We start from the raw sequence: 72,089 nt of genomic DNA on the forward strand, positions 1-72,089 counted from the left end.
TTTATGCACAGTATGTGCATGTTTTTATATAGGTAAGACAGAAAGGAGGCTGCGAGATAGGATATACGAACATGTTAATGCCATCTCGAATTTGAAACCTGATAATGCCCTAAGTAAACATATTTCTGCCTTTCCTGATCATAACTTTAAATTTATAGGGCTTGACCAAATTAAACCAGATAGTAGAAGGGGACCTTATAATCTACTACTGGAGGAGCACGAATTATCATGGCAATTCAGAACGAATGCCTTTATGGAACCTGGACTGAATGAGCATTGTAATATTCAATGTCTCTTGAAGCTAAAAAGCTTGAATAGATAACATCTTTTTCGGTCCAAGACCATTATTTAATTATTTTTGTTTTTATTCTGGGCATTTTCTAGGTACACTCTGGTAAAGTACCATTTTAAGATTGCTAGAATAATTTTGAATGGGTGATTAACATTAAAACAATTATGGAAGTTATAATTTTAATTTTATTTACAAATTCATAAAATAAAATAACTTAAGTTCAGTATATAATCAACAAAATAATTAGGGAGTACTCCTCTTTAAGGATTCTGTAAGAGGAAAAAGACTCTTTGGGAGGTGAAAGATACTCTCCTTTTTTCTTATGAGAAGAAATTCTAACATAATCATTATAAGGTCATAATTTAGGATTTATTCCCACCTGTAGAACAACATATAGGAGTAGATCAAATAAAGCCTATACTTTAAAGTATTCTCCTTAAAGGATAAAGTGTCTAAATGGCAGAATAGAGCAGGAATATCTGTTAATACTATGCCTGTCTTTACACTATATTTTAGTAGTTAGCAAACATTATTGCCCTTTTAAATTTCAAGCGCTGATAACTTAATTAGTAACAGTAGCAATTAAGTTAATCATGACATCATAACTTGTTTCATGACTTAGGGTGGAGTATATAAGCTGGAGGCTGTACTGTGTGTTTTATCTGAAGAAGTCACCCTATTTAGGATGACGAAAAGCGCTTAATGTTATAGAAGTTTTTTATCCTGCATTTGTGTTCGTTTACTCTGCATTTGTGTTCGTTTCCGAATAAATTCCAGGATTGTTTTAATAACTACGAGGTGGTTTTTTGGCCAGAAGCTTCTTGTTCTTGGTTCGGTAATATTCAAAACAGGCCTGACATCTAGGAATAAAGTCCAAGCTATAAACCAAATTCCTATTCCTGTTCTAACTTACAGTTTTTAGGTGAGTGACTGGCCACTAAAAGTATTGGATCAGTTGGACAGGAAAGTAAGAAAAACGCTTCATGCTTATCAAATGACATATAAAAAACAGTATATACAGAAATCATATATTCCACACTGTGAAGGACGTATAGGCCTCCACAAAACTGATTATATGTAAGGATCTGCAATCATGGGACTGTGTGCATACCTCCTGACCTCACCAGATCCAAGCACAGTGAAAGTTTTAAAACTTGAGGAGAGGAAGTCAAAGATGATTTCTAGTTTAACAGAAGCAATCTGGTGGCAAGTAGGAATATAAATCAAACTAAAAGTAGCCAAAATCAGACAGCAACTAAATGGGTCAAGAAATCAAAACAAAGAATGTAAGGAGAAAGATTAGATATGAAGGAAATAAATGTGGTAAAGCCATAAATATTGTGGCAAATATAGAGATCTTATAGAATAACCACAAGTTGATCAGTATCTGATGCAGTAATGGTTAAGGAGAAGTGAAGTGCAACCAATAGAAGTAAGGTTCATAATGGCGGTCCAGGATAGTGGACTAAGTACACATTGGTTTTCAAAGTCCATTGTACATGTAAGAGAACCAGACAAATGCAGGTTCTGTAAAAAAGAACGGGAACCAGTCACACATCTTGTTGCTAAGTATGATACACCCATGGCAGAAGGTCTGTATACTGAAAGTTCCATTGGGGATTGTGCAAACACTTGAGTATAGAACTAGCTGTGAAGCCCTGGAAACATTATCCACAAAGTATTATAGAAAATGATGATGTGTATATCACATGGGATCATCCATTGCCAACAGTTCAAAAAAATAGACGTGAGAAAACCAGATATAGCAGTACATGTAGACAAGACAAAAGTAGCATTGATCACAGAAATTGCAACACCCAGTAACTGCAGTGTCTTACTTACAGACAGACACAAAGCCATAAAATATTAGGATTTCAGAAAGAAACAACAGCAATGTAGAAGAAACCTAGACAGTCACAATAACAGTAGGAGCAACAAGTCTAATAAAAAGGAATTTACAGTTATACTGAGATATGGAATTAATATATGTAACTCCATACGAATTAGAAAAGGAGGCAATTCTGGGCACAATGCATGTGCTGAGAAGAATGCTTTTGGCTAACATCAAAGATTGGAACAATACTAATTGCATGAGGTCTAATCCTACCCTGACCTAAGAATGGAGTATATTCTCATCATGGTACTAGAAACCAAAAAGAGTTGGAGGAATTAAACTAGGGAGACAGTTATCAAAACAGATACAGATTTATCATATACTATTGACAATAATAAACTAAAAACAGCCTAGGCAAAAAAAAAACGTACAAGGTATGCAAATAAATATAAAGGAAAATTACAAAATAAGCAATTTATGGTAGACCCAAAATGATTTTATGAAAAATTGGGAAATAAAGCAAAAGAATGGAAACACCTCCTAAAAAGAAGAAACAGGCACATTTTGGGGAAGTATTTATCAAGACTCTGTTGAACATAACAGATATGTTGAATAAATAGAATAATTAAAAGAAACAGTAAAGCGTTCTAATCTACAGAATATAAAATGGGATGAAGGGACAGAGAAACAGTGACAAAATTAAGAAAAGCTCCTGTCTAGAAAACCTCTGGCACAGACACAATGCCTTATCTCTGGCTAAAAGCATTAACATCTTTACAGAAACAGTTAGCTTTGAATAAGTATTATTTATTTAACATTTGTTTACTGGGAAAGTCCAATTGGAAAGAGCCAATTTTCAGAGGAGGCCTGGGGAGAAACACTCCAGATACATGCCTTTGTAACACAGGAGGAAACCGGAATACCTGGAGAAAACCGGCATGAATGCAGGGAGGACATGCAGACTCCACACAGAAGGAACCCCAGCCGAGAATCAAACTGCTGCACCACTGCACCATATTACTTATATGTACATCCCAAACAGACAACAACCTAGTTAAAAAGGAAAAAGATATTCCTCTTTAAGAGTGAACATGCAAGCCATCCTAGGAACTATAGACCAATAACTTGCCTTCCAACAATATGCAAACTATAGATTGGAATTGATGCAGACAGTGTTTATAGTAATATAGAAAAAACAAAATTATGCAATAGAACAAAGGAGTAACAAAAAAGTCATACGGAACAAAGTTTCATTTGTTGCTAAATAAAGCCATGGTAGAGAATTTTAAGGGGAAGACTGTAAGTATGGCATGAATGGATTACAAAAAGTATTTGACAGCATCCCACATTCATGGATTAAGAAATGTTTATAGATGTATAAGATACACCCATCATTGGTCAATTACATTGCAGTGAACATAAAACAGTGGCAAACCACTTTGCAGCTAAGTCATGACAAATGGCAAATTATTATCCGAAGATTACAAATTCAGGGAAGGATGTTCCAGGGTGATTCTTGTCACTACTGCTGTTTTATTTTGCCCTTAACCCATTAAGCTGTTTACTTAACAGATTAGTCTATGGTTACAATTTACTTCTCAGAAACAACTTTGTTTAAAGATTTCTCATCTACTTTGTGTGGTTGACTTAAAGCCGTACAGTTCATCAGATGAGGAGATGAAAGGACAACTACAAATCATAAAAACTTTATCAGATGATATAAGAATGACATTTGTTCTTTATAAATTTGCAAACACAACATTTAAAACAGGAACAGTGAGACAGGAATATGGTATAAAGGAACTTGAGTAGGCGTGAATTGGGAATAGATGAAGGATCAACAGTAAAACATGAACAAATGTGAATAAAGCCTAGCAAGGAATACTTCAGAAGAATAAAACTTATATTGAAAAATGCCTTGACATCTAGGAATAAAGTACAATTTATAAATAAATATGGTCTTCCTGTTCTAACTTACAGTTTTGGAGTGATGGACTGGTCCCAAAAATTATTGGATCAGTTGGACATGAAAACAAGAAAAATGTTTAATGTTTATATAAATCAGTATATCCCAAGAAGATTTATTCTTCACTCTAAAGGAGGTTTGGGCCTCTTCAAAATTAACTACATATATAGATATTCATCATGGGACTGCACACATATCTGCTAACCTCATTAGATCTAACTATAGTGAACTTTTTTAAATATGATGAGAAGACTAAGATTACATCTTTGTTTAGTTTATAAGAAGCATTTCAATGTCAAACAGGAATGGAAATCAAACCAGGAGTAGACAAAATCAGACAGCAACTGAATGTGCCAAAAACAAAATATAAGGAGAAGGATCAGATGGGAAGGAAAGAAATGTGGAAAATTCATAAAGTTAGTCCTAGTACAGCAATCTCCTGGAACAACCCCATGCTGACCAACATATGATGCAGGAGTGGTTAAGGAGAGGTGAATTGAAACCAACAGATGAAAGGTTATTAATGGCAGCCAAGGATAGTGGACTACATACAGGCTGTTATTACAATCCATTGAAAAGTTGGGTGAAACAGACAAATATCGGTTCTGTTAAAAAGAACTGGACACCGTTGTACATCAAGTTGCTGAGTTTGATACACTTGTGGCAGAGGGTATGTGTACTGTAAGCCACAATAATGTGGCAAGACTGTTACACTGGGGATTGTGAAAACATTAGAGATCAGAACTAGCTGTGAAGCATTGGAAACATCAACCACAAAGTAATGTAGAAAATGATAAAATGTATATCAAATGGGATCACCCATTACCAACAGTTCAAAAAATTGATGTGAAAAAAAAACGACATAATAGTCCATGACAAAAAAAACAATGGTATGATTGATCATTGAAACTGATACAGCTAGTGATTAAAGAGTCTTATGCACAGAGAGAGAGACACACAAAGTCATAAAATATTAGGATTTGCAAGCATAAATGAGAGCAATGTGGAAGAAAGTTACCCAGACAGTTCCAATAGTAGTCGGAGCAATGGTCTAATAAAGAAGGAGTTTGCAGTTATATTTACGTATGCTACCAATACATGCAACCCCATATGAATTACAGAATGAGGCAATTCCGGGCAAACTGCAGGTGCTGAGAAAAGCATTCTTGGCTAATATCAAAGTCTGAAATAATACTAATTCCATGAAGTCTAATCCTACCCTGACCTAGGAATGGAGTCCATTCCCATCATGGTAATAGAAATCAAAAAGATTTGGAGAAATACAACCATGAGAAGGGAAATTGTAGGTGCATTGAGGGAAAGGCAGTTGTAGTACCATAATAAAGTGCCACAAGTATCACAGTTATGCCAGCAAAGGTATACATGTGCAGACAATAATGGCAGACAACAATGGGATGTTATATGAAGAATCTAAATGTGACTGCCAAGAGGCTGTAAGATGGTGAGCTGAAAATATGTCTGGTGTAAATCAAAAAGGAAAAGCAGATCAAATTGTAGCAGCAAGTACATCATTATAGCTGTCAATGTATCACAAAAGCTATATCAAGGACATGTATGCCTACCATGACACAACAATTGGGCAGTATATCATATCAGCTACATGCCAAAAAAAGCCTATGGCATTAGACATGTCATACACCACTAACTGGTATAGTAGGCAATGGTCAGCACAGAGTGGTCATCATTGCTACAAGATTTGGGTGACAAAACAGGACACTCAATGTCAGTGCTCTAGGGTGTCTACGCTGACAGCTCACTATGACCATGGTGCTGTACTAATGAGCTGGATGTGGTGACATTTACATGTTGGGACATAGTGTGCGTTTGAGCAGTAGTATGAGTTGTATGTCATGATATGGCTGCCAGGTTCTTAACATGGTGACCAACAGCAGATGTGCATGCATGTTGTAGCTCAGACATTGTCAGATGAGGGCCATGTGTTGGTGTGGTGAGAGATGATCTGCCTCTTTCTAGTGGAACTAATTAGGGCACATAGCACTCAGTTTGTACTACAGCAGTGCTCCACCACCTCTGTAACAAGGCTTTCAACAGAGTGTGAAACAGATACCATGTTATACTGCTGCATAGCCAATGCTACCATGGCTTCCCCGTACATGCACTCCTGATTCCACATAACACACAGAGCTGGTGAGCTACACAGTCTATAACATGAGAAAGTGCATGCAAGTCATTGCCATGATTTTGCTGCAAATGTTCATGTGGGTGTAACAGCTGGTATACACTATCAATCTCACATACCTGCTGCAAATGTTCATGTGCGTGTAACAGCTGTTATACATCATCAATCTCACATACCTGCAGATCAGCCAGATGCCCATGTGCAGGCCTATGGACAGTATTACTTATTTGAGGGGCAGAGTCACCACCACTCTTAGACTCATCTGGAGACAATGGCTCAAGGTCATTATCATGACCAATATCTGATGCCCTGACATCATCAGACTGGCTGGCCAAAATTCCCCCCCTATTAGACACCATACTATGAGCCACAGGACTGACCCTCCAGGACATGACAATGCTGACCCCAGTGCAGTGTCTTGTGTGTTGTTGGCTGTACTGTCTGAATAAGGCACATCACATCCCTCCTCAGGGTCACTGGCCGGGTTTGTGGACAATACAGAAAGTTGAAATGCTGCAAATACAGATATGATACATGTCATATAGTAAACACAAAAGGTACCCAGGTCCGGTGAAACAATAAAGCGACAGAAAATAGTCAGATAAAATGCTTTAGTCCAAAAGTAGATACTGTAATCATGAACAAATCAACAAAAAATCATTAATGCCTCCAATATTATGTTTTTGTTTTAAAAGACTTCATCAGATGTGGGCAATCCACTATCCAAATGGAGAAGCAAAAGGGTTACCCATTAAAAATTCCATCATAATCCCCTTGCAAAGATCTCCACACATTCACAACACAACTTAAGCAGATGACTACTCCACTGAGACTGAGATTTCCCTTTCTCCTTATGTGAAAAATTATCTTATCTATTCCAAACATACATCTTCCAAAATCAAATGAGTACATATTAGGATGCATACATGTAGGACACCAGTTTTTGGAATTATCATTAACAGTACTGGATAGTTTAATGCTCCACATATATACTCTACAGCAATATAAAAGATGACAACTACTAGGTGCTGCATATGTAAGCAAAAAAATGCTTAAAAGTGCTACATCCACTCCCCAGTCCATAGCATAGGATATGGTATTCATCCTGAGATGGATTTTGAACACAGGACTGTGTCACTGTTCACAGTTTCTATGCTCATCACCACTACACCACAACTATGGCCAGAAATCATAGTCATTTATGCAAATGGAGTTAGGCTTTCCGAGACATGTGTGAACAAGCAAAGCTGAGCTGTGATTCCTATTTATGCCTATGTGAGGCGACCTTGAATGTGGTTATGCTAATGGGCAAATAATATACTGGAAATGAGGAGAGATGTAAATCTCGGTATGCTAATGCAGTATGTTTTTCAACCATTTGCAATTCATAGTCAAAATTTCCTTCTTTTCCATGCTGGTCACAGATGCAGTACATAAAGAGAAGCATTGCCAAATCTATCAGAGTTGCAATTGGTATGAGTTTTGTTCTTTCTAGGTCTGAGTTACGTGCCTTGGCTGGGCCAAAACCACTTGTGCCCAGAGATGCTCATCAGCCAAGAAAGTGAAAATATAAACAAATGATTGCTCATTATAACTTTGAAATCAGGGAATCCTTGATAGATTCAGAGTGTGAGAACCAAAGGAGGGTTTTTTTTATATTAGAGATAAATTCTAACTCTCTGATGGTCTCCGCTGAAAATGGGCTTCTTGCCCAGTCAGACATTACCTGGTTAACAAATGAAATAAAAATAAATAAATAAATTGAGGTCCCGACTAGTTAGGACAACTCCATGAAGTTACTCCAAGTTCAGATTACTGTGGGTAAGACCACCGTGGCCTACTTGACCAAACTGGATTCAATCCAAATATTGTCAAAGACTCTGGTCATGAGGGATTTCAATTATCCCACCATCAACTGGGAATCCTATCCTAGCCCTGACTCACTAGTGCAAAGGTTCCTTGACTTTGTTAACTCTAAAGCCCTGGAACAAATTGTTCAAACTCTTAACAAGAGAAACAAACATACTAGATCTGGTTCTCACAAAAATGACAAACAGATGCACCATCACAACGGTTGGACCCTCATTAATTAAATCTGACCACAAATCAGTCACCTTCAAAATGGCACTAACACTAGAACTCACAAAGGCTGAAGTCAGAATAAAGAACTTCGCCAAGGAAAACTATACCCTCCTAGGGGAAGGTATAAATGCATTCCAAGCCCCACCCCCAGCTGAAAGTGGTAACTATACCAAAGCTTATACTAAAGCCCTCTATGATCACTTGTGTAAACTTGGCTGTTCCAGAGACAATCAAAGCCAGAGCCCCAAGTAAAAATAAGCTACCATGATGGAAATCCAGCATTAACAAACTTTACAACAAACTGAAAAAGTTGCTGTCTAAGAAAACTTATGCAAGGCCCCAACAATGGAAAAACACCCTCTGTAGCCTTAACAGGCAAATAAGACAACATGTCAAATTCGCTAGGGGTAACTTTGAGAAAAGCTTAGCAATCACACCCAAGGATAACCATAAGGCCTTTTACAGCTATGTACACTGTCTAAAAGGTAGAACCCAAGTATGTGCAGAGCTAATGACTAATGATATTACACACACTGATCCCGCAGATACAGGAAACCTGCTAGCAGACAGATTTTTGTGAAAATTTCACTCCCTTATTTCCTCCAAACTTATCACAAACCTTGCCCCAAACTCCTCCTCCACCCTACGTATCTGAAGAGCAGGTCATTAAAGCCATGTCCAAGGCAAAAAACACAGCCTCTATGGGACCAGACAGCATCCCGAGCTGTCTTCTAAGCAAACTAAGATATTAACTAGCATCACCATTAAGTACCCTATTAAACCACTGGCTTTGTTCCTGTGGAATGGAGAACATCAATAATGGGTGAATTAGCAACAGACCCAGGGAATTATAGACCCAAAAGCCTGACCAGCGTCATCTGTAAGGCCATGGAATATATCATCATGGATCTCATAAATAAAGAAATAGGTGACCGCCAAACCCTGGATCTGACCCAATTTGGCTTTGTCAAGGGCAGATCCTGCTTGTTCAACTTGGTGGATTTATTTAAAAATGTGACCAGAGCCATTGATGAGGGCAAATCTGTGCAGACAGCATACATCAACTTGGCCAAGGCCTTCTACACAATCCCAGACTCAGGCATTACTGATAGACTTAGCAAAGTGAATGCACATCCCTTTGTTGTAAGATGGGTTGCAAACTGGCTCAAAAACCAGTCACACACTATCAAAGTGGGTGACTCCACACCAACCAGCAGATGTGTTACAATCAGTGTGCCACAAGGGTCAGTGCTGCACCCCCTACTGTTTGATATATACTTCTGAGATGTTCAGGCCAAAACTAAAGGGCTGTAGCTGGCTACTTTTGCAGATGACTGCAAACTGTGTACGATTATCAAATCCCCAAATGATGCCAGTATAATTCAGGAGGGTCTTATGCAGACCAACAACTGCTGTCTTAGTCACATTCTCTAAATGCAAAGAAATGCCTCATCATTCTCTTCAGTAAAAGCAATGTCCTTTCATACTATAAAATTAACAACAATACCCTGTGTACCTATGAAGTGGTAAGGGATTTGGGATCACAAGTAGACTGCAACCTTAACTTTGACCACCATGTGTTTACTGTAGTAAAGTAGGCTTTCTTCATAGCCCACTTGATTAGCAAAGGTATCGCCTGTAGAGCAAAGGAGGTTATAACCTCTATACTTTTCTCTAATCAGGCCCATAACTGAGTATAACACCCATTTTAGCATGTACCATACAAAGTATCTGCAGCAAGTGCAGACACCTCAGATGTTTCTAACAAAGAAGATCAAGGGACTCCAGCATGTGTCTTATACAGACCGACTAATGTCTCTGTAACTTTACTCAGTATTGCATAGACTTCTTAGGAGAGACTTATAACTGGCTTACAGAGCGATCTGTGACCCAAACCTAATAAATTTGCTGCACATCCGTAAATCAAACAGGACTAGAGCTACCCATTCCAGGGACCTAAATATGGCCTGTGACTTAAGTAGGACAAGCTGGAGGGACTGATTTGTCTCCCAGAGATTGCTGCATCTTTAGAATAGGCTGCCAATTGATGTGAAGTAGAGCACCTCTATGACACTGTTCAAAAGGAACCTAGATGAGTGGATGGGGTACCATAAATTCTTACCAGGGACAGTGCCCACAATCCTCCTGGACATGGGCAGTCATTACTGAATACAATCCTGTGTATTGACTAGAGTATCCATGATATTACATTGGGATGAAATGGCTAGGCTTGAAATGACCTCTGGGTCAATAGCCTAGTAACCTCCTATGATCCTATGACCTTATTATAAAGGTTTTAGTGGACATGTTTGACCCCGAAACAGGGGCACTGAAGAAATGCATGGACTTCCTGTTTCTGTGGACAACAAAGTATGTATAATCCTCACTATACTTGTTACAACTTGTTACAGGGACCTTCCAGAGACAGACTGGGAGACACAGGGGAACTCACAGGGTTCTGCCTCGAGAATACTGTAGCAGTTCCTGGGTGTACTCTTGGAATGTGTGGATCAGTACATCTATTTCCTAGTGTTACCGCAGGACCAAGCCAGGACTGTACATGCTTCTTATGGGTTGGCTTGTGTCACTGAGGCAGTTGGTGTGATAGATTGCACCCAGGTTGCAATTAGGGCCCCTCCAGCTCTACAGGGGCAGTTATAGAGCAAAATGAATGGCAACCCCTCCATCAGTTTTCAGGTAGTTTGCGATGCATGGGGATGTATCACCAACATCTCTGCCCAGCATCCTGGCAAAGCACATGATTACCATATCTGGCACACTAGCTCACTCTGCTGCCTCTTCTTGCATGGCAGAATGCCTAGGGGTCATTTTGCTGGTAAGTGTAAACATATTTTTATATAGTATTTAAATAGGTATTCGTGTTAAAGTGTGTTGTTGTATGCTGTTTTTTTTTTCCAGTTTTGTCTCTCCCCATCATTTCTTCTCTCTTTTTCCAGGTGATGGATCACGTCTCCAGTGAGAAAACCAAGTAGATCTACATACCTGTCACAGGCCTATAATGTCATAGAGACAGGCCTATAATGTCATAGAGAGGGTCTTTGGCCTCTTGAAGTGCCATTTCAGGTGCCTAGATGAGTCTAGGGGTGCCCTTCAGTATGACCAGAGATTGCATGCAGGATGTTTACTCCATGTTGCATTCGGCTCAACATAATCATGTGCTGGTCTGATGGTGAAGTCACCTATGCTGTCACTGCAGCTCCCAGTTTCAGTCCCACTATGACTAATGATGGCCAGCTGGCAGCAGGAGTAAAGGACCCCATGTGGCAGACTCATGCATGGCATGTGACTGTGCAGATAAAGAGGTGGAATCTAATAAAGAGCTATGAACCATGACAGCCAGGTTAGTGTTTCCTTTCTTGTAAAAAAAGAAAACCCACACACAGAAGACACAGAGTATAATTTATGCCAGCAGTGGTATTTGTAGGTTATGCTGTGTGGTGCATGGTCTGCTGTCACTATTCATCTGACATTATGTCTCATTTGAAAATATTTTTTTTATTACCTGTTTGAATAATATTCATTTTGTTGACATGTCTGAGTGCACACTGATTTCTGTTCAGTGAAGCTGAAAGCCATCAAATAGAAAATAATTCACATTTGTCTCCTTTAATGAATAACATCTGCATTAATGATTATGTTAGTATACAAAATTAAGGAATACAGGCATCAGTGAAATACTTCATGAGACAACATGTTGCAAATTATAATGCTAAGGAATACAGGCATCAGCGAAATACTTCATGAGACAACGTTGCAAATTATAATGCTTTCATTTATATATGCCATTTCATCTTACTTTATTCTGTTGTACTGCACAGCAGATTAATTTTATAGTGTAATACACAATACATTCTGACTTCAAAAACTGTGGATCAGTTTAACTTTATATGGCAAGATACTCATTTTAATATGTAATTTACTTATGATATATTTTGCCTGAAAATGTTTGTTCATTACTATTTTGATGTTTTAGAAGCCTGCCACTTGTAGGAACAGTAATCCGTGTAGCATTGATTTTGGTCAGTCATTGATGGTGTATTTACTAGTTTACAGGGACAAAATGCAAATACATGCAACCCCCCTCCCTGCAAACTCCATTTCAATTAAACAGGAAGCTGTGTCAGTGAAGTAAATTCACAATAGGTCAAGATCAAATGAGTCATACATATCTCCTATTGACAGGCCAGGTGATGGTGCAACTGATTTGGAGGAGGGAACTGTAAGATGAGTTATTTGGATGTCTTAACCTACTTGGTGCAGGTGATCCTGCTGTCACTGTCTTGATGTTGCTTTGTGATCATGACCTCAAATGTGAGTTTCTGCTAGGTGTAGATGACCATTGCCATGGCCCATGTGAAATGTGCTGTGATTATTCACTTTAACTCCTGACATTACTGTCTTAAGAAGCAGCAGTAATATCATGTGATTTTCCCCATGTGTCCTGACAGTACCCCATCCTCTACCCCTTGCAAGACTGACTCCAGCTTGACTCTGGTATGTCTAAACTAGTGTAAGAATGGAAGTGGCCACTGATGATTGGTGTGCCACTATATTGTGCAACAATAAGACCATGGCATTATCCCTGCTCTCTGTTATTTAAAGCAGTGCTGGAAATCATCATGCATAACCTAGAGGACAATGACCATTTCCAGCTGACTCTCTGTGGCAGTGCTCTGAGCCCTAACAATGTCACGGCACATTTCCTGTTGGAAATCAATGCGTTACTTGTTTCTTTGGGTAGCTATAAGAAATTCTTGCACCTGGCTCCCCTCTATAAAGGTGTCACTGTGGACACTGCAGCCTTTGAATGTCTGACATCATCTTCAAAGTGAAGTGTTTTTCTAGGTTTGAAGTTACAGGTGTAGAGGTGCAGGTGTAGAACCATGAATGCTGTGTCAAGTTGTGCTTGATTTTCAGTTGGACTGTCACTTTCTGTAGAGTTACTACCATGTTGTGTGGAGAGAGATCCTGTCATTAAACTTGGGGATTGCCTGCCACATCCCTCATACTGCCTCATAAATATAACTGTTATTATCATGAGAACCAGCAGCAGCACCCATTCTGCTGCTGACATCATCCATGTTTAATGGTCTAATTGAACTGCTTCAAACCAAAGCAGAAAACACACAAAAGCCGTAAAATTCAAAGAACAATGAATATAAGCAGAGAAAACAGGCGGAATACATTTTACTAAAGAACTGATGAGCGCTTTCGTCTTGTACAATTCCAAAACTTCATCAGACAGTTCCATTACTTACTGACTCATTTAAATATCATTGAGCACATGATCACTGATGTCAGCCTCATAAAAATTCATAAATATTCATAATTTACATCACAAACGAAACACCCCCTTTAAAGAGATTACAGAATATAATAACATAGGTTCATAGGTTCATAGGTAGGTACTAGGCTATCGGCCCTGGGGCCTATACAAGCCCAACCAAAAAGGTACCCTGGCTTCTGCCACCCAAGAAAATTATTTTCCTGTGCCACTGTCGAGCAGAGCCACAGAGGTGATCCCCGGGGTGAATTTCCTATTTCCCATCCAATCATCAAGATTTTTCTTGAACAGTGCTAATGAGGAGCTTTGTTTGATATAGATAGGTAGTTTATTCCAGAGTATGAAAAGTCTTTGGTACAGGAATCTATCCCTCCGGCATGTTCTGTTTATTGTGGTGACAAGGTTTAGGTCCCTAGAGCATGTAGCTCGGAGGGAGTGGGATTTCTTTAAGTGGAGCATGTCCAACAGCTCTGGGTTTGACATAGCTTTGTATGTTAGGCAGAGATCACCTCTGAGAAGGTGATATGCAACGGAGTAAAGCTGGAGTTTTTTGAGACGGTCTGTGTAGGGCATCTGTTTGAGGCTGGTAATCCTCTTTGTGAGGTATTTCTGCGGCCTTTCCAGTTGTTGTAGATGTCTTGTGAGGTACATACCAAAAGGGGCATTGTACTCTATAATGGGTCTAATGAGTGATGAGTAGAGGGGAACAATGACCTCTTTTTTTCTGGATGAGAAACCTTTTGTGATGAGGTGTGCCACGTAGAAGGATTTTCTGACTACTGTGGCTATGTGATTATCAAAGGAGAGACTACTGTCCACCTGTGTCCCAAGGTCTCTTATCACACTTTCGGTGTTAAGTATACTACCGCCTATGTTGTAGTTCATGGGTACAGAGTTTTTACCAAAGGGGATGACAATGCACTTTTTGGCATTGAGCTTGAGGCCATGGCTTTGACACCAGGCATCTGTCTCAGTGAGGCCCTTTTGTAGGATGTCCACATCGTTAGGAGTTTCGATTATGGCTCCTAGTTTGCAGTCATCTGCGAACTTCATTAGCCAAAGACCTTCTGTGTTAGCCTGTACTTCAGAGACATAGATACCAAACAGGAGAGGGCCCAGGACTGAACCCTGTGGTACTCCACTTGTCACTGGTCTGAAGTCGGATTTGGAGTCTGCTACTTTCACAGTGTGGGTTCTGTCAGTGAGCCAGTTGACAACCCATCTTGTGACATAGGGATTTATACCTAGTTTAGTGAGTTTATCTATAATTCCAGAGTGGGGGGTGGTGTCGAAAGCCTTGGCAAGATCTAGATAGGTTGTGTGAACCACCTTACCCTTGTCTACGGCTTTGGTGACTGCTTCAAAGAAGTCTATCAGGTTTAGGAGACATGATCTGTCTTTTAGAAACCTGAACTGGGTGGGATCCAGAGTTTGAAGATTACCAATGTCTTTGTTTATAAGTTCCATGATGATACGTTCCATGGCCTTGCAGACCAGGCTCATCAGGCTAATGGGTCGGTAGTTCCTGGGGTCCGTGGTGGCTCCCGCCTTGTGGAGTGGGATAACCGTTGCTGTGCGTCATTCAGCAGGCACAAAGCCTGAGGTGAGGCTATGATTGAACATGGTACTTAGGTGGGGTGCCAGTTCATTTTGTAGTTCATGTAGAACGTAGCCTGGGATGTTGTCAGGTCCCATGGATGCTGTTTTCTTGGCTTTGGAGTGTGTGGTGTTTACCTGTGCAGCCGTGATTACAGGAACTTTGCATTCTTCCGGTATAGAGATGGGCTCTTTAGGGGGAGAGAGGGGGGTAAAGTTAGCACTGAACCTATCTGCCAGGATGTTGGCAATATCAGTTGGGTCTGTATATTTAGTGCCATTGTGCTGTAACTCAAAGCAGATCTGAGTGTTGCCATTTAGATTCTTGACATAGCTATAGAATGCTTTGTGGTTGTCTTTAGAATCAGTGGTGATTTTGTTTTCGTAACTAGCTTTGGAGGATTTTATTAGGGATCGCAGCTTCTTACTGAGGCTGACCAAGGGGCTCCTCCACTCGTGGGATTTTACTCTCTTTTGCAAGAGTTTCTTCCTTCTGTTGTACAGTTTGTTTATGGCAGGGGACCACCAGATTGGCTTCCTTTTTTTGGAGGATAGCATCTTGGTTCTGTTTGGGATAGCACAATCCATGCACTCATGTAAGTGCTTATAAAGTGCAATTGTGTAGGATTCAGTAGTCGTAACTGTATTGTCCATCTGCATGGGTGTCATGAAGTTCACCACTTCTGTCTTAAGAAGCATGAAGTTGGATTTGGAGAAATTGTTTACCACGGTTTCCTTAATAGGGGGGTGGAGGCAGGATGTGGATATCTAGGTTAATTAGCTTATGGTCGGATCGGACCAATGAGGCATTGACTTCAGGTGTGGAACACCCATCACTCATATTGGTAATGACTAAATCTAGGATATTGTTGCCCCTGGTGGGGGTGTGGATAAGTTGATCCAGGGATTGGAGTTTATGAATTCCAGAAAGCGTTGAGCGAAGGAGTTGGTACATGAGTAGTTTTCCCAGTTAATGGTGGGGTAGTTGAAATCGCCCATTATTAGAGTGTTTGGTTGAACCCTAATATTTTCCAGTACATCAAGAAAAGAGGAGTGGGAATCCTGGGGCATGGTAGGTGATCTGCAGCAAGCTATAATTTGGATTGCAGTTTTGCCCAGAGTTAGTTGCACTTGGATAACCACGGCTGCATTATGCTGAGCAACTAGCCTGGAGGTGTGGATATCCTTAATGAACATGGATACACCTCTGCCTTTGGTGTTTCAGTCCAGGTTACATGGCCGAAAAGTATGGTATGAGTTATAGCCTGGTAGTGCAGGGGTGCTCTCTGGAGCCTTGAACCAGGTCTCAGTCACTGCACAGATATTGATGTTCTCCATTTTAAGGAGTACCTCGAGTGAGTGCATTTTGAGATTTAGACTTCTAGCATTGAGTAGCATCACCCTCAGTTTTTGCTTGCCTGTTCCTGTTTCAGTGGTGAATTTGTCATTTGAACCTTGCCTAAAGGGGCGGTAAGAACCTTAGCCAGTATCCGGAATCCCAGGGGTGACAGGTGCAGGCCTTCTCTGGCAAAGCATCGTGGTCTGTCAACCATGTCATCCCAGGCAGACAGATACTGGATCCCTTTAGAATGGCACCAGAAGATTAGCCAATTGTTGAAGTCAATCATTTTGTCCTTGTACTGCAGCATCAATCTGGGTGATGGCAGAATGCTACTCAGGGCTAGGGTCATACCTGCCTGGGCTACAAGATCGGAGAGCTCTTCCATGTCTCTTTTCATGTAGTCCAGGGAGGTATGTCTCAGGTCATTCACACCAATTATAAAACACATTAGAATTTATTATACAACCATTAAAAAATGTAACAACTTATCTAAAACATTTATAAAACATATAAAACTATGAATATAATTCACACTTGTACTTATATAAATTTTAAATGCATAAATTTTGCATAATAAAAAACTTAGGTCTTGAATGCAGGCCTACCCAAGCACTACTTATCCAGTTCGCTATACCAATATAAAGCCAACAGACCGAATCTATGCTTATTTATTTATTATGTACTAACAAAACACATGCGCTGGATGTTTCCAAACTCTATGCACTCCACAGCTATGCCAAGCTTACCGCAGGAGTGTACAAATGTCCCTAGACTAGCCAAAATAAGAATGCAGTTAAAAAAACAAAATGTAGTCATTTGAATGTCAGGTTTGTAGCAATCTGAAGCTTAAGCACAGCCCATCCAACATTGTGTGTCACATTCTAGCAACTCAAACAAATCACAATGTCATAAAAGTAAAAAAATCACATACGTATTGACATTTATTCCCCTGTCCCAAAAAAAAAAATTCTACTGTACTATATTACACATACTGATTTTAGGGTACAAAACAAATACCTTTTACTAATAAACATTATCAATGCAACTTACTAGCCATAAATTTAACCTTTTTTATAACATGTGGAAGGGAAACGTAAGTGTTTTTCTTTAAGAAAAATCAGTATAAGACAAAGCAATTTTGGTTAGACCCAACTTGCCAATAATATTTCTTGACAATAATGTTTCTTTGTGGAAGAGAGAATTTCATTCTGGTCTGATCTAGCTAGAAGCATTCCTGCAATGCTGTGTTATTTTGATTGGATAATCAGCCTGTTTTTTGTTTCTCTGCCTTAAATAGCCAGTATTTTAAACCAGTTTGTACTTGTTTGCTCAAAGCTGTTCACAGCTACACTGAGATAGGCCTTCTGTCATTGCTCTGCTGTGATATTGGAAAAAGATAAGTGCTTATTTTCAACTGTTTTCTGCACTTCTGTTTTACTGCATATCTTTTTAATCTGTGCAACTGTTTCTTAGATCCTACCCACCCAGCTGCTGTTGTGGTCTTAAAGCTTGGTGGCTATGAGGGTCGGCCTTTGGTCAGCTGGTGCCCTAGGCAATAGGGCTCCATAGCACCCCCCACACTACCCAGTTCCCCCTTCCTGGTCTATCTACACCACCCAGATTACTGAAAAAACACCCCTGCTAGAGTGGCACCCTAGGCGGCCGCCTAGTTGGCCTACACCTAAGGCCAGCTATGGCTATGAGTTGCTCACTCTAGTGTAAAGTTGATACTGGACACTCCCCTTAGTCACATTACATCAGCTCATTCTACTGTTCATAGTGAGAACTTTGTAAAGACCCACCCCTTTAGCTTCTCAACCTTGAATTATCTTCTCACTTTCTACTAAACAAACAAACAAAAACAACTGTACCTCTTCCTGCTTCATTTTGCTGCTTGTGTTTAGGAGTTCAACTGCGTTTAGTTTGCCATATTTACTACTGATTATTGGTAGCCTTATTAAATTGATGACAGTATTCTGTTAAATTGCTACTTTATTTGTGTTGTCTTTTACTGTTGCGATTGTGAGCTGTTTTAAAGCAATCTACTGATGAACTATATTTCATTGCTATCTACTGCAATTCATTACTGTTTAACTGCATTTTACTGTATTTTGTTAGTTTAATTGTATTTTTTATACTTTGAGTTCTGTGTTTTTGACTATAAGTGGCTAATCTGTGCTTCATTGTGAGTTTTTTTTACTGTGTTCTTAACCTTAAATTTGAGCAGAATAGTCTAGATACAGGTCTCCTGCACCCAGAGCTTCAGCTGCATGGTTTTTAACCCTTTTTGAGGAATTCCAGCTACAAAGTTTCCCTTAGTAGCACTTGTGTTATCTCCTAGTAGTACTACTCTTAGACCTTCCTCACTTTACCCTCTTAGCTCTTTCTGGCCTCTCCCCCTCAGATTCTGACAAATATGGCTGGACAATTTCCTACATTTTCTCCTTCCAGTCTGGTTGATATGGGTATTCTGAGACAGTATAGCAATTGCCTCATGTACACAGACAACCCTCTACTACCACCACCTAGGAACACAATTTTTGAGAGATGCAATTACATCAAGCACCTAGTGTCATTGCTCTCTCCCACACAAATCAGTATATCTGGCACTGAGAAGGTTGGGAATACAAATACCACATCTCAAACACCACCCACACCTACACGATACACACCTGGAGGTCCCCAACAAAAGAATACCCAAACAAAAAAAGACCTTTAAGGCATAAACACACACCAACTCCACTGCCCACCACACCACACACCACACATAGTCCATACACCTGTGTCTCACAGCCACTAAGGCCTAAACATAAACCCAACATATTAGTCATCAGAGACTCTCTTGTGAGACACACAGAAGTACCTCTCACCAGGCTGGATAAGGAGAAAGTCAGTTATTTGTCGGGTGCCAGAATCCACCATGAAAACAATGCACTCAAGTCTGTCAAGAGATAATGTGATGACTCTGTCATAGTCCATGTTGGAGTGAATGACTTGAGACTTACCTCCATGGACTATATGAAGAGAGACATAATCAAGCTTGCTGAATATGTGTCTCAGGCAGGCATGTTCCTAGCCTTAAGCAGCATTCTATCATCACCCAGAATGATGAATCAATACAAACAGAAAATGATTGACGTTAAAATCGGCTTAGTTTCTGGTGTCATTCCAAGGGGATCCAGTAACTAACAGCCTGGGATGACATGATTAACAAACGACAATGCTTGGCCAGAGATGGCATGCATCTGTCTCCCTTGGGCTTTAAGCTCCTGGCAAATGCTCTTGCCTCCCCCATAGTGCCTTTTTAGGCAATACCATGAGGTCAAAACTACCAACATGAAAATGTCATCAAAACATTAATTAAAGGTCATGCTGCTAAACACTAGGAGTCTAAACATGAAACTGCACTCATTGCAAGCATCTTAACCGTGGAAGAAGGTAACATTTGTGCAGTCACAGAAACCTGGTTCAACGCTGCAGGGAGCACCCCAGCCATACCAGGTTACTCATTCTATCATTCATTCAGACCCCAAACCGTGGGCAGCAAAACAAAAGGAGGTGGAGTTGCAATATACAGTATGGTGCACAGGAAACACACAAAGTGCAGTTAACAATTGACAAGGCCCCTATTCAAATCATAGCTAGATATAGGCCTTCAACTTTGACTCAAGATGCCCACTCCACTTATCTGGACCTCTTCAAATCTATCAAGATTTAACCCTTTACCCTGATCCTGGCCAACTTTAACTATCCAGCTATAGATTGGAAGAAATACTCATGCCAAAACACAAAGAGATTCTTTTTACTTTGTTAATGCAAATGCCTTCGACCAGTTGGTTGACACCCCCTCAAGAGGTGATAATATCTTGGACTTGGTATTAACCAACATGAGCAACCACTGCAGCATCCCTGCAGTGTCATCATCCCTGATAAGTCCCTACCACAAAGCAGTCACTTCTGAAGTCACCATCTTCCCTGCCCCCCCCCCACCCAGCTAGGGTCAAACAAAAAAAACTTATCCAAAGCTGATTACAACCTCCTGAGGGAAGGCATAAACAGCTTCAAAGCCCCCCCCCCCCATAGGAACTGACGCATATGTCCAAACCTACACCAAAGTACTATATGAGCATTTATATAGCTGCATGGAATCAGGAATACCAGACAGGACGAAATTTCCTCATCAAGGAAGAGTAAACCTGTATGGTGGACATCTATAATAATCTGGTATTCCTGATTCCATGCAGCTATAATAAAAGGAAACAAAATTCTGTCCAGGACCAAGAAGGAGCTGGTGCCTGAACAAGCAAATAAGAGCACTAGTGAAATCCTCCAAAGCAAACCTCAAGTCCAAACTGGCCACATCTACTAAAGACAATCATAAGACCTTCTTCACATATCTCAACAGTCTCAAGGGAAGCACCCAGATCTGCTCAGAACTGGTGGTCAAGGACAACACATACACAAATGCTGTAGATATAGCCAACCTGCTGGCAGACAGGTTCAGTGAAAACTTTACTCCTTTGTACCCCTATTAGTAAAACTAGACATCCCCAGTACCTGCCCTTTCCCCTTGTCTCTAGGGAGCAAGTCATCACTGCCTTCTCAGAGGCAAAAAATACAGCCTCCATGGGACCCGATATCATCCCAGGCTGCATCCTACATGAACTCAAGCAGGAACTTGCAACACCATTAGGCACGCTATTTAACTAAAGCCTGAGTACCAGCTTCATCCCAGACAAGTGGAGGACAACCACTGTTATCCCTTTGCACAAAGGTGGAGCATCCACCAATTCAGGAAATTATAGACCCATCAGCCTAATTAGCTTGATCTGCAAGGCCATGGAGTGAGTTATCATGGACCTCATTAACAAGGACATTGGCAAGCATCAGACACTCAGTCCCACACAGTTTGGTTTTGTCAAGTGAAGGTCATGCCTGTTAAATTTGGTCAACCTCTTTGAGACAGTCACCAAGGCCATTGATGAGGGGAAGATGGTGCACACCACCTACCTTCACCTGGCCAAAGCCTTCAATACTATTCCCCACTCAGGTATAATAGATAAACTCTCTCAACTAGCATCAATCCATATATTACCAGATGGGTAGCAAACTGGTTCACTAATAGAACCCACCTAATCAAAATAGGGGAAGCCACCTCAAGTGGTAGACCTGTAACAAGCTGTGTACCCTAGAGATCGGTCTTGGGGCCTCTGTTGTTTGGGATATACTTGGGATATACTTCTTGGAGGTGCAGGCCAAATCTAGTGAGCTATGGATGACCATGTTTGCAGATGACTGCAAGCTGGGTGCTGTTATCAATTCACCTAGTGATGTGGACATCCTCCAAGAGGGTCTCACCCAAACAAATGACTGGTGCCAGAAACATGGCCTCAAACTGAATGCCAAAAAAATGCATCATCATCCCTTTTGGGTAGAGTGACATTCCCACAAATTATCACATTGAAAATAAGGTCCTAAGCATGCAATCAGTCATGAGGGACTTGGGCACCCAGATTGATAGCAAACTGACCTTTGACCACCATATTGCCTCCATTGTATGGAAAGCTTTCTACATGGCCCACCTCTTCAGTAAGGGTATCTCATCCAGGGACCAAGTGGTCATAACATCCCTGTGTTCTTCCCTTGTAAGACCCATTATTGAGTACAATGCTCCTTTCGGCATGTACCCCACAAAACACATGCAGCAGCTGGAGAGACCACAGAGGTTCCTCACCCGGAGAATCCAGGGCCTCAAACATCTACCCTAGACAGATAGGCTAAAAGCCCTGTCCCTCTACTCAGTCTCCTACAGAGACTCCTCAGAGGTGATCTCTGTCTGGCATACAAAGCAATCTCCGACCCAGCTCTGATGGCACTGCTGTATATCCACAAGACAAGCTCCACTTGAGTAACTTGCATGTGATACCTCAACCTAGTCCGTGACATCAATAGGACTTGTTGGCAGGACAGATTTGTGTCCCAGAGACTCCCCCTTTTGTGGAATAGACTCCCTCTCCACGTAAAGCAGAGTATCTCATTAACCCTTCTTAAGTGCAACCTGGATAATGGGATAGGGAACAGAAAATAACCCCCTGGGATTCTACTTGAGTCCCCGCTGGACAGGGGCATAGGGTGCTGACTTGTTGGAACATGGGTTAAATTCTTGGCTAGGCTTGTAAGGGCCTCAGGGCCAATAGCCTAGTAACTTTCCATGATCATATGAGCCTATGAATATCAAAACCTGTTGTAATGACAATGCTAACAGAGCAGGTTTGGTTAAGGTGATGTCACACCCAACAGAGTGTGGTTCTAACCCTGCTGAATACACCCCTCACCATGCTTTCCTCATTCTTGTTCTTGCTCTTCAAAAAATGGCAACCCCTGTGAAGGAACGTGGCTGTGCTCCTAGCTCGACTGATAAAGAGATCATGATCATGCTTCACCTTTTGCATCATTCATACCTGGAGAAGATTGAAGCATGCAAGAGACATAGCACATGGTAAAAGAATGACATATGACAGGAGTTAAGTGACCACCTGTCAACTTTGACAGGTATAACCTGTTCCAGTCATCAGTGCTGTCACAGATATGAAGACTTGCAGAAGCATAAGGTTGACCAGCTGGCTGAGTGGGTAGACCAGGTTATGAAGAGAAGGCCAGAGATTTATGTTAAGTAAAATATTTGGTTTCTTAACTGAGTCATATTTAAAAAAGAGTTAACAAGTTTGCGTAAATACAGGTATTTGCAAAGACAGGTATATGTACCTAAAAATATTACTTGTACTGGAAATGCACAGAAAATCATGAGAATGTTTGTAATCATACATGCATTATCTGAACAAGGAAGGATATTAGTAATGTCTTAACAGATTATAATAATAAACAGAAATATCACATAAGTGTATTAAAATAATCTGTATATGTAATATTACAAATCATGTACTGGGTAATAAGTACTAGCATTGCTGACTGGATTTATAAAGTTATGAAATAAAAATTGAAATTACACATTTATAATGTATTCTGATTGCAAGAAAAGAGATATAACAGTTACATTAGATGAAGACTGTTTAGTAGAGGCCATAAAAATACAACTGGAACAGTTTACTAATGCAGCTGTTGTTCAAAAGTATTTCTAACTGCATGTACATCATGGGTGAAATGTCACACACCACACCATAGATTGTGGTGCTGCTGTGTCAACTGAATGACCAGAACAAACTTTCCTGAGAATGTGCTGTTTTACTTCAATATTACCCATTAAAATCAGACACATTTCTGCAGAAGACGAAATGCACACTTCCATGATTACTACATTTCTGCATTTGTAAATTAGTTACACCAGAACACAGTGTTACATGTATCTTGAAAACAGCATTCCAGGCATATTTCATACGTATCATTTCCTTCTTAAATGAAAGCAAATACCAACACAGTGTTATACTAATTGAATCAGTTATTCATATGCAAGTGAAAATAAAAACAAAAACAAAAAGGAATAATTGCTTAGACAGAAATAAAGACATGTTTATATTTATATGCAGAAAAAAATTCAGATACAGGTAAACAAGATTCCCCTTCTCTCTTTTAATCATAGATGCGGAAGAAATTAGATATAATAGCTATCAGGAACAGAAAAGGATAGATTGGTGGAATCTTCTGGTGAGTATAACGAGTGATCAAGAGAATATTTTTGTCTAAGTAGCTTGTGGTATGTATAAGAAGCTTACAATTCAGGATTGAAATCATTATACTAAGGTAAAAATAAAAGTGAAAGAAGTATTGTCTTTATACCTGTTTTCTGTATTACTCATAAGGAAAATATTGTTATAGCTTTGCAGATGAAAGAAATGCATCTGGAGACTTTACAGTTCAAGCTAATGTTTTTAACACATTTTTTTGTATTACCTGTAGTAATTACAGAATATTTTTAGCAATGTATTCAAATTTCAAGTGCATAGACTGAGAGAAACAAGCACCCCTTCAGGAAGTCAGAAACCCTTACCATTTCAATTAATCACCAAGTATGCCTAAACACTACTCGTATCACTCTACCCAAGTACAAAAGCACATCCCAAATCACTACTTTCATTGTATGCATAAGCACTCCCCATACACAAGCTTTATTTCAATAAAGATTTTAATGCTATATTTCAATAGTGTATGAAATAGCATGTAAACAATATTGTCTCAATTTATTGTGCTTTTCCTGTTTTGTCTCTCCCCACTCCTTTTTATGTTTTTCATATTTTGTTTATGCATTCCTTTTTCCTTTTTTGTTTTGTTTCTCTCCCATTTATTTTCCTTTTTTTTTACAGATTCAGACTGGACATGTACCTCCCAAGCTAGGGACAGATCGCCCTCTACAATTTGGGGATGTCCTCCAAAGGTCAGAGTGGAGGCACCAGTCCTGCTGGCACTGTGGCACATGGTAGTCTGGCAAGCTTCACAGAACTGGGTCTTTGGAGCTTGGTTGTAGATGTACTGTTAAAGGTAGTGGACAGGAGTCTTCAGCAAGCCAACCCCTTTCTTCAGGATGTAGAAGACATGCTCTCCCAGTGGGTGAAAAAATACAGGACCCTACCCCCTCAACATCAGGGTCTTCCACTGCAACACCATCTGACAGTGGATGTGTTTGAGACTGGGATTCCAGCTGGCACTTCCTCAGCATTTCTTCTCTTACCTTTTCTCTTTCACCCTCTTCCCTATTTCCCAACCATACTACCCTCTCATAAAAATCAAATTTGAAAAATTATGGAGTAGGGGTCTATTCCTGACAAAAACAGAGTGCCCATCCTTTCCCACTTCCTCCAGCACAAACCCTCTTTATGTTTCCTCTTTTGTGTTTACCTCTTTGTTTTGTTTTCCCTTTTTCAGTCTATCCTATCACTCCTTTCCATTCTTTAATGAAACCTTTAGGGTATCCACAAAAGGATACCTCTATATAAAAAACTATAAACCCCTTTTCTTTTCAAAAAATTCCTCTTAAGTGTCTACAGTCCACACTTTCCTAAAATGCTATGTATGTGCTCAGCTGTGTTTGCCTGCGATATGTTAGAAAAAATACCAATACTCACAATTTTGCATAGTAATTCACAAGTTTGTAATGCCAAACTTTATAAAACTTACTTTTTTGTTAAAAGTGGGCATGTTTTCAAAAATCACTTCACTTTTCCATATTCATTGCAAATACTTTTTGCTGAATTTTTTTGCATATCCGTTTAGTGCTGCTGTTCACAGATAACAATAATTCATTTGTGAAGCCGCAGACTATGAATATGGGCCTGTATGATTGCATATTTGCATCTACATTCACCTTAAGAGCCAATATCCTTACCATGTAACCTACACAGATTGGGCATATGGAACAGATGTCAGTACAGTAATTCACACAGAGAAGCAGAATTATGTAATGTGTTGGTGCTATATTTTATATATATATATATATATATATATATATATATATATATATATATATATATATATGAGTAACGTGACCTACGCAGTTACTGATTTGTGTAAAACAGCATTTCAGCACATTAAGAACAAATTTCCATCTACATCTTAGAAGTGGTGTTTCAATGTAACCTCATACATAATAGATACAGCCTGTGACATCTGGATGTCATTGCAATCCCACTGAATGGATTGCGACTTTCCAGTATAAGACAGCATGAGTGGGCAGCCACAGACAGTACTTTATAAGTATGATTAACAGACACTCCCATAACCTGTCATTATCCACAAACACTGCTATGGACAACAGGTAGAACAGCATTCCTGGTGGATATGGTCATTATCTGTCCATATCTGCAGCTGACCAGGGAAGATGGAAATGTGTCCATACACCAGTATATGGTAGAAAGACAAGCTGTACCCATTTTCTAAATACATTTTCATGTACTGACTACTTCTAAGTGTAAACTCTGTGTAATATGAGTTAAATGGTAGAAACATGACAATCTGTCCATCCCAGAGAAATGATAAACTCAATTTGTGAATACAGAAATACAAGTAACTGACCAGACCACATGAAAGTTTACCTTATTGGTATGTACAGACAGGCAAGTAAACCTAACAGTAAGGATATATCAGCACACACACACAGCTAGGTACTATTTGTGCCTTACATATTTAATGAGCTTCATTAGTATAAAATGTTTTGGAATCACTTCCACGAATGTCCACATAAGTTCTTGAATCACGGTGCATTAATCAGTAGTTCGACATAAGTGTACAGTGCTCAAAGTAAATGTCCAATTTCTGCCAATGTATAAGTACATGTAGAACACACATAGGTTCATAGGTTCATAGGTTGATACTAGGCTATCTGCCCTAGGGCATTTATAAGCCTAGCCAGAGTGTGTTTGGCTTTCGCCGCCCTTTTAGATTAGTTGACTGTGCCTCTGTATAGTAGGTAACAGAAGATAGCCCTTTTAAGGTTAGTTTACTGTGCCTCTGTCTAGTAGGGACACACAAGAGATCCCAGGGGTAAACCTACGATCTCCCATCCACTCGTTAAAATTTCTCTTGAAGAGGGTCATTGAGGGGCTCTGCCTAACATGGATTGGGATTTTGTTCCAGAGTGAGGGGAGCTTCTGGGATATGAATCTGTCCCTCCAGCATGTCATATTTATTTCTGTGTTGAGGTTTAAGTCCCTGGAGCGTGTAGCTCTAAGGGATTTGGATTTCCTGAGGTGGAGCATTTCCATTAATTCTGGGTTGGACATGGCTTTATACGTCAGGCACAGATCGCCTCTGAGTAGGCGGTAAGCAACCAAGTAGAGCTGGAGTTTCTTTAGCCTAACTGCATAGGGCATCTGTTTGAGTCCCTTGATCTTCTTGGTGAGGTACTTTTGGGGTCTTTCCAGTTGCTGCAGGTGTCAGGTAAGGTACATCCCAAATGGGGCATTGTATTCAATTATGAGCCTGATGAGTGATGAGTAGAGGGGCACAATGACCTCTCTTGATCTAGATTTTCGTGTTAAGGTGGGCTATATAGAAGGTCTTTCTAACCACTTTGGCAATGTGATTGTCAAAGGAGAGATTGCTATCTACTTGGGTCCCCAAACCCCTAATTACTTCTTCCATACTTAATGGATTATCACCCATGTGGTAATTTGTGGGCACTTTGTTTTTCCCAAAGGGGATGACTATGCACTTTTTGGCATTTAGCTTGAGGCCATGGCTCTGGCACCAGTTATCTGTCTCTGTGAGACCCTTTTGGAGGATACTTGTGTCAGTTGGCGAGTCAATTATGGCACCCAGTTTGCAGTCATCTGTGAACTTGGTCAGCCATAGTCCTCCAGTGTTAGCGTGTACCTCAGAGAAATATATACCGAACAAGAGAGGTCCCAGGACTGAGCCTTGTGGGATAACACTTGTAACTGGTTTAGAGTCTGACATGGCACCTGCAATTCTGACCATGTGGGTTCTATCCCTGAGCCAGTTTGCAACCCATCTTGTAACATAGGGGTTGATATTTAAGCTGGTGAGCTTATTTATGATGCCCGAGTGAGGTATTGTGTCAAAGGCTTTTGCGAGGTCCAGGTAGGCTGTGTGGACTACCTTCCCTTCATCTATGGCCTTGGTGACTGTTTCAAAGAAGTCGACCAAGTTCAAGAGGCAAGATCTGCCCTTAACAAAGCCGAATTGGGTAGGATCCAGTGTTTGGAGGTTCCCAATGTCTTTGTTTATGAGTTCCATAATGATACGCTCCATAGCTTTGCAGACCAGGCTAGTCAGGCTTATAGGGTGATAGTTTACAGGGTCCATTGTGGCACCACCTTTGTGGAGTGGGGCCACTGCTGCTGTACGCCATTCCTTGGGTACATATCCTGTAGTAAGACTGAGATTAAACACTGACTTTATGTGAGGGTTCAGTTCTTCTTGGAGCTCATGTAAGACACAGCCTGGGACACCGTCCAGTCCCATTGATGCTGTGTGCATCTGTGATGTCAGGGAGGCTACACTCTGTTGGGATAGACATTTACTCTTTTGGGGGGGAAGGGGGAGAAGTTTGCACTGAACCTGCCTGCCAGGATGTTGGCAATGTATGTGGGTTCGGTGTATTTTTTGTCATTTTGCACTAACTCAGAGCATATCTGGCTGTTGCCACCCAGGTTCCTGACATAACTAAAGAAGGCCTTGTGATTATCTTTAGCGTTTTGTGCAATTTTTCTTTCGAAGCTGGCCTTAGATGATTTTATGAGGGATCATAGTTTCTTGCTAGTACTGATCAGAGATGCCTTCCCTTTTTGGGATTTTGCTCTATCATGTAGTAGCTTCCTCATTCTATTGTATAGCTTATTTATGGCTGGAGTCCACTAGACAGGTCTCCTGCCTTTGGAGGAGTGAGTCTTGGTTTTGTTTGGGATAGCACGATCCATGCATTCCTGTAGGTGTCCATAGAATGCGTTTGTAAAGGATTCTGTGGTTCGGGCCGTATTTTCCACTGGCCCGGGGGCTTTGAAGGATTCCACCTCAGTTTTGAGAATTGTGAAATTTGCTTTTGAGAAGTTCTTCACCGTGGATTCCTTGGCTGGGGGTGGGGACAGGATATGGATGTCTAGTGAGTTTCATTAATGGTCAGATCTTACCAATGAGGGGTATACCTCTGGTATGGAACATAGAGTCCCCATGTTGGTGATGATCAGGTCCAATATGTTTTCCCCTGTTGTGGGAGTGGTGACCAGTTGTTCTATAGCATTTGAGTTTATAAATTCTAGGAATTGTTGGGCGAGGGTGTTGGGGCTTGAGTAGTGCTCCCAGTTTATGTTTGGGTAGTTGAAGTCATCCAATATAATGGTATTTGGAGAGACCTTCATATTCTGCAGTGTTCTCAGGAAAGCTGAGTGGGGTTCCTGAGTTTGGGAGGGTGGTCTGTAGCAGGCTACATACTGAAAGGCAGTTTTTCCCACTGTTAGTTGCACATGGATGGTCTCCGATACTTTGTGCAGTGCCACTAACCTGGAGGTGTGGGTATCTTTGATGAATATGGATACTCCCCCTCCTTTTGTGGTTCGGTCCAAGTTTGGGGCCGAAAAGCATGTTATGAGGTATAACCTGGTAGTGCTGGGATGCTCTCGAGAGCCTTGAACCAGGTTTCTGTTACTGCACAGATATCGATATTCTCCATACTGAGGAGAGCCTCGAGTGCGTGCATCTTGAGGTTTAGACTTCTGGCGTTGAGCAGCATTGCCCTTAGTTTCATTTTCCTTGTGTTGTCTATACCCACATATAGACTGCCACCTGCCTCATTATGCTGGTTTTAATAGGTGATAATTATACAGTCACAAGTCATTCCATTGCTATCTGTGAACAGAGTGGTACCTCAGTGAGCATTTCTAAAAAACAGTCTTCCAAGTGATTTTGTTAACTTCCATTGAGATACCACCCAAGAGGAGACTTTGGTGTGTCAGACTACCCAACTAGATGGATAAAGCAACCATGCAGATGCTGGCTGTGTACATGTAACATATGCAAGGATGTGGGAATAGCAAAGGAACTTTGCCCAGATAGATTTGTGGAACCATTTTGCCAGGGAGCTTTGCAAATAGACAGGTATCTTCAGGACTGGCACACATGCCCACCACTGCTATGACAATCTCCATTTTAGGGATCAGAGCCAACCAGTGGAGTGGATTGCCAAGGTTCACTTGGAAACCCTGGATCCCTACAGTAAGTGATATATGATATATTTCACAGCCTAACACATTTTTTATACAGTTATCAATTACTAAAGAGAAATTGTGCAATAATGATTTGTACTCCTAAATATTTATGCTATATTCAGGTAGATCTAATGTTGTATACAGAGGTAGTGGAATGAGGAGCACAGAGATTTATAATGCACTGACTGTATTTATGGTGATATGATATTTCAGCTGTGTTACCATCATAGGTTCATAGGTTCATAGGTTAGTACTAGGCTATCAGCCCTAGGGCCTATACAAGCCTAGCCATAACAATTCCCTGAATATTTCTTCCCACATTATTTACTTTCCTGGACCCCTGTCTAGCAGGGTGACTGACGTAATCCCTGGGGTGAATTTCCTTTCTCCCATCCAATCATCAAGGTTCCTCTTGAAGAGGTCCAAAGAGGCACTCTGCTTGACATGTATGGGCAATCTATTCCAGAGTCTGGGGAGTCTCTGGGTCAGGAACCTATCCCTCCAGCATGTTTTGTTTATTGTGATGACAAGGTTTAGATCCCTGGAGCGTGTAGCTCTGAGGGATTGGGATTTCTTTAAGTGTAGCATGTCCAACAGCTTTGGGTTTGACATGGCCTTGTATGTTAAGCAGAGATCGCCTCTGAGTAGACGATATGCGACAGAGTATAGCTGGAGTTTTTAAGGCGGTCAGCGTGGGGCATCTGCTTTAGGCCTGTGATTCTTTTAGTGAGGTATTTCTGAGGCCTTTCCAGTTGTTGCAGATGTCTTGAGAGGTACATACCAAATGGGGCATTGTATTCTATAATGGGTCTAATGAGGGATGAGTACAGTGGGACAATGACCTCCTTTTTCTGGATGAAAAGCCCTTCGTGATGAGGTGTGCCACATAGAAGGATTTCCTGACTGTTGTGGCGATGTGGTTATCGAAGGTGAGACCACTGTCCACCTGTGTCCCTAAGTCTCTTATCACACTTTCTGTGTTTAGTGTACTGCCACCTATATGGTATTTCATGGATACATGTTTTTCCCAAAGGGGATAACAATACATTTCTTGGCATTGAGCTTGAGCCCATGGCTCTGGCACCAAGCATCTGTTTCTGTAAGGCCCTTTTGTAGAGTATCCACATCATTTGGGGATTCAATAATGGCTCCCAGTTTGCAGTCATCTGCAAACTTTGTTAGCCACAGTCCCTTAGTGTTGACCTGTACTTCAGAGAAGTAGATGCCAAACAAGAGCGGCCCCAGGACTGAACCCTGAGGTACTCCACTTGTCACTTGTCTGGAGCTGGATTTGGAGTCGGCTACTTTTACAGTGTGGGTTCTATCAGTAAGCCATTTAGCAACCCATTGGGTGACATAGGGATTAATGCCCAACTTAGTAAGTTTATCTATGATTCCAGAGTGGGAGATGGTGTCAAAGGCCTTGGCAAGGTCTAGATAGGCTGTGTGGACCACCTTACCCTTGTCCATGGCTCTGGAGACTGATTCAAAGAAGTCAATCAGGTTCAGGAGACAAGATCGGCCCTTCACAAACCCAAACTGGGTGGGGTCCAGTGTTTGAAGGTTGCCAATGTCTTTGTTTATAAGTTCCATGATAATACGCTCCATGGCCTTGCAGATAAGGCTTGTCAGACTGATGGGACGGTAGTTTCCGGGATCCAAGGTGGATCCCCCCTTGTGGATTGGGATAACTATAGCTCTGTGCCACTCAGTGGGCACGAAACCTGAGGTGAGGCTATGATTAAACATGACACTTAGGTGAGGTGCCAGTTCATATTGTAGTTCATGTAGTACACAGCCCGGGATGTCATCTGGTCCCATGGATGCTGTATTCTTGGCTTTAGAGAGTGCGTTTTGTACCTGTGTGGCCGTTATTACTGGAATTTGGCAATCTTCTGGTATTGAGATGGGCCATTTAGGGGGTGAGAGTGGGGTGAAGTTGGCACTGAATCGATCTGCCAGGATATTGGCAATATCCTTCGGATCAGTATATTTAATGCCATTCTGTTTTAGCTCAGAGCAGATCTGAGCATTGCCATTTAGATTCTTGACATAATTATAGAATGCTTTGTGGTTGTCTTTGGAATCTTTGGCAATTTTATTTTCGTAACTAGCTTTGGAGGATTTTATGAGGCATCTCAGTTTCTTACTGAGGCTAGTAAGGGAGTTTTTTGCATCCTGGGATTTTCTTCTTTTCTGCAAAAGTTTCTTCCTTTTGTTGTAAAGTTTGTTTATGGCAGGGGACCACCAGATTGGCTTCCTTTTTTGGATGAGAGCATTTTGGTTCTATTTGGGATGGCACGATTCATGCATGAGTGGATGTGCTCGTACAGTGCCGTAGTGTAGGATTCAGCAGTTGAACTTTCAGTTCCCGTCTGCATGGGTGTCATGAAGTTTGTCACTTCTGACTTGAGTAGCATGAAGTTGGCTTTAGAGAAGTTTTTTATGGTGGTTTCTTTACTGGGGGGTGGGGGTGGGATGTGGATGTTAAGGGTGATTAGCTTATGGTCAGACCTGACTAACGAGGGGGTGACCATAGGTATGGAGCATTGATTTCCCATGTTGGTAATGACCAGGTCTAGGATATTGGAGCCCCTGGTGGGACTATGGATTAGTTGATCCAGGGCGTTGGAATTTATGAATTCCAAGAACCGTTGCGCAAAGGTGTTGGGACATGAGTAGTTTTCCCAGTTAATGGCAGGGTAGTTAAAATCACCCAGTATTAGTGCAGAATCTTACACTTATCTTAGAACAAGTGTGCATATAAGTGCATTGTACCATGATTGAATATTACACATTAATGGCTGTATGATGGTACATTCCAAAGTTATCCATAGATGGACTGAATTGCAGGTGTGCAGTCATTTATAGCAGGCTATTCCCGCAATTATGATTGTATGTGTAAGATAAGGCTTTCTATATCGGTACATACTTACAGCACCTACTTGGTCTTGGTTGAGGCTGTATTGTTGAATAGCTCAACTGGTTAATCACAAGAACAGTGCTGTGTGACTATGGGTACAAAATCTGTATACACTTTTTTATTGTTTTGCATACGCACTAATTTATCTGCACTGATTCATCTACTATGATACTGTAGAATGATTTGACGCTGTATTACTAACCTGTGTAATTGTGTTTTATTGTCATTATGCACCAACACCAACAAGTACGTCACTGATGAATAGGCATATCTGCACAATTCTGAGAGTATTCTGTTATTTAGTTTGTGAAAAGAATATCACTGAGCTTTGATTACATCAGTTAGAGCTACATTGAACTGACTATGAAAATACATTAACTTCTTTCTGCATTAGATGTGTCCAATGCAGATGAAAGGGCATTTAAGATGAATGAGTAATTCAATTACACTTATCTTAGAACAAGTGTGCATATAAAGCCATGAAAATGCAGTATATTAGAAGTGCTTGCACTCCAGATACAACTAGTCATTGTTTTGCTTGTTGGATGTGGATTCTATTTCCACATCAGATAAATTTTTTTTCAGTCGTATTGTGTACTGTTTACCCTTTGTCATGTAATGCATTTCTTAAGGGTATTTCCTAAACACTGTCTTCATGAACTTCTGTGCACTGTAACGCATACTCTATGTAAGCTGTGAATGACAAAGCATTGCATCAACATCCAGAAGGCCTTGTTATCCACAGTGATTGTATACTGTTGGAAATATGTAAGCCTCATAGGCTTTCTCGCTGGGACTTAGCACACATGTCACCTGTATGTAATGCCTGTGACCTGTTTTTTTTGGGAATGATGTATACGTACATATTCACACAACTTTGTACACACATGCAAATATTTGCTTAATGCTGTACATAGACCATTAAAATTGTTTTTTGAAACAATCTATTGGAGCTGCTGATGACCACATGTTTCTTCATATCCATAACAAGATCTGGTGTTAAAATGGAAGTATTTTGTCACAAAACATTTCAGTATTGGAGACTTGACTCGAATATACGTCTTCAAATTCTGCAAGTTCCTCCAAAATTTAAAGTTCAGAAAGTAAGGTTACCAGTGTTTTTCATGCTTTGAATGCAATTTGTCAAATAATTTTACTGACAATGAAAGATGAAGATGTCCTGAAATGATAGAGGTAGATTAAATTAATTAAGATGTATTTTGAAAGACCAAGCTAGATATACCACATCTCTTCTGTCAAGAGAGTTATATGTCACAGAGGTCTGGAAGAAAAACAAGGATGAGTCTGTTGTTTTGTTCACATCCAATAAGTCTTCTAAGTTAGAAAATGGTGAAAGCCTTTCTCACTTTTAGTTAAAAATGATGAATTTGAGCTGGTCAGTTGGCAGACTATGAGTTAGTCAACTGGCATTTAAAGTTTTCAATTACTAATGGTTAAGGGTCAACCTGTTTTGTAACACCTTCCTCTGGATATAAATAAACATTAACAAGTATTAATCACTACACTACTGGATCTGAATGCAGCAAACCTCCCCTATATTTTCTGTATAGTAACATACTATTTTTGGTATCAGGTCTTGACTTTCCACATCTTCCCAAAATATGTGAAGATGCAGAAACTAAGGCAAACCCAGAACTACTCAACTTAAGATTATTATTTTTTTTTTTTTGGGGGGGGGGTTAAGTGCATTTCCTGTACAGAAATTATTGAAGTTTGGGTAGTGGGTAATTTTCAGATATGCAAACAAATCTGTCCAATTAACATTTAAGGGCAAACTGCAACTATTAAAGTAAACAAACGTGAGGGACATGGTCAGTTAATCAAATTAATAGCCATCTTAATAAGTGGAAAAATGTTCTATTTGCACTTCAAAGTTATACCTTTCACTTCTACCTCATTATGAGGAATGTTCCTCATTTTGAGTCTTAAAAAAGTCCATGTTCCTTGCTGTTACAAATTGAATGGGTCTATGAGACATCAGTGTTAAAATGTTTTTAACTAATATTTGTTAAAATAGCAAACAACAGACCAAGACATTGTACAACTGTATTCATACATAATGTACTTATTAATATGACCAACCAAACACTACTGTCAAGATATTAACATTTTCTTTATAACATGGATTACTGACAGATGCACTGCACTTCCTGAACTGACTCTCAGTTCATGATCAAATGTCCTCCAAACCAGCTGTTTTCAGTTACTTTTTATACAGTCTAAGTTTAAATCTTTTTGAAACATTCTTGGCATATCTTTGCCTTTACTGTGGGCCATGTCAGTTTCTGTCCCTTAATCAATTTCTGGGAATATTGCAGATCTCACCAGTTTTCTGTTTTATTATCAGTTTCTGAGAAGTCCAGGGTGTACTTTTGTGACAAGGTAGCCATTTCTTTTTGCACTGTTAGCAATTTCCCTTTATTAGATCCATTCTGTCATTTGAGTCTTTGTATGTATTTCAGCAAGAATCTGTTTTTCAGCAAGCCTCTATTATCCCAGCCTTCTGTCACTAATGTTTTATGCCCACAGTATATCTTGTTGTCCTGCAAACACATTTTTTCCTAGGCTAATCACACTTGTTTGCTGCATATTTCTTTCTGCATACCTTGCAGGGTTTTTATCACATACTATTTCTAAGAATATCATGCTGTTACTATGAGGGAAGAAACTTTGCTTGTATACAATATCTACCAATTCCCCCTTTTATTTTAAAAGTCAAAAATTAGAATTTTTACAACAAAAACATTTCCTCATTGTTTATGTGATTTTCATTACCAGTTACATTATTTACAATAGAAATCTGGTTAACAGTTTTATCAATACAGATTTTAATGTACATATATGTCATCATAAGCATAAAAATAATTGCTACAAATGCTATTAAAGCTGTGACGTTGGTTCCCTACCATCCAGAAAACAATCCACTTAGCCAGTCACTTCAGTCACTGTTTCAGGTCTTCCTGGATTTTACAGATACTTCAGATATCCAACCTAAATATGCCCATATGAATTCTGACTTCTCTGAAATATATGTACAGCATTCTTTGCCTGTCAGATCACATGCACTTCCCTGAGAAGCAAGTAGAAAATCAAGTGCCATCCTGTTTTGTTGGACCATCGTCCTTATAGCAGTAATTTCCATTGTAATGTGTGATATGGCTCCATGCATAGCCTTGGCTAATATTTCCAATAGCTTGCTGAGTTTTCTCAACTCCCATATGCTTTTTTTGGCCCCATATGCAGATAATAGTCTTGCCCCTGCTATTACATCATTTCCCAAATCCATATGCTTTAAACCTTTTTCTCCTACAGCATTTATGTTGTAATTATAGATCCATGAGTGATTTAAATTGCCAGTGTTGTTTTCTACCTCTCTCTCTTTCCACACATTTTTATTCTGCCTGTGGGTAATTTATCAGTTATTCTCATTGATGGTATTACATATCCCCCATAACAGGCTCCTGCCCATTATGCAGGAAGCCATTTATATGCTTTTGTGTACAAATGTAGTGTTTTCCCTACCTTTTGGAATGTCTTCTTGCTTTACCTTGAGTGTTTGAAAAAACCCACATATTTCCATCTTTGTCATCATTACCTGTATTTCCTACAATTCTATATTTTACAGCTTGTATCAGACCTTTACTGTTATTCTCTGGATGGCAATCCCTCTAGCACATCCACCTATATTGCATTTTTTCCAGCTGTGATGCCTCTGATGGTCTCTCTGAATGTATTAATTTTGTCAGCCCTGTTCTGTAATTTTTATTTTTTGCCTTGTTTTTATTAAAACATTTTTAGACAATGTTATATTGCAATTGCTATTTCCTACCATTTTTGTCTCTGTTTGCAGTATACATATGGTTTCTCTTGGAACTGTTTGTATCTGTAACATTGGAACATCTGCATTACCCATTTTCCCACAAAACCTATTCATGTTAAGAATGTGCAATGTCTTTTCTAATATCATTGGGACTACTGTAAGGACTACCCTATCCCTTGCTGTAGGTACTGGTGTACTTACCCAGCACTTGCTTGCATTATTTATTTTTGCATATGCCATTGCATTACTGTAAACACATTAAAAATTGACATCCATTCTGAGGCTTTCTATTTTTGTTTCTTTTTTTTCTTTCATTACTGACTGCATTGCCAGCCCTTGCACCAAACTGTTATGTATATTATTATAAATAACTGTATAATTTTTCTTTCCATGTCTTTTTCCTTTGGAATTTTATCAACAAGGGTTTTTTCCCTTCTTGAGCTGGTATTCTTGTTCTTCCAAACCAGTAAATCGGCATCTATAAAACAGATTAATGTATTATTATTTATCTGCTTTACTCTGCTCTCCTTGTTTTATTATTTTGCACTGATCTCTATGTACCAGCACAGTTTTCTTAGGTATTCTTTACATTTTTGTACTTTTATGACCAAAGGTCCAATTAATTCCTTTACTTCAAAAGGTCCTTGCCAGTTATTGTACCATGGACCAGTTTTACTGATTTTTTTTATAATGACTTTGATTTCAATTTGAATGTTCTCTTTTTCTGGCAATATCTGAACCTTTTTCCATAAATGGAATGCTTGCTCTCTGGCTATGCCTTGGCATATTTCTTACAGTTCTCAATACATTGTAGATGCTTTACTGCCTCCAACAGTGGCCTCTCGCTCTGGACCTCTGGATCAAAAGGGAACTGCAGGGGCATCTTCCTGCCTGTCATTACATCAAATGAGGATATACCTGTTTTACTACTGAGTGTTGATCTGATTCACATCTGAATGTTAGATAAATATTTCCCCAATAATTTCTTTTTTCAATTCACATCTTTTCTAACCTGTCCTTTAAGGTTTTGTTCATTGTTTCCACTATTCCATTTCATTGTGGATGGCATGCTACAAGGAATCTTTGTTTAATTCCCAACAAGTCACATAATTTTTTCATCACTTTAATGACAAACCATGGTCCATTGTCTGATTCTATCATCCTGGGCCACCTCCAGTGTTTTTCCATAGTGGTTCTACTGTCACTTTGGTTGTCATTACTTTGTTTGGATTTGCATGCACTACCACCACCAGCATACCATGGTCCATCTGCTTCATTTATACTGTGCAACTGCGGCTTTTTGCATTTTCAGTTTGTCTGAAGACATGTCAGACATTCATCCTGCACTGCTTTACACAATTTGTTTAGATTTGGATTCCAATACTTTTCTTTCACTACTGGCTATAATTTCTTTATCCCTATATGTCCCAGAATCTGGTGATTAAACCTCAGTATTTGTTTTGCTAGTTGATACAGAATGCATGATAATCATTGCCCTTTTTGTATATATAAAACATGGAAATGCCTGTCTACCCCATTGCTTTCTAACTCACATTGTTCCAGTTCTTCTGGCAATACCCTTCCCTTCTGCAGTTTTTCCAAATTCACATTTATTTATCCCCCCTCCTCCAGGGGCCATGCTTCAGAAAACCGAAGTTCTCCTTCAGCTTCTTTGAGGTATAAAAGCTCACCCTTTTCAGTAGCAAATTTGCTTTGGCATCAGCCAAAGCATTCCCTCTTGCATCTTCATTGTTTGTCCTTTGATGGGCTCTTGGTTTTAAAATACTGATTTGTCCTTGCAATTTATACTTTTGTATCAATTTCCATATGTCCTGTAAAACAGGAGCATGCTTTAGAGGTTTTCCTTCACTATCAATGAATCCTGTACTTGCCCACGTTGCCATATGTAGTCTCAATGAATTTACCACATAGGTACTGTCACTGTAAATATTCATTGGATGGAAATGCTGCAAAACATACTTTACACCTTTCAGTTCTGCCATCTGTGCCAACATATATCTTGGTAATTTGACTAGAATTTATTTGCCTCCTTTCATCAGAGTCACTACTGCAAATCCAGTATAATATTTGCCATCCTTCCAGAATTGGGCACCATCCACATACACAGTCATAATGCAGTGGTCATGATCTGCTTTTAATCGTGAGTTATTTGTTTTTTCCAGATTTGCCATGCAGTAATGTGGCTTTCCTTCACATCTAATAAAATTGGAAAGGTAATACTTATCCCCTGTCTCTATGTTTATATTTCTAGTACTGAATGTAACCAGCCATTTTGAAAAAAAAAAACAGTTTAATTATCCACATCAGTAATTTTGTTCATCCCGCTGTTACTTAAAAGTGTTTTTATTGTCTGATGCGGAGTTTCAACAATGAACCCTGAAAACATTGTCAAGTATTCTGTCTGTTTTATTTCCCAGTATATAGCCAAATTTCCCAGAATATAGCCAAAATTTGCTGAATGCAGGGATGATAGCCTTATTCCACTGGAGTCATTTTTTGGCTACAAAAGCTAATCGGTCTCAGCCATCTCTCCATTCCCATCGATATCCCAAGAGGCCATGGCTGCAATAGCATTACAAAAAGTGTCCCTTTTCCTGCTGCTGCTTGTAAAATAAAAGGCAATCCATTGGTAGGAGCTATCAGCTCCATTGTCTGTGCTAGCTTATTCTTTAACATTTTTAGTGCCTCTTCTTCAATGCAAATTCACTTTAGAGTCAATTCATCTTTTTTGTTCTGACAGTAATTTATAGAGGACAACTGCAGCTGCTGCATAATCCTCTGTAAATTTCATGTTGTAGCTCATGATTCCCATGAATTTGTGTAAATCTGGAACTGTTAAAGGTTTTGGCAGCTCCAGAATTCCTCACACCCTTTCTTCACAAGGAGTCCTCCTGTTGGTCTGATAATACTTCCTAGAAATTTGACTTCTGACATGAACTGTATTTTGTGTTTGTTTAGTTTAAACACTGCCTCTTGCAGTTCCTTTAGAACCTTTCTTAGTTGTTGTATGTGTTGTTTTACCATCTCTGACTCTATTAAAATATCATTAATATAATGCATAGCCCTGTCATTCTTGTTCATGTCTTGTAAGATTGTCCCCACTATCTGATGAAAAATGACAGGACTGTTTTGAAAATCCTGTGGTAATCTAGTCATGACATATTGTAGATTTTCAAAGGTAAAAGCAAACCACAGCCAATTCCTTTACTGAAGTGGTACTGCAAAAAATCCATTTCCCAGGTTTATCACAGTGAACCCCACTGACTTTCTGGTTTTATTCAACCTGCTAATTCCAGGACTCCTGGTATCAGGTGTACTTTTTATGTGTACTGATTTACCTTTTGGAGTTCTATTACCAACTAGTAACTTCCATCTTTCTTTTTAACTGGCTAAACCGGCATTTTTTTTTGGACTATGCCCCTTTTGGTTTATGCCTGCCTGTTCTAATTCTAAAAGACATTTCTTCATAGTGGCTGCCGCTTCAGCCAGAATTGGATACTGCTTTTGAAAAGTAGGGACAAAGTCCCTCCAACTTCCTACTGGGACTGCTACTTTTAATCTTTCACAATCTGTTTTTGATTTTGCCCATTGGGTCTGGAATTCTTGCTTTGTGATGTCCCATATATCCTTCTGTTCATCTGTCAGGGGCACCACCCTGTTTCCTTTACTCTCTATCAAGTTACTCCTAAGTTAACTTGTACAATCATACACTTGCAGTCACGGCTCACTTCATTTTCATCTTTTGTTTTTCACAAAATGCAGTTTGAAAAATTGATTACTATTCCCAACTTCTTCATAATATCCATCCCTATTATGGTGGTCCCACAACTGGGATGCATCAAAAATGTTCCTGTTAAGGATTTCCTTCCTGATTAAATCTGATTTCTACAGGCTTGCTGCCTACTGCTATAAATGTACTACTAATGAAACCCAAAATTAAAGTTTTCTTTCTCAGATTCATCCTTAGCCATCTGTTTGTAACAGAGATCACTGCTCCTGTGTCTATTAAGATGTTTTTCCATGGCATCCCCTCCACCCAAAAATCAGTCCAAGGTCAACCATTGTTCTGTCCCTTAAAAGATGCTAAATAAACTATTTGGGTGGGGGAGCACACCCTCTATTGTGACTCTTCATCACCCCCTATGTTTATGGGGACTTCTCTAATGGCAAAAATAATTGTGTTCTTGCTCCTGAGAATTATCATCCTCATCTACTCCATATGCTGGATGTTGCAATTCCTGAGACACAGCCTGTATTTTTTGTGGTCTGGATTATAGGAAAGATTTTCCCTATATTCCACTGGGTAGGCATTCCCTCCATTGTCATATTGTTGTTTTTTTATATTTCCCCTTGCCTTATTGAAAAATCCTTGACTCTCAATACTATTATCCTGCAATTTTTGGTTTTGTCTTCCTTCTCCAGTCTCCTTATTTCCTGGTTCCTTTCATGTGTTCCCTTCACTATTCGATGTTTTTACACTTTTTGTAATGTGGACACTCATGCTTGATGTGTCAAAGTTTCTTACAGAAAAAAAGTCACTTTTTTCATCAGGGCTTACCAGAGCTGGAGGGACTAATGCCGCTTGTGGTCTGTCCCTTTTCATATCTCCCCACCTGCATTTACCTCTTCTAAGTCCTACTGCACTTACAGCTTCAAAACCATCTTCATCAGTGCCAAGGGAGAAAATGTTATGTTTGAAAATGTCTCCATCATCACTAATGACCCTTCCTCTCATCAACGTGTGAACACATTGTCCTAATGTGTCAGTAATTTTTTTTTCATAGATACATTTAATGTCACCCAGAACTCCCTATACTTGCTCCAAAAATGCATGTATTAATTTTTCCTTAGTTCTGGTTGTTTTATTTCCCTGTCATCTATGTTGTGAACCATTTGAAAAGAAAATTTAAAATGTTTTGCCTCTTCCAACATTTGGTCAGAAACTGTAATGTTAAAATATTCTAACAACTTAGTTGTCAGAGTTTGTCCCTGGGAATATGCCAAGAGCACAGCTGCTATTCTGTTTAATTTTGAATCACAATTACAGTCATTAGCAACAATGAAAGTCTTGTAACAATTTGGAATAAATACTGAAAAAAAAATTTAAAGAATCATTCCATGCCAGCTGTATATGACAACTAATCTTTAAATGTTAGCATATTGTAAATATGTTTTTTTATCGTTCCACTGAAGTACTGTCTGTAACAGACAGATTGCTGGTATAGATCAATTGAAATGCCTTTCACTACTTCTGCATCCTCAGACTTAATGAATTCTGAAGTTTTAAGCTCCTGTAACTGTTTTTTGTAATTCCCCTCTGAAGCTTTACATTAATGTAATTGTTTCTGTATTTCCCCTATTTTTATTTGTTGTTCTGCCTCTTTAGCTAATGCCTCCAGGACTTTCTGTTTTCCTTTGACTAATTCTTGTGTAAGTGTTTCTGTTTCATCTCTGCCACCCGACTAAGGGTTGGTGGCAGCATGTATTGCCATTTCAGCCCTTTCCAAAATGGCAATAACACTGTGTACAAGTTTCCTGACTTCTATGTCATGTTTTTTTAACATTTCCATTTGTTTTTCATTAATCTTTTTGAAATTGTCTTCCTGATCTTTGTCTGAAAGTTCCATAGTCTTAGTAATGTTATCCCACTGTAGACAGGAAGTCTTAAATGTTTCTCCCATCTCCCCAAACTCTAATATTTTGTTTTTATCTAAAATTGACTGAAATTCTCTATAAAAAGTAGAGACTGGCATTACAAAATTACCTTTTGTTTCACATATCATATCTAACCTGCCCTGCGTAAATTTTGCTGTTATCTTTTGCAACACAGTATTTTTGACATGTTATACATAATTGAAGATACTTATCCCCACAGTTTATACATTCAACATGTGTTCTATATTTTTGCAAATATTGATCATAACACTGTATCCATTTACAAAGGTAAATGTTATCACTTTTGCTTGTACCAAACAATGCTTTGTCACTTTTAAAGTCACCACTGGCTTGTTCATACCATTGACATAGTAATGTCTGTTGTTTGATTTAAATCTATTGCTACAGTATGTGGGCATTTTACAGTTAAGTCCTTGATGGCATCCATGTTATTTCAGAAAGAAGCTTATGTATTTCTGAAGTGGCTAACAGGTGATCACTCTATTGACTGAAACTGAAAGCTGTAAATTCCTTCTCTGTTGTAAATGATGGTGAAACATCTTGGAGCAGATGTGGAGATGAAATCTTGGCTTCACCGAAACCTGGAAGTAATAGATATTGCTGAGCTGGTTAGTACCAACTGTATTGATGTTGGTGTCAGTGGGATAACCAAGTGTTTGTCATAGTGGATTATTACAAATATTTTATAAAAGATTCAAATCTAGTCTGGCCCGCCACTGTTAAAATAGCAAACAGACCAAGACACTGTACAACTGTATTCATATTTAATATAATATTTATTAATATGACCAACCAAACACTACTGTCAAGATATTAACATTTTCTTTATAACATGGATTACTGACAGATACACTGCACTTCCTCAAAAGACTCTCAGTTCATGATCAAATGGCCTCCCAGCCAGTTATTTTCATACAGTCTAAATTTAAGTTCTTGAAACATTCTTAGCAAATCTGTGGCTTTACTGTGGATCACACCAGTTTCTGTCCCTTAATCAATTTCTAATAATATTGTAGCTCTCACCAGTTTTCTGTTTCCTTATCAGTTTCTGAGAAGACTAGGTTGTACTCATGACAAGATAGACATTTCTTTTTGCAATGTTAGCCATTTCCCTTTGTTAGATACATTCTGTTTGTTAAGTCTTTGTATTTATTTGGCTTATCATGCTATTTAAGCAAGCCTCTATTATCATAGACATATGTTACTATAGCAATAACCCACGCCTGGGTGTGGGTAATGCTAAATTTACCCACGGTTGGCGTGGTTTGGTCCCGAGGCCCGAGGGACCAAACAAGCCAACCGTGGGTAATAGCATTACCCATACCAGAAGTGGTTATTGCTATTATCTATGACATTATTTAAGAAAAGAAACTGTTACTTTTCTTAAATAATGGCATAGTATAATGCCTGTTTACTGCCCTTCCGCAGATGTCTTGGCATCGCGGCAGTTCTGATGTACTGCGCCTGCGCGGTACATCAGAGTTGAGCAAAAGCAACGGAGAAAGCAAGATCTCCGTTGCTTTTTATGTCTCGCTATGTTAAATGAGTTTAACATAGCGAGACAGTTAAAATAAACGGACATCTCCGTTGCTTATTTTAAAACTGTCTCGCTATGTTAAACTCATTTAACATAGCGAGACACTAAAAGCAATGGAGATCTTGCTTTCTCCGTGCTAAACACTGCCTCGCTATGTTAAATGGGTTTAACATGGCGAGACAGCTTTAAAATAAGCAACGGAGATCTCCGTTGCTTATTTTAAACTGTCTCGCTATGTTAAACCCATTTAACATAGCAGACAGTGTTTAAAGAGTTATACTAATGGAAAAAAGTCCGGGCGACCGGACCTTTTTCCATTAGTATAACTCGATTTACAACGGGCACGCTGGCCAATCAGCGTGCACGTTTTGGGGGGATCATGGTATAATAATGATTTAAGCCCGCAGCATATATTGTTGTCCTGCAAACACATTTTTTGCTAGGCTAATCACACTTGTTTGTTGTATATTTCTTTCTGCATACTTTGCAGGCTTTTTATCGCATACTATTTCTAAAAATATCGCTATGTTACTATAAGGGAAGACAACTTTACTTTTATACAATATCTATCAATAGTCATGGTAAATACTACTACAACAGCACATTAATTCATCAAAATAACTTTTTATATGTATGAAACAATACATTTTAACCATCTTGTCAGCTTCTTCGTTGAAGTTGCTACTAAGCTGTTAGCATGTTTTCCAACCGTGTCCATTTGTCCTATATTATGAGAGGTAATGTTTCACATTTTGGAGATGAAAGATTTAAGATATGCTCAAATTTACACTGTAAACAGCATATGATACATAGCTACCTATAAAACAAAAGCAGGAACTATAAATAACTATATCTGTGAAAGATTACTAGACATTATGCCACAATAAATCAACTTTACCTGGGAAATTATTTAAATTCCCTTCGCAAAGTAACTCTTGCTTTTGCCCAGAAGACAGGTCAACAATGAGGAGGAAAAAGGTCATCTAAATATTGAAAAAGATAAAAACAGTAACGGGAACTAAGGAACAGTACATGTTACTACTGGATGACATATTTTTCAAACTACAGCTCAAATCTGTGCAATGAATATATGCAGGAAAAGTAGAGGAGGGGGTAGAACTACATGAAAAGAGAAAGGAATGGAAGGAAATACGGAAAAAACAGTATAAGATTAGAAACTGCATCTCTCTAGTTACTGACAGTATATACTCATTTGAATAAGACTAGAAGGCTTGATAGTTGTGGATATACTATATGCAGTATGACATATTGTTTACATATTGTTTCTTTCAGAGTTTATTTCAGTATTTCTTACACTGGGTTGCATTTTGCACCTTGTATGTATATGTGTATGTATATTTACTTTTTTCTTTTTCTTAACAGTTCAAGTCATACTCAAAGAAAACTTTCTTGTCATTCAGAACTACACAGTAGTGTAGCTGAACAAAATTATAATGCTTCGTTCTCAATGCAGGAAACAGTTGTACATATAGACTGAGAAAAATTAATAAAATATCACAATAGAAATTTAATAAGTAGCAATTTGTAAGTAAAGTAGAACAACAGACACACACCTATCCCAGAACAGGACACAAGGAAGACAAGGAACAATATGAAGGCACTATTGTCAAGTAAAATTGAAACAATAGCAGCATACAGTATCTATGATTAGACTGAATTATTACACAGTTTGTATATTGCACTTTATAGTCCATCAGTGTGGTAGGTGAGCTACCTTAGTATTGTACTCGGTTATTGCACATCCATAAATAATCCACTCGATAGGCTAGTTATATAACAGAAGTGGCTGAGTGTTTCGACAGACTCATGGTTCATTTTTCCCAAAAATTCAACAGTCTAATGGAGAGTGGAAATAAACTGTTATTTAGTCTGGTGGTCTTACAATGCAGGTTTCTGTATCTCCTGCCTGAGGAGAGGTGAGTGTACAGACCATTGGCCAGATGGGTTGGATCGCTGGAAATCTCTTTGGTCCCCTCGATATACAGGCATTTGTGTAGATCTTCCAGAGGTGTAAGGGAGGTGCCAATGATTCTTTCTGCCACCCTTACAACTTTCTTGAGAGCCTTCTGATCTTAATTTTTACAGCTCCCATACCAGATTGTAATGCTGTTGATCAGGACACTTTCAATGGTACCCCTATAAAAGGTCTGAAATATGGAGCTTGGTAATTTTGCCTTCCTAAGCTTCCTTGCTAAAACCAGAGTAAAATTCCTTGCATGCATACATACTTGACCAATAAATGTGATTCTGATTCAGAAGGCAGAATTCCTTTTTTTAAGCTAGAGATCTGCACTATATCCATAAATGTAAGCATACAAACTTAATATCTGTGAGTCTAATATCTAATCACTTCAGTAGATATGAACATAGGAGTAATAAGGTTCAATGAATGTAAAGTGGCATTACTTCACTAAATAAAACTTGCATTATAATGAAATACACTGAGATATCATAATTAACAAAGGACAGAAACTGAATATTTTTACCTTTATACATGATCTGCATTAGTGTTTGCCAGTGATAAAGTACAATTGCATTCAGAAGTTAAAATAAATGCAGATGTTTAAGTACATTCATTGTTGCAGTTCTTAGTTTAGATTCCTGTCTGCCGGTAATCTGACTGTCTCTCTCAATTTACAAAGTAATACCTGTCCCTAGGGCCTCGGTCAATGCTGTCCCACCACTATGTAAGGGTGTCAGTAGTCTAATACGTCTGTCAGCTGATGTCACTTTCAGATCTTTCTTGCCCTGGCTAAAGCCACTCAGAATACCTTGGTCACAAAGCCCATGTGGATCAGATGGTAACAGTCATCTTTTCCACATGCACACCCCATAGGTCTCCAACTCTGTCTCCAGGTAGTAAATTCGATAAACAACAGGGAGGGGGGGGGGGGGCCTGGCAGAGAACTGATAGGGAAGCTGTGGATAACAGGATTAGGATGCCACAACCCAAGGTGAAAGAAACATAGTAGTAGTAGTAGTCAGAAGACAGAAGGCAATAGGTGAAGGGGGGTTGTTGGACTTCAACATTGAATCTGCTCGAGCATCTACATCTATGTGAAGTTTCTAGCATAATTGTATTATGTTCATCATAGTATAAGCATAATGACATAGGGTGATAGGAGGCATCCATCAAAAGATAATGCCCTGCAGGACAGCTGAGGAAAATCCTAACCTGGCCCTAAAGGTTATGTCTAGACTGTAGGGCTCAGAGAAGGCGTAAACAGAAGTCCATGTTACTGCTTCCAGATTTGCCTGTGTGGCTGGAGTAGAGTGGACTCTGATAAGCTGGGGAACAGATTTTCCTTGCGCTGTTCAACAATAAGCAATGCAAGGAGGAAGCCGTATAGAAAGAGTTTGTTCTCTGGCTTCTCTTCTTTCTCTTTTGCTTGGCAGATGAAGAGCTGGTCATTTTTCTAAAATATTTACTTCTGTGCAAATAAACTCTCATTTCTCTGTGTACATGAAGGGAGTGATTGGTCCTTTCTTTCTTCTCCTGTAGATTAAAAAAAGAAAATGGCAGTTGAATGCCTTATCTGAAGGATTTTATGAACACTGAAGCCCAAAACTCAGAAATTCTTCTAGCTGAAGTCAAAGCCACCAACAATAGTGTTTTTCTAGAAAGAAATTGGAGAGGACCAGAAAAAAAACTTGTTCAAATGCTGCCAGGGTCATTTTTTTCTAAAACATAGTTAAAACCCCATTCGATAGTATCGTCTTTCTTTGGTGATCTCAGATGCTGGACCCCCTTCAGAAACTGCTTAATAGAAGGGCAGAAGTATTGGGGTCCGTGTGTAAGTAGGCTGAAATAACAGAAGCATGCACTTTGGTAGATGTAGAAGATAAGGCAGTTTTGTAATGTAACAGGTTTCCCAGGACTGCCACCAACACTTTATCTTTGCTTGACTCTAGTTTGACACCAGAGAGAGAATCTTTTCCACTTAGCTAGTTAAGATTTTCTTGTGTTTGATTTCCCAGCCCCCCTTATAATCTTTAGCATGTCCTCAGAATAAATGTGCCCTCCTGGAATTTGGGTGAAATCACTCAAGAGCTGTCAGTCTTATAGTGACCAGGGTGGAGTTGGTGTAGGAGAGGAACCTTTGTTTTAAGACAGAAGGTCTGCATCCCGAGGCAACATTGTTCCTTTTCCTCCTGCCAGGTTAAATATAGGAGGGAACCAGTGGCAGCTGGTGACTTCAAATCAAAGGGTGCTGCAGGAGACAGCTGAATGGGTGGGGTCAATGGGAAGGGGTGCAGTCAACTAGAAATGGGAGGACCTATGCTCAAAACCACAAAAACTAACTTTAATTAAATGCGCTGCCCTGGGTGCCAAACCGTCATTATGAGAGTCCAATCAAGACAAAATGAAGTGTAGAAGAATAAAAATATTTCAATGCTTTCGCTGCATGACAGCTTACTTAATATCTAGATGAAAACAAACAGGTTGTGAGGCATGAAAAAATAAATTACGTTTTAAATACATTACTGGAATGCCAGTCAAAGTCAAGTATAAGAAAAACAAGCAGCACTCAACTCAAACCACTTCTCCTTGCACTGCATTTCTAATTATAATTTATATTCAGCTTTACTAAAATACCAAGTAACATGCTGAAAGTAGCAATCTCTGTGATGCCCCCACTTGTAAAAATGTTTCTTATCCAAAAAAGACCTGCTGCCTGACAACTATCTACTTGTTTCATGGGGAAAACATGATCAAATTAAAAAATGAAAAGCAAACAAGAAACAAGCTCAAGATACATTGCTTAAAGGATTACTGTACAGGTTATAGACCACACATGATTGGCATTCTGTTTAGTTTATGGGTAAAGCCTGCAGAGATGACTGGAAGTCTCCAACAAGTGTAATGAGCTTCTTAAAATAATGTAATCCTGTCCTTTATCACAAATACTGTCATATGCATTTCAATACCCAAGGCTTATACATTATCTAGTTAAGTATTCTCTGCATGGCAACAACAGAAAGGCTTTTAATGTTGGCAATTCTTTAACAGTATGCTTATTAAAGCTTACATGCATCTTACGATCCCAGACAAGCTTACCTGATGGTCATTAAAGCATTGCTACTTAAACACAGAGCAACAGGCACGTTGAGTAATAAGTATAAATCAACAGTACAAAAATATGACAAACCAGACCATTCTGCAAAATCAAGGACTGATGAAAAGCCACTGTAGTACTTGTGTCTACCTTGGATGGGGGGTACTCTGCACATTTACACTGCATAACTACTCCTTGCCTTGCTTGGACACATCCAAAGTCACTACATGGGGGAGTGGGGTGCAACAAGTATGTCACAATTTGAAATGTCTCTGGCTGACTGTGATGGCCCTGACACATTTGTCATACCTCTCAACCTCAGAGCAAGAAATCTGGACAAAGTCATAGATAGAAATGGGACAAAGGCCCAAAAATAAGGACAATTTGTAAATATTGCTCTTATAAACTTAGAAAGATAATAGAATAGGTCTTGCATTAGTATGAATTTTCTGAAGGGTATGAAATCTGAAACTCAAATGTCTGTCATTATTTTCTAACTTTAGTCTTTAATGATTTGTCACTAATTTTCCAAAAAAAAAAAAACAGTTTTATGAAAAATGGACCAAAAATGTGATGCAAAAATATAAAATAGCCACACAATACAGCTGGGAACCTGTCAAAGAAGGGACACTTTAATATTAGTACTGCTAACTTGAGCAGCTGACAAAATAAAATAATCTACATGCATTTCTGAAAAAAAGTAATCTATAACTCTGATTATTAGTTATTTCTTAATTGTAAACCCTCCATGTTTTCTTCCAAAATTGCTATTTTGCGGAGGGATTATTAGGGGAAGAGCAACATTTTGAGCCAAAATCGGGGACAGTTGAGAGGTTTGGCTATGCCTAATTCTATAAAGCAATTTATTTGCATGTACCTCTCAACCTGTAAATGCAATAAATCTGGACAAGGCCAAATATATTGGGGGAACATATAAACAGTACTAAAAATTGCTCTTGTATAAACTGAGACAGTTGATAGAATAACAGGTCTTACTTTAGCATGCATTGCTTCTGAAGGTTATGAAGTCTGAAACTCAGTGTGTCATTATTTGGTGACTTCATTCCTAAATGATTTGCCAGAAAACCACAAATTTTATGAGGAACAAACCAAAAATAAGAAGCAAAAATCTATTCATTCTTTGAAAGTCTGGACAGTTGGGAGGTACAGTTCAGCTGGGGCTGTCTGAGTTTGCCACCCTTCCCCCTCACAAAATCATGGTCAAATGGAGCCTCCCCCCTGCAGTCATTCCAATGATCCATTACTTGGCTATTTCACTCCATTTACCATAAACACTAATGTGCATACTGCTTTACTTCTATGATGATTTCGACTTCATTTGAAAGTTTTATTTTGCATTTTACAGCACAAACACTAAGACATCTGCTAAACAAAGCAATGCAGTCTCACAATGAAAACAGACTTAGCATTAAAACTTCTCTGCCCTTGAAACTCACATTCATTGAAACAGCATTGAAACCCACATTCAAAGAAAATACATTTTGCCAGTGGCAGATAAAGATTAATTCTGGGCTGTTTTCAAATCATAGGCCCCTTGCATATGAAACATACATTGTACTAAATTATATTCCTTGTACAATACAGTACAGTTGTTAGAGGGTGTTTTAAATTTATTAAACAATGAAACAAAACACATACACCAATAATGACAAAACTGCCCAATTCAGAACATTTTTCCAGTAAACACTGAAACAAAATGCATGCACCCATAATGACAAAACTGCCCAGTTCAGAACATTTCCATCATAAAAGTCTACTCAAACTTCTACAGTCCACCATTATCAGTAAATATGCACAATTCTACAGTCCACCATTATCAGTAAATATGCACAATCTCTGAAGAAGTAAAAGTCATCTAAATAATTCCACATTAAAGAAATCTGTAACTAATGAAGAGGTTGCTGCTAGCAAACACCTTTATATTTCATGGTTTCATCGAAAAATAAAGTGTCTGTTGCCCCTAAGGAATAAATTACCTATATTACATTAAAAAAATGATAAGCGAGGAATATTGCAATAGGAAATGGATGGCAAACTGATAACAGGCTCATAGTTAGTATCTTCGCCAAGAAAGACATTCTCAGTATGGCAGCATCTACCCCTTGTGGGAGTAGAACCCACAGCCTTCTGCATCAAAAGCAAGCACACAACCTGTTGTGCTATTAACAATGCTAGCAGATAGCATAAGCAGCACTAAACTTCTCTTCCCCTGCAGCTCTCAGCTCCTTGTAAAATCTACTCAATACTCAACTGCATCTCAACTTCGCAGCACAAGAAATCTGGAAAAAGCCCAAATTTATTGGGGGGGGGGGTCAAAAGCCCAAAAACCAGGGACACATTAAACATTGCTTGTATAATCTTGGAAAGTTGCTAGAATAAAATGCTGTGTTACCACCATACATTTTACTACCAAGGTCCCTGCGCAAAACAGTCAGAGCACTATGCCAAATCAGCTGCTTTGTGAAAGAAAAATGCTGTGTTACCACCATACATTTTACTGCCAAGATCCCTGTACAAAACAGTCAGAGCAACATACCACTATGCCAAATCAGCTGCTTTGTGAAAGAGAGGAAGACTGAAACTTAAATGGCTATCGTTTAGTGAATTCACTTCTCACCATAGCTGTCAACCTCTTAGCACAAAACACCTGGACAAACCCAGTAATGAGGGAATACAGCCCTCAAACATATTCAGTGAATTCAGTTCTTGCTATAGCTGTCAACCTTTGCAAACAAAACCTGGACAAAGCCAATAATGGGAGAATACAGTCCCAAAAATAGGGACAAATTTCAAATATTCATCTTATAAACTTAGAAAATTGCTAGAATAAAAGGTTGTGTTACTATGTATTTTCTGAAGAATATGAAGTCTGAAATTTAAATGCCTGTCAATTTTACTTCTGACGGAACAAAAACAATTTTCAGCAGATGCCCAGGGAGAAATACTGCAGACACGTCTTTGTAAAATGGCAGGACACCAGAGCAAATCCACACAAACACAGGGAGGAGATGCAGACTCCACACAGAAGGCACCCCGGACAAGAATCAAACCAGAAAATGTAGAGCTGTGAAGCAACAATGCTACCACTGCACCATCACATACATAAAGAATTAAACATTCAGAAACCTGAAGTCTGAAATTTAAATGCCTGTCAATTTTATTTAACATTTGTAAACCAGGACAGTCTGACTTATAACAAAAAAACAATTTTCAACAGAGGTCCAGGATGAAATAATGCAGACATGTCTTTGTAACATGGGAGGACACAAAAGCAAACCCACACAAACACAGGGAGGAGATGCAGACCCCACACAGAAGGCACCCCAGCCAGAAATCAAACCTGAGAACCTGCAGCTGCGAGGCATCAACGCTACCACTGCACCATCAAATATCAAGCATTGAAGCATTTAGAAACCACAGATATTATGAGGAATAGAACAGATCAAATATGAGGCAAAAATATGCAAATCTGCTTAAAGTTAAGCATGCAAGTCTGGAAGTTTAAGGCTCTGAAAAACATGTTAGCAAAATTGTACAGCTTTCTCATTAAACGTGTTGAGCATCAAACTCTCCCTGCTGTAATTGAGAACAGGTTTACTGAATTGGGCCAACACAGATCCCTTGTTGGAATCCAGGGACACCACAGCTGTATCAGCCAGAGGATTCTTATAAATGAATTTGTGTCAATCATTGACCCTATAAAAGTGTTCAGATTTCTTAGGGGATGGGAAGGGATCTGGCTCCATATATGCAATGGTGAACACATTCACTGGGACATCCATTACTAGAGGAAGAGCAAGTGATCTAGGTTCACGCAGGCCCATGAAAACCTCATATCTGAGATGAGCTTCTTGAGTGTTCATTAGCCTACCACTGGAATTTCTCTTCCATTTTATGAGGAATGTCCCTAAACGAGAACACCTCTGGTGGGGAAGCTGAAGATAAGGAGTCCTCAGTCTCCAACTCACACAACAGCATAGGGGATCTGGCCAACATCAGCCAGTTCCCTTTGCTTCAGAGGCATTGGAAGCAGAATTCTCAGCCAGAGGATCTGTTCTATGACTTTTAAAAACAGACCAGCCACATCTAGTAATTCCAGTATTGGCTGTTGGATTTTTAGAAAAAAATCAAAACCTGATCCCACTGGAAGGTCAGTCTGCAGAAGACTGGGAGGTAGAGGGAACTGAGGCACTGCCCAACTTACACTGAGGCAAGTTGGTCCATGGACCCTTGTACCTCATGGTTTAAGAACATTCTGCCCTGAGGCCTTGTGTCACAGGTGGGTGTGCCAAGACCTTAGTTTAATCTCCAGGAACATCCTTAAAGACAAATATCTTTGGGATACCACCCTCTCCTTTGGAGATAAGAATTCCAGCCTCCAATACTGATGGGACCTTGGTATCATGAGATGTGGTAGAACCAGTCTGGGAGGACATGCTAGACCCCAAAGGTGTGGCATAATGAGAAGTGCTTGTGCCTGAGGCTTTAATTGAAACAGACTGCAAGGGTGGAAGGCAGAAAAAATCACCTCATCATTATTTGAACTGCCAGAATAAAGGACACCTGAGTTATCCACATGGATGTTCTGGGTCACCAGACACTTCTCCATATATCACTTGTTGGAATATTCCTTTTTTGATGGAAGATTCCCAGAGGCTTTGACTTATGCCATAGCAGCTCAGAACCAAATATGCTTACTTTTTTGGCTGCAAACTTCTGTTGAGACTGTCTTCTTCAGATTGTCTTTGGGGTAAAAGTTGCAAAATACTGACAGCAGTCTATGTTGTCCTCTGGACTGAGGCAAAACAAGCAAAGATTATGAAAGTCTTTGTGGAAAATCTGCTTCCCACAAGATATGCAGCTGTTAACCTCCACAGACATTTTAGAATCATGTTTGGAATCAGAATTCAGATATTAGCTAAACAGTTGCTATTATCAAGAACAGATATGAAAAAATTCCTGTGGAGTACATATCTAACTTCTGGAAGCAGGCCAAATGACTGACTGACAGCACCAGCAAACATGCAGTTTGCAATAATGCACAGCAAGAAAGATCTGAAGGTGGTGCCAGCAGATGCACTTTTTGAACCTCTAATGTCCTTGTGTAATGGTGCAAAGGTGTCAGCCAAGGCCATGAGTGGAACACAGAGCCCTCAAGCCATGCTGCTCATTTGATCAGTTTGCAGATAGGAATACCAAAAGTAAGATCCCAACAGCTGGTACTGTGCAGAACATCTAGAATTCATATTAAGGTTACCACTCTAAGTTCCACACTGAATGCTTGATAGCTGCTCAGTAAACACAACTATCTTACTACGGAAGAAAATAAGATCTTAAGATGGGAGAAAGAAAGGGAAAAGATAAAAGGTATAGTACATTTAACGAAGGGTGTTGCCTTGATAATAAAATAACTTTGTGGTAGTTTTATGTACAAGTCTTAGGTACTTAATTTATCCATTGTAAACTGCATTGTGCATCTGGCCCATATTGTGCCTGACAAAGTATTTGTACCAATCCACTTACTCAATTAACAAACAGATAGATAAATAGACAGATACTATATAGATGGATATTAGATAAATAGAATAGACAGATAGTAGGATAGATAGATAGATAGATAGATAGATAGATAGATAGATAGATAGATAGATAGATAGATAGATAGATAGATACTTAGCAAGTAATGTTCTGGTAGATCTCTAAAGGCAGTGCATCTTTTCTGTCTCCACCAATACTCTAAAATAAGTAGGAGTGAACAAAGTTCACCTGAACCAATAAGTAAGTAATAATACTAAGCATATTGGAATTACTGGGGATTAGCAGGCAACCTAGAGACATTCTAATGTATGATGCCGCAAGCAGAAGGCCTTGTTGACGCTGTAAGGTCGATAACTCCTCAGTAACATCCAACCTTGAGGGTATTATTATGCTTAGAAAATAGGCAGTCTATACTGTCACTGTACCTTTTTGTTATAAAAATATATTTTTTCTATTTTGATGTTAAACTGTACCCCCACTGGTCATGTAATTTAGCTTGGAACCATAGAACAGTAGATGTTCACAGAACAAGTTAAGGCATGTGCAGGATGCACCTTTAAAAGAATATATTAGCTCTGAATTGCATATAGCACATTTGCAAGTGGCAACAAGTGTTCTTTACATTTCAGTATAGCTTCTTTTTCACATACACAAAAGGAAAAGAGGTGGGAAAAAAACAACATTCCTATTACATATTAGGACATGTCACCTGTAAAACTAGATTTAAAAAAAGTCTAATTGGCAATCACTCTTTGAGTGTTTTACTTTTCTACTATTGTAGAGACAATGACATTCTGAGTTTGCTGTCTAAGAACAAAAGCACCACATAGGTATCATATTCCTAACAAACTGTATACTATGCAGAATCAGTTTGCACAGTTCCCAGCATACCTCAAAGCTGTACAGATTTTTGCAGAATGTCCAGATTTTTGCCTCAAATATTTGGCCTGTTTGTCATAAAATCTGTGTTTTTTCTGGCAAATCATGGATTGAAGTCACTAAAAAATGACCAAATTATGACATATATTTTAGTGTCAGACCTTCATGTCCTTCAAAAAATGCATGCCAACATAAATCATGTTATTATAGCAGATTTCTAAGTTTATAAGAGTAATATTTAAAATCTTTCCCTATTTTTTGGGCCTTTGCCCCCTTATTATTTTTGGCTGTATCCAGATTTCTTGCACTAAGAAGAGGTTGAGAAGTATTGTTTCCAGTGTCATGTAGTGTAGGGTGGTGTAGTTAAAAGACACAGCTTATGAAGATGTGCACTGGCCTGCATTGCACAGTATGCAGTGTATGCAAATGATAACAACAAAAGATGCAGATTAAACAGCATGAGAAAATAGATACAATACTTATTTCTTCATGTATGTGCCTTCCCTTTCTGTTTTAGTCTTAGAGTCACAGTAATTAATCACTGCAGGAGAGAGAAATGCTTACTGTGCTACTGTTAAGTAATTAAAAAGAAAGAGGTGACATTTTATTATTATATATACATTTACTACTTAACTGAACTTCTGCAATGTACTCCATATAGCTAATATATCTTATAGCTATGTATGGTTGGCAGTTTGGAACCTTTATTTTAAATAGTCATCATTTTACAAGTTATACTTAAAGGCTTCACTTCACTAGAAAATTCACACCTACTTACTTTTTTGATGGAATTTTGACAACTTTTGGGACAAGCTCAAGCGTTTAGAGGCTTCAGTTAACTCACAGACTCATGAGAAACAATCTGTGCCGTCCTCCAGGAAGTAGGGGTGACCTCTGAACCTGTTTCTCTTCACCGAACTCTATCAGCCAATCAGATTCAAGAATGATTGCTTGAACTGTGTTTTCATTCATTTTGCATTTTTTTATTTAAAAAGTCTTATAAACATGTGTTTTACTGTAAATAGTGATTTATTTAATCTGACTTACACTTATATTTAAATAAGAATTATAAATATGTTTCTGACAGTGACAGTTTTAAATGCATCTCTTTCCTGTCTGCTTTAAGGACATTACAGTCCTGTATTCACTCATAGCAATAAATAATTATTAGGATTAATCAATTTATCTTAGTTAGTCGGTTTAGATAAAATTAATTTTAAGAACTTGTATACAGCTTCATGTTCTTAGTTCATGCAAACATTGTATACAAAACTGATTTTCCTTTTGTATGTTTTTTAATGCACATGCAGTTTCCCTTCTTTTTGCTATTAACCTGCAGTAGCTAGGAATTCCCACTAGATGTCTTGAGATGGTTAGTTTGTGGTTTCTGTGAGACATATAGTAAGCTTGGATACACTTTATTCATGCAGAAGGTTATTAAAATATACAGTTTTATTTTCAAATGTAGAGGTTTTTAAATTGTCCATATCAGTTTTAAAAAATGTATTTGTTGAATGAATCAAGGAAAGCACTTTTCAATTTTACTTATAATAGCAGTCTCCATAAAATGATAATATTTATATAGGTTCACAGGTTCATAGGTTCATACTAGGCTATCTGCCCTAGGGCATTTATAAGCCTAGCCAGAGTGTGTTTGGCTTTCGCCACCCATTTTAAATTAATTTTGCTATGCCCTTTTTCGAGGTTAGTATACTGTGCCTCTGTCTAACAGTGACACAGAAGTGATACCCAGGGGAAACCTACGATCTCCCATCCACTCATTAAGATTCCTCTTGAAGAGAGTCAATGAGGGATTCTGCCTAACCTGGACTGGGATTTTATTCCAGAGTGAAGGAAGCCTCTGGGTTATGAATCTGTCTCTCCAGCATGTCCTATTTATTTCAGTGCTGAGGTTTAAGTCTCTCGAGCGCGTAGCTCGATGGGATTTGGATTTTCTGAGGTGCAGCATGTCCATTAATTCCGGGTTGGACATGGCTTTATATGTCAGGCACAGATCGCCTCTGAGCAGGTGGTATGCCACTGAGTAGAGCTGGAGCTTCTTTAACCGGGCAGCATATGGCATCTGTTTGAGCCCTTTGATCCTCTTGGTGAGGTACTTTTGGGGTCTTTCCAGTTGCTGCAGGTGTCTGGTAAGGTACATCCCAAAAGGGACATTGTACTCAATTATGGGCCTGATGAGGGATGAGTAAAGAGGCACAATGACCTCCCCTGATCTAGATGTGAATCCCTTCATGATTAGGTGGGCTATATAAAATGTTTTTCTAACCACTTTGGCCATGTGGTTGTCAAATGAGAGATTGTTATCAACTTGGGTCCCCAGGTCCCTAATTACTTCTTCTGTACTTAATGAATTACCACCTATGTGGTAATTTGTGGGCACTGTTTTTGCCAAAGGGATGACTATACACTTTTGGCGTTTAGCTTGAGGCCATGGCTCTGGCACCAGTTGTCTGTTTCTATGAGGCCCTTTTGGAGGATGCTTGTGTCGGCTGGAGAATCGATTATGGCGCCCAGTTTGCAGTCATCTGCGAACTTGGTCAGCCACAGTCCTTCCGTGTTGGCCTGTACCTCCGAGAAATATATACCGAACAAGAGAGGTCCCAGGACTGAGCCTTGTGGGATGCCATTTGTAACTGGTTTGGAGTCTGACATGGCTCCAGCAATTCTAACCATGTGGGTTCTGTCCTTGAGCCAGTTTGCAACCCATCTAGTGATATAGGGGTTTATATTTAAGTTGGTGAGCTTATCTATAATGCCTGAGTGGGGTATTGTATCGAAGGCTTTTGCGAGGTCCAGGCAGGCTGTGTGGACCACCTTCCCCTCGTCAATGGCCTTGGTGACTGTTTCAAAGAAATCAACCAGGTTTAAGAGGCAGGATCTGCCCTTAACAAAGCTGAACTGGGTAGGATCCAGTGTTTGTAGGTCCCCAATATCTTTATTTATGAGGTCCATGATGATCCTTTCCATAGCTTTGCAGACCAAGCTAGTCAGGCTTATGGGGCGATAGTTTCCAGGATCCGTTGAGGCACCACCTTTGTGGAGAGGGACCACTGTTGCTGTACTCCACTCTTTGGGTACATATCCTGTAGTAAGGCTGAGATTGAACAGTAGTTTTATGTTTGGGTTTAGCTCTTCTTGGAGTTCATGTAGGACGCAGCCGGGACACCGTCTGGTCCCATTGATGCTGTGTTTTTTGCTTTGGAGAGGGCAGCTCTTACCTGAGCATCTGAGGTGTCAGGGGGGCAGCACTCTGCTGGGATAGATATTTGCCCTTTTGGTGGGGATGGGGGGGAGAAGTTTGCACTGAACCTGTCAGCTAGGATGTTGGCAATGTCTGTGGGTTCGGTGTATTTTTTGTCATTTTGGACTAATTCTGAGCATATCTGTGAATTCCCACCCAGGTTCCTAACATAACTAAAGAAAGCCTTGTGATTATCCTTAGTGTCCTGTGCAATTTTTCTCTCGAAGCTGGCCTTAGACGATTTTATGAGTGCCCGTAGTTTTTTGCTAATACTGATCAGAGATGCCTTCCCTTTTTGGGATTTTGCTCTATCATGTATTAGCTTCCTCCTTCTATTGTATAGCTTGTTTATGGCTGGGGTCCACCAGACAGGACGTCTGCCTTTGGAGGATTGGGTCTTGGTTTTATTTGGGATTGCATGATCCATGCATTCCTGAAGGTGTTCATAGAATGCGTTTATAAAGGATTCTGTGGTCTGGGCCATATTTTCCACAGGCCCCGGGGCTTTGAAGGATTCCACCTCAGTTTTGAGGAGTGTGAAATTTGCTTTAGAGAAGTTTTTCACTGTGGTTTTCAGGGCAGGGGGTGGAGTCGGGATGTGAATATCCAGTGAGATTAGTTTATGGTCTGATCTTACCAGTGAGGGATACACTTCTGGTCTGGAGCATAGAGTCCCCATGTTGGTGATGATCAGGTCCAGTATGTTTCCCCTCTTGTGGGAGTGGTAACAAGTTGTTCCATAGCATTTGAGTTTATAAATTCTAGGAACCTTTGGGCTAAGGTGTTGGAGCTAGAGTAATGCTTCCAGTCTATGTTTGGGTAGTTGAAGTCGTCCAATATAATGGTGTTTGGAGAGACCTTCATATTTTCCAGTGTTCTCAGGAAGGCCGAGCGGGGTTCCTGGGTTTGGGAGGGTGGTCTGTAGCAGGCTATAAACTGGAAGGCAGTTTTACCCACTGTTAGTTGCACATGGATAGTCTCTGATGCTTCGTGCTGTGCCACCAACCTGGAGGTGTGGGTATCTTTGACGAATATTGATACTCCCCCTCCTTTTGTGGTTTGGTCCATGTTTTGGGGCCGAAAAGCATGGTATGAGGTATAACCTGGTAGTGCTGGGGTGCTCTTGGGAGCCTTGAACCAGGTTTCTGTTACTGCACAGATATCGATGTTCTCCATGCTAAGGAAAGTTTCGAGTGCATGCATCTTGAGGTTTAGACTTCTGGCGTTGAGTAGCATACTCTTAGTTTCTCATCCCTTGTGATAACTATGGAGGTGGGTTTGTCTTTTGAGCCTCGCCTAAAAAAGGCACTATGGGGGTAGCAAGAGCCTTTACCAATATCCGAAAGCCCAGGGGTGACAGGTGCAAGCCGTCCCTAGCGAAGCATCGTGGCTTGTCGAGCATGTCATCCCAGGCTGACAGGCATTGGATCCCCTTTGAATGCCCCGTGGAGGTCAGCGAGTTCATTATAAGTATATATGCATACACACATGCAGACATCAATATGTAGAAGTACATTCCCTGTAACACATTCATTCCATTTGCAGACATAAATAACATACATGTGCCCTTACAAACCTCGACAGTAGATTGAATAATAGGTTGTGCATACGAGGGAAGGGACGAAACTGCTAAAACGTAGAAGCGTGTACAATGTCCGAAGTCAGCGTTGTGCTGAAAAAAATCAAATGTGAGGACTTTCCCACACATGGAATCATTCCTGTGATCTGCCTGCTATGGCAACTCCAATTACTAAACCGGTCAATCTGTAAAAAAAATATGCCGAACACGTACATAATTAGGCTCTCATGTGTAACATGTGCGTTACCATATAGTCATACTTATTAATGTATTGCAGTGTCATGCTAACGGGAGTAAGAATGTAATGAAGTATAGAGTCTAATCGTGACATAAACACATGCGTGTCCCATGTGGGACATCCCAAAAATTGAGAATAGTATTCTTTTGGTCGCTCATGTCACCAATGTTTGTGGACCAAAATTTGGGAGTTCTGAGGATACGTGGAGTGAGCCAACCGATGGGATTTGTCTATAGGAGTAGGGAGTGGCGAATGTGTAGTGGTGTGGATACACCGCGAATCCAACTGGAGAATGGATGACTGCAGTGTTAGGGAGGCGTTGGGATGTGTGTTCAGGGAACCAGGAGCCATAGGTATATGGGTATATATGCAAATGAAGCAGCACAGCAATAGTGTACTGGTTAGAGCAAATGCCTAATGAACAGACATTCCCGTATCGAATCCCACTGCATCACATACCATTTACCATCAGTAATCTGTACATGAACAAATTGTGACATCTGTCTGCTGTATAACCTGCAAAATAACAAATAAAAGTTAACTGGAGCACAGTGTCAGTGTCATAATGAATAAGGCACTAGTTAGCAGGTTTAAGCATATGTAAACATCAGTAAGCATGTGTAAGTGCGTTTGCACGGGGTATGCATTGCTTTACAGACACACACACACACACACACACACATATATATATATATATATATATATATATATATATGTACATATATATATATATATATATATATATATATATATATATATTTATATATACATATATATATAAATAAATATAATATAAATTGTCAAAACCAAAAGAAGGTGATACACTGACCATTCTTGCTGTGGTGCATACATACCCAGAATAAAAGGGTGGGAAAACCTGATGACCCATGGGTCGAGACAATTGTATGACGTGTAAGTGGAAAGTGGAAAGTGGGCAGCATGTAGTGGTGTGTTCAAAACTGACCAGGACCCAGAGTAAGGAAGGGTGCTGTAGAGGAGATGTGGGTGAGGGAACTATGGGTAGCTACTTATGAGTCTAGGTGTGCAGGTGTTGGCTGATGTGGGCCTATATGGATAGCCCCAGGGATGTAAGCAAATGTGCTCATTGGGCAAAGGCGTCGCCCAATGAGCAGCCACACCCACTACAAGTCCCACTGCAGCAAAGTGCAATCTATATGGCAAGGAAAGGAATAACCAGATGTAGATGTATATATGTAGAGGTATGTGTGTGTATATCTACCCATAGCGACATAGAGATAAGCCTCTCCCTCTCCGTATTACAAATGTATACATATAGAGACAGAATACATATACAAACCCACATATCAATATATACAATATATACATATGCAGACACCCTTAGACAAATATGTTGTTAGATATACATATATCTATATATATCTATATATATATATATATATATATATATATATATATATATATATATACAGACAGCAATATATAAATATATACATGTATGCATACATATACAGATATATCTTTATATAGTAATGTATATATATATATATATATATATATATATATATATATATATATATATATATATATATATATATATATATATATATATATATGTGTGTGTGTGTGTGTGTGTGTGTGACTGTAAATATACACATGTATATAGCTAGGATATGATACAGCAGTAACGAGTTACATATGTTCACAAGCCGTGCATATGGGGGTGATTGGTCCAATAAACAAACGTGCAACACTTAGCATTAACCCCCCTCCCCCCAGCTATGCCGGCGAGACATACAGATACACAATATAAGTGAACACACCACTGCTTCCCAGACCACTGGCAGGATACTACCAGTAGGAGGGACCTGCCAGGTCTAATCTTGAAACATAGACATTGATGTCCCTTGTGGGCACCCAAAGATTAATGAACATTGGAAGCAGTCCCGGTAATGATTCATCAAACCAGGCTGTAGATGTACACAGACCAGTAGGTTGTGCAAGCCTGATAAACCATGGGTCGACACAACGTACGACATGTGTCCCGACATGGGGAGAGTGGGCAGTATGTAGTGGTGTGTTTATACCTCACCTGCACCCACAGTAAGGTGAGTGCTGTAGAGGAGTGGCAGTTGGGGGAACTATGGGTATGCAATCATGTGCCTAGGCGCGCAGGTGTTGGCTGGTGCAGTCGTATTAGGACCGCCTGGGGGACTTAAGTAATATTCCGAAATGGGCATAGCTGACACCCATACCTCTCAACCCTAAGAGCAAATCCACTGGACAGGACATAAACCATTGGGGGAACAAATAGGGACCATACCTCTGAACAGTCCCCGATTTCCAGGGGCGTTCCTGATTTCGACTCAATTTCTAACTCTGTCCCACTTAATCCCTACTAAACCCAGTGACTTTCGGAGGAAAGGTGGTGAATTACACTTAATGAATAATGACAACAATTAAGAGTTATAAACATCATTTACGTCAGAAAATGTGTATGAATTCATATACTCTGAGTCTGTCAATGTGTCAGGTTAATAGCACCAAAAATTTAAATGTGTCCCTGATGTTGTTATGACGTGTCCCTGATTCAATTAGTATTTTTCCCCAATTGTATAAGATGTCTGGTAGGGACAGAAGGCACATATTCCACTGACAACCTTAGAAAGATGATAGAATATTAGGTATGCAATAGCATGACTTGGCTGAAGGATGTGGGTTCCAAAACCCCAATTACTTGTTTGTACTTGAAGAGTGCCAGTTCCCATGTATTAGCCAGACAGGTGCAGATTGTAAGAGGAACACACCAATAATATGAATCAAACTCTAGACAGGCCGTGGATACCATACAGTTGAACGGCATGCTTTTGCCTAATGGACAGCTATTCTCGATACTATAAGCATGTAATCCGATGTAATAGGCATCACAAGGTAATATCTTAGTCCTCACTCCCACCTAGGGGTGTGAGTGTCAGATGCAAACACCAAATGCAGTGCATTTGCAAGTGCAGGAGCAAGTGGGTGTAAGCCTGTTTAGCCGCCAATATGCGAGTATTACATTGGTGAAGCAATGTAGAGGCTGAGTGTAAGAAACTGTAACCAGAGGTTAGCATTGCTTAGCTCCATGCAAACCCATGCACACCCGCTCACAACTGCTTTAATGTGCCTTAATCACTCCGTATCCAATGGCCTTGTTCTACCCAGCAACAAAATAAATGGCCTAGGCAAGGCTTGAATCCAGGACCCTGCACACACAGCTATTGTGATTTACCACTAAGCCATGGCAGATATATAGACATCGGATCTTATCACAAACATATCATCCAGCACAGTCATTCAACAGCATAGGAGATGTATTCCATCATGTAGATGTATGTGTGAGCATTTATGTCCAGATATAGATACATACATATATATAGATATATAAAGAACATCCCATGTGACAACAGAGCATTACAAAGGAATGAAAAGGGAAACACCAGCAATGCCTGTATTATGTAATGGTGTTGTCCTATGTAATATCAAGACCCCCTCAGACAGACATGTGTCATTAATAAATGCAAACATTTGTACATTGGCCAAATACATCACTCCATGCATTTTATTTACATTAACACAACATTTCCTGTCCAATCATTATGTGAGAACAGTACTCATGCAAGGTGCTGTGTGCGACATCATCATCATGATAAAGGTAAATGGGGTAACCATAGAGGGACCGGTAGGGTTGTGTGTACAATGGGGTCATCTGCATCACATGTACTTGGAACCTTTAGGAGTCATGTGCATACCAGGATTGTGTGCCTGAGACAGGAGTGAGGACAACTGGAGTATGTTGTGATGCATATTAAAAGGGTTACATGTGTCCAGTGGACATGTGTGTCAAATGGACAGCTATGTATGGGGCAAATGTTGTTCTAGGAACTGATTGGCCTTTTGTTTCCGTAGGGTGAAAGTGGGATGAGGAGGAAGTAGAGTAGGTATGCTCATGGAGGAAAGGTTGGGTAGGGTGACAGACAAGACAGCATACAGGGTCGGTATATGACACATGTGGGGGGATACACCTTGGACGGGAAAGGGTGTTTGGCAGTCACAAGGCCATGAGCCCCCAGATGGAAACAGTGGGACGGAGGTTCCCAGCCATGGGCAGCCACCACTGCACCAAAACAGCCGCAAAGGTGGCAGTGCTGGGGGCTGTCTAGGAGGGGCAGGCTCACCCTGTGAATGTGACACTCTGCCCTCGAGCCGGTGTATCTGGCCTTGAAACCTCTTATTGAGCCCCCTACATACCACGTCCGGGACTGTATGACAGCAAACATGTTTCTGTCTGGACCTGCTCCCAGGGGGGACAAGCCCCATCCTCAGTGGTGATTCCACCAGAAGGTGGTGCAGAACCAACAAGGTGGAGGTCCAAGGCTGGGCCCCAGATGTGCTGGTGCTCGGTGCCATGGCCAGCTGATGTGGGACAAGTGGTTCTGCCTGGACCTCCAAACCCATACAGCCTATGGTGTTGCAGTTTAAACACAGATATGGCTTAGTAATAGTCAACAACATTCAGGATTACATATAACAGCATGCATAGATACGACCATCAACCCAACACAACTGATGACATACATTTGCAGAGGGAGCACAACACATGCATATATACTGCATGACAACTGTACAAAGTGTAGAAGACTTGTGACTGCAGCTATGAACAGTGACCCATTATTGGCATGTCACTGAGAACCCCAGACAGTGTCTGTCATACCACTGTTTCATGTGACATATGTCCAATCAGGGATGTGATGGCAGTAATTTATCACTATCACCATGTACTGACTGCAATCCTCACACTATGCTCCTGCAGTTCACAGATGTGTGTTCAGTGAGTAACACAGGAAACAAATGGTTCCACACACTGACCAGTCCACAGATGACCCTACAGATGGGGGTCCCTCACAAGCAGAGCACTGTCTTGTCAGTTTTAAAACATGCAGAATAGCCATTACCACACACAACTTGTTAAACAGGCAGTAGTCTCAATGAAGCATAGCTACACTTACATGCTGTAGTCATGTCTGGCACATCACCCTCCTGTCTTTAGGCTATTTCCCACTGTGTATGTTGTTTGATGAACATCCAGATATCATCTGTGATGCTGTTTACCAAACACAAGATCAAGGTACCACTCACAGCGACTGTCATGGGCAAACACCAACATGATGTTCCTAGATATTGTACTGTGTTTCCATGCGATTGGCTATGGGAACATCATCACAACTGTTCCACATGCAATCAGCTAGAGGAGGACTGCAATAGGTGCAGAGACCATCACCTGATCATGACCATCACTTACAAAACACAAGCTGCTGCTGAGCAGGTGTACATCTCCACATCCACCAGAGAGTGTGTGGGAGGGACAGACAGAGGCAAAGTACATCAGAGAAGGGCTTGGAGACTAAAACCTAAGCATCGTCTGTCACACACCTACTAGTACATGGGTTTAAACCCCTGACTGACTAGTCATTACTATTACAAGTGCATGCAGTTACTCCATGTGCCACAAAGCTGACATGCTGGTGTGCTGTAAGAACATATATGTGCGCTGGTGAGCGACATCTGCAACAGAGATATAGTAGACATACATTAGGTGTAGCACACATGGCTGTCCACATGAACGGATGTCATTGTCAACACAACCACACTCTCTAATGGACTCACATTGACACTCTTTGCCAGGCCCACAAATCCACTTCCAAACTACTTAGTTTGCCACACTGCAGTAATGCACAGGTACTACATTCACCACAGGGGATATCCGGAGGTTCTATGGGCTAGGGCATGTAAACATGTTTGACATCTGTCGGTATGCCAATGGGAGTTATACTGGTAGTGACTGTGGTTGGGAGCATCATACCCCACATGCAGACACAATGTGCCAGTACTGACATGCATATGTGCATTGCTTCATGGGTGTGTAGTGGCTGGCTGTGCAAGATGGCTGTACAAGGCTGGGTGAGGGGTAATCCTTGGCATCACATCACCCGACAATGGTGTGCAGTGTGGTACAGGGGTGCAGTGTCTGCAAAGTCCCACACAGATGGGTATTGTATGAACTGTCCTGACATCCTGGTTACCATTCTGTATGGCCATAGCTTTGCAATGCATGCCATGTCTGTGTTTAATAGTCCTTGATATGGACATTGCCTGGGATGTGCATGTCCCACAATAATGTACAGTGACATGTACAGGTGTACCTGGTTTGGCTGGCACATGTTCTGCACACAGACTGGTATCCTCTGATATGCCAATACTGGACTGGTGTCCAGAACCTGCTTACAGTCAACAGGTTGACCCTGCACCTGCACTGATAGCATGATACAGGTATTCCCTGGTGTCAGTGGTATCGGTCCATACAGGGCACATGTGTAAGGCATTGTATGGCCTCTGTGGATCACATTTGATGGTGCCACATATGTTGCAGGCATCCAGTGGGAAACATAGTGAAGGCACATTGTCTGCAATTATGTGCCTACTGTACTGCTGTACAGGGTGCCATGCCCTCTGCAGCCCACTACAATCACACCATGCCTACTATATGTCATCAATGTGCAGGGTACTAGCAACATAGCATTTGTGTATGACACATGGGTTCAGGAAGTATTCCAGGTAATAGTAGGGTTGCATACTTTGTTCACCAGGCCTTTTGCCAGATGTAGGGGTATGGCTTACCAACACAGTCCCTTGGCTAACTGACATCTGTACTCCTCATGAGGTGGACATTTTGACATATAAGACAGACACCATATAGGAAAACTACAAAATCCACTCCCCAACATGTCCAGTGGTTAGACACACACAGCCACCTCCACACAGGCTCTGACAGTCAAATACTCACACACACCTGCCATGTCTTGGAATAGAACACCTACCTAACTAGTGTAGCACACTACAGCATTAAGCAGGTACAGCACATGCTATGGAGATTAATGGGTTACAGCAGTCCCCGAGGTGTATGTCTAGGTGGGTGACATCAGCAGGATTGCCAAAGGTGGTCATGTGAATTGTAAAGAGTATGCATACTCTAAAAAGCATTGTCACTTTCTCAGGCAAACACACACAGTTGGTTTCTCTTGGAATAGAACCCCTACTGAACTAGTTTATCACACTACAACAATACGCAATTACAGCACACGGTACAGGGAATACTGGGTTACAATGCTCCTAGAGATGTATTCCTAGGTGGGTGACATCAGCAGGATTGCCAAAGGTGGTCATGTGAATTGTAAAGAATGCGCATACTCTAAAAAACATTATTCTTGTCTCAGGCAGACAGAGACACACACACAGTTGGTCTCTCTTGGAATGGAACCCCTACCTAACTAATTTATCACACTATAGCAATACACAGTTACAGCATGTGCTATGGAGAATACTGGGTTACAGCAGCCATAGAGATGTATTTCTAGGTGGGTGACATCAGCAGGATGGCCAAAAGTGGTCATGTGAATTGTAAAGAGTGTGCATACTCTAAAAGCATTGTTTCTTTCACAGGCAGGCACACACACACAGTTGACCTGTCTGGGCTAAGAGCACCTACCAAACTAGTTTAACACACTACAGCATTATGCAGTTACAGCACACACCATGGACATTACTGGGTTACAGCAGTCCCAGAGGTGTATTCATAGGTGGGTGACATCAGCAGGATTGCCAAAGAAGGGCATTCCAAGTGTACTGTGGGTTGTACATGTCTGTTACCTGCGTGTACCCACTGCTTACTGTCATGAAAACACATTTATTCCTGATTACAACTGTCTTATGCAGTTCTAATTGATAGTATCAACAAGGCTTGCAGGTTTTGAACCCTAGACCATGTACACTGAGGTCACTGGACATACCACTAAGCCATCTGGGTTGTATACATGTTGCATTGAGTCTATAATGCACATCCTACTACAGGTATTCCACAGTACTGAAAACAAATGGGACAGACCCTTTGTGTACATATGTACAGTACCCTTGAATGTACTGTACTCTGTGAAACAACAAGGACAAGTCTACATCTGTACAACTGTCATAACTATATATATATATATATATATATATATATATATATATATATATATATATATATATATATATATATACACCTACAGGATGTGTACACACACACACACACACACACACACACATATATATATATATATATATATATATATATATATATATATATATATATATACACATGTCTGATCACCCTTTCCAAAGGAACTGATGTGTACACAAAACAGAGGCATCTCTTGTGTTATAACATTTAAATCATAAGTAGTTCACCAGAGAAGGGATGGTTGTTGTGTATGTGAAGTTTGGGGTGGGGAATGATGGCTAATGTAATCTACCCCGGTGATTGTGGAGTTAGGGTGGGGGAATGATGGGTATAGACCTACACCCCAGTGACCACTTCTGTGTCACTGCTCGACATTGGCACAGGAAAATAACATACCCAACTGTAGTCATGCTTGACCATGTATTCTTTACCACTCCTAACTGTGTAGCACTTTGTAGACACTGGTCACCACAGATGGCTACCACAGTGTGCTAAAAGACATTACACATGTGTATGCCTTGCTACAGGGTAGTCACACACACAAACACGCACACACTTCCCAGTATTGCGCATACACGTCTTGCCTATGTAAAGGCAAGTAGTACAGTGGTATGCAGTTGGGGTATGTGCCACAGAACACATACAATTACACTTACTCTGATTCCACTTCTGAGCTGGGTGACATCACAGGACCGATTACTTGCAGTGGGGAGGGGGAAGAGAAAGGTTTAGAAGTTGACAAGGATAAAGGCCAGTGCAAAAAGAGGTATCTCTTTGGAATGCAGCAAAACTCACTGTCAGGACAGGATGCAGATACAAATGCATGCACACACACACACTGAGGCATTTGCTAAGACACACACACAAACACACTCAGCCATTTGCTGACACACACAGTTGCCAGTGGTGGGATCAGAACTCCTGCCTATCTACAGATCACTATTACAGTACTACGCAGTTACGAGACACACCACAGAGATTACACATTCCAAGGCAGTCAGACTGCAATTCTACAATTGAGGACAACAACAGGGAGACTGACAGTCAGAAGTACATAGCTGTAGACCTGTGTGTTTAAAGCAGGTGTCCATTACAACCTGTATGCACAAACAAGACACATCATCCACAGGTAGGCCTGAGAAGTATAGTTGTTGCACAACAGAAACCTGAACTGGAGTGTGGCCATCTGCGGAATGGACAACTGCTATCAGTATACAGGGTTACAGAGGGCATGCTCATATAATTAGTAGCACAGGGCCGTTTGGGATGCACTATGACTACAACTACACAAGGTTATACTGGGCATGCTCATACACTTAGTAACAAAGGGCTTGTTGGATGCACTGACTCAAATTACACAAGGTGGCAGTGGGTACACTCATACACTTAGTAGCACAGGACTGTTTGGGATGCACTCCGATTCTAACAACTGAAGGCCACAGTGTGCATGCTCAAACACTTAAATGTACAGAACAGATTGTAATAGACTCCTATTGTAAACACACAGGTTTACAGCTAGATGCATCTTACCTGTCAGTATATATGCACATCATACTAGTTTACTACCTGATACCTGTATGTGGCCTGTAAATGATATATCCATGTCTGTGCTGTGTGATACACAAGCATACATGTACATGAAGTAGTGACATATATATGTTATGTGTACACATTCATGCATGTGTGGATGTGACAGACAATAGGTTACCTGGGTCACACAAGTGGATGCTACCTACAGCATGTGTCACACACCTTGCTGCCCTGAAAGGCATACATTGATAGCAGGTTGTGGACAGTTGCATTATACGTGGAACAGTTGCATGTGCAAGCATAATGTGTGAGCCACCTTGTGTGGTGGTACTGAGGTGCAGGTGTCAAGATGACATCTCATGTCTGTGTTAGTAGTTGTCTTATTAGCAGGACTGCTACCCTAAGTATATCTCACATTGGTCATATGCACAAGTTCTGCTGCTGTCCATCACCTTACATGAGGCATTTGCTACCAAGCACATTAATGCCACGAGCAGTGATGTCATGGTATGGGTGGCAACTGCTAGACCAAAACAATGAGACAATGTCCTGCTGTTATTATGAGGCTGTCCAGTGTCTGTCATTCCAGGCTGTCATGGCCGAACGATGAGCCTTCAACACAGAGCACATGCATCCATGTTACACATGTGTGTGGATAATACCTAGGTCGCATTTACCCATATAGCAGCATTCCAAGGCAAATGTCCTACATACAGAAGTAACACCCTGACACCTACATGACAATTGCACTGGATGCTTATGCTAACCAGTGCTAGATGTGTGGCTTTAGTAATCTATTTGCTCAATGTAGAACCTACAATGGGGAATACTGACATCTGTGCAGTGAGGAACACCTGGCTGAAGGCTCTGTAGTGCACAATTGCAGTACCACCATATAACTCAGATCCAGACATGTAGGCCATAACAGTGGTATGGACCATTCCAGGTGGTGTTGTACACATATTCATAAAGGCTATTCACATGTAAAGACCACTACTCAGACATAATGCATCACAGATGAGTCAGGTACAGGTGACAGTGGCAAATGCTGCATTCTAGGTTGTATCCTCATATACATCCACCACCTTGTTCCCAGACTACCAACACACATCCATATGTGGTATGACATAGTATGGTAGACCACCAGATAACCCTTGATTGGTGGACTGTACCTAGGCCTACATCAACTGTGCAAAGTACCCATGTACAGACACAGCTTTATAATGTGTTATGCAATAGAATAATACCACTGTTTGTAACCACCTAAGTTGTACACATACCAGGGTCCCTCAGATGTTGTCAGCATTAACACGGTCGACTGTTGCTGTACATCAGTAAACAACACCCTCATGGTTGGATATGACCTAACCGTACCTGCCCTGGATATGTACATCCCACACTCATACAACATAAATTACATTACCATAGCTTTCGTTATCCTTTCTACAGACAGGTGGCTACAGTCATTACACACATGCACATGGCAGATAGCATGCTAACACTAACAGTACATAAGGTTTGATATCTATGTTGACAGAGGTAATATCCCCTCTCTACTGGTCACCCACAACACCTAGCATATTATACAACACCCCATGTGGCATGTATGTCTTTAGACATGTCCACCTAATGCAATGCCTA

The sequence above is a fragment of the Protopterus annectens genome, chromosome 1.part0, assembly GCF_019279795.1.
Source record: "Protopterus annectens isolate FY-2018-M chromosome 1.part0, PAN1.0, whole genome shotgun sequence".
Classification (NCBI taxonomy): domain Eukaryota; kingdom Metazoa; phylum Chordata; order Ceratodontiformes; family Protopteridae; genus Protopterus; species Protopterus annectens.